General features: G+C 36.9%; 2 protein-coding genes and 2 pseudogenes across 8 annotated transcripts in view; 2 read left to right on the top strand and 2 right to left on the bottom strand.

Moving 5' to 3' along the window:
• LOC18423893 (uncharacterized) overlaps positions 1–12,549 on the top strand; it is a 15,277-nt gene extending 2,728 nt beyond the window's left edge. The window contains exons 2-4 of one of the 5 annotated variants that reach the window (XR_016053523.1): positions 8,355–9,590; positions 10,350–10,676; positions 10,982–12,549. Coding sequence is in view for 2 of the 5 variants with exons in the window: in XM_088864012.1 (XP_088720138.1) it covers positions 9,413–9,590; positions 10,382–10,676; positions 10,982–11,006 (498 nt within the window). In the remaining 3 variants the exon portion in view is untranslated. Of the gene's footprint in view, positions 1–8,354; positions 9,591–10,349; positions 10,681–10,981 lie in introns of all 5 variants that reach the window. The other 4 variants (XR_002283234.2, XR_016053524.1, XM_088864012.1 and 1 more) reach the window with 4 other exon arrangements.
• A 4,133-nt stretch (positions 12,550–16,682) lies between these two features.
• On the bottom strand, positions 16,683–26,014 carry LOC18423894 (uncharacterized; annotated as a pseudogene).
• Positions 26,015–30,131: 4,117 nt separating this feature from the next.
• Positions 30,132–47,493, bottom strand: LOC18423896 (uncharacterized). 2 transcript variants are annotated; one of them, XM_006828491.4, is made up of 6 exons: positions 45,678–47,493; positions 41,892–42,076; positions 41,629–41,799; positions 31,366–31,566; positions 30,983–31,234; positions 30,132–30,872 (listed from the first exon to the last, which is right to left on the bottom strand). In XM_006828491.4, exons 1-6 carry the CDS (start codon positions 47,200–47,202, stop codon positions 30,417–30,419), a joined length of 2,790 nt encoding a protein of 929 aa, XP_006828554.1. In that variant the 5' UTR covers positions 47,203–47,493; the 3' UTR covers positions 30,132–30,416. The 2 variants fall into 2 exon arrangements, with proteins under 2 accessions (XP_006828554.1, XP_020531371.1); XM_020675712.2 differs by having other exon boundaries at positions 30,983–31,231.
• A 1,621-nt stretch (positions 47,494–49,114) lies between these two features.
• On the top strand, positions 49,115–71,727 carry LOC18423899 (uncharacterized; annotated as a pseudogene). The gene is made up of 7 exons (XR_016053980.1): positions 49,115–49,200; positions 55,534–56,751; positions 60,892–61,078; positions 61,171–61,327; positions 70,272–70,472; positions 70,604–70,855; positions 70,966–71,727. The product of XR_016053980.1 is annotated as an uncharacterized LOC18423899 (transcript).
• Positions 71,728–72,089: the final 362 nt, after the last annotated feature.

The raw sequence follows: 72,089 nt of genomic DNA, 5'->3' as shown, positions 1-72,089 counted from the left end.
AATGACCACAAAATGTGGGTTCTTCTTGTTACCCCACCAGTGGATCGAGACACCAGTCAACTTATATAATATCTAGGGCGGTCTGCCCAAATTCCATCCGAATTTTTTCCTTGCTTATCTTGAGTGGAAAGACCCCCTAGTTCTCACTCTTGGCTCATAAATACCCCATGCTTTACTCATTTGGAGAGCTTCTTCATATTTTGAAGCCTTGAGGTGGAGAGCAAGTGCTGAGAGAGAGAGAGGAGTGAATTTGGAGTGGAAATTTTACTCAAACTGGTAGCACAGAGAGAAAGTTTGAGGAAAAGAAAGATTTCTAGAGAAAGATCAGAGGTATGTGAAGGGATCGAGGCTGAAGATACTCACTTTGTGAATTCGCCTCTTGAGATTATCATCTAGCCAAGAAGGGAAGTTACATACTCAGCCCATTTTCAGCAGGAAGGAGAAAGAGGAGGAGAGAACGGTAGAGGTGCACAGTCCCCCTCATGTTCTTATATCCACAAGAGCAGATGGAGTCATATACTTTGTCGGGTTCTATCTAATTCCATGTTTTATACTCTAACCTTCCAATCTAGTTTAAGTGTACTGTGTTGAAAGCAATGAAGGAAAAATCGGGCACAAATTGATTATGTAAAATCCTATCTTTTTCATTAATTTTCAAACTTCATTTGGATGTGCATTGTTTTATCATGCTTTAAATATATTTTTCATATTTTATTAGATTTTTTTAGTATTTTTTATTTTTTCAACACTTCTTTAAATGCCTGGGACTTCCCCGATTAGGCCGGTTGAATAGGTTGGTTTACTGGTTCAGACCGCGTAACCGCTTCCGGCTCCATGTTTGGTTAATTGTTCCGGTTCGATTTTTTCTACACTGCTTGAGAGCCCCATCAAGGGTGTTCCACTTGGCAAAAGCTTATGGCTATAAACTGTAACGAGCTGCTCATGAGCAACCTAGTTCTCGTTCCCGAATCCATAAAACTTTATGAGCATTGTGTGAGTTCTTTCTTGCGTGCGTGCTCTGGTTTTCCTTATGATTGGACTCAATTTTCTGTAAGGTTTTTAAAAACACACTTCCTCACACAACATACCCAGAGTTTTACTAACCTTGAGTATTTATATAGGAATATATATCTCTCAAAAATTAATCAGCATACCTTTGTAACTCACCCAATTTACTGGACTTGGCACAATTAGACTCATGATTTAGCAAACTATGAATGATATTTTTCTTGAGAGAAGGTTACCTTGTACTAATGAGAAAGTATTACAAGGCTGTGGTGGTCCGAAGTCACCCACACATGGGGACTCGGAAAAAAATAGTTTAGTCTATCATGTGCAAAAAAGACTTATAGATGTCGCCCAATTACATTGATTTACATTGAGCTTTAAAAAAATACAACTGAAGAAAAGCTTATGAACAGAAAGGTTTAAGATGTGTGCCACTGGTCCTGCGCAAAAAAGAAGGTGGATCCAGTTTGAACTTCCTGACTTTGACTTCTAGCTCCCTCTTTCACCAAGCGATCTGCGAAGTCGTTGGACGTTCTCCAGATATGTTTCAGGGAGGCGTCCATAGCCCTACAATTGTGGTGAATTTCATCAAAAATTAGAGTTAGATGCCATGGAGGAGAGCTTGTTCGACTTGGCCAGGAGATGACATTTTGTGAGTCACCTTCCACTATGAGGTGTGAGCCCCAAGTTTGATTTTAGTTTTTCAAGGAAATTAAAAGGGCCAAGGCTTCTGCTTGATGGGAATCCTTTAAGCCAAGGTGCTCAGAAAGAGTAAGGAGAATATTGCCTTCATGGTCTCTAAAGACCCCCCCTGGCCCAGCTAGGCCCGGATTACCTAGGGAGCACCCATCAAAATTTAACTTGATTTTGCCCTCTGGAGGAGGTTGCTAGTTATTTGGCCTCGTGACCATTTGCGTTTGATGGAGGAGGACATTATGCCATTGGGTAAGGAAGAAACTCCTTGGGATACCCGAAAAGACCTTGTGGTTTGAGGCCCAAAAAGTGACCAGAGATACTGCCTTGTGAAAGAGAGCTGGAGTTTGGAGTTTAGAGCCTAGAAAGATTCTTGAATTTCTTTCCAGCCAAACTGTCCAGATGGTTGCTGCTACAGTTTCCTTCCACAAGATTCTTCCGGCCTTAGGCCAGCAAGAATCAAGAAATCAAAGCCTTGACCAAAGGGGGAGTGACCCACTTGATGCCGAACAGTTGTAGTATTTTCCTCCAGAGGTCAAAGGAGAAACCGCAAAGGATAAAAAGGTGGAGAATTGATTCCTCCTCACATTCACACACAGCGCACCTATTAGGAATGGGGATCCCTCTCTTTTGTAGGTGGTCCACTGTGAGGGCTTTGTGGGAGAAGGCTAGCCAATTAAAGGTCTGGACTTTAGGTGGAGCAATGGTGGCCCAAACTCTAGATTGTACCAAGTTATTAGATCTCGAGGGGGTAGGTGAAAGGGTTAAGCTTTTATAGAAAGAGGCAACCGAGAAGTTCCCTGAAGAGGCTAGGGTCCAAACAATATCATCGTTACCTTGAGGTAGGATAAAGGTAGAGTGTCGGGTTGTTGAGAGAACCTAGAAGTGGCTGGTTTCCTCTTTTGTTAGATTCCTTCAGAAAGAGGGGTTCCAAACTCTACGCCCCCCAATGGTCGTCATCTTCTCGGTTATTGAGATTCTTTGTCTCGAGCTAGTGGAACTCCTCACGCAGGGGGGAAGGTCCTAACCACAAATCCGATTAGAACTTTACTCTCAAGCCCTCTCTTGGGTGGAATCTTACAAACCTTTTGTAAAAGTGAAGACTGTTGAGAATGATTTCCAAGCTCCTGAAGTGTTGTGCCGCTGAATCCTCTCAGGCATCCAAGCACCCTCAGGGATACGATATTTATGCCTTAGGACCTGTGCGCAGAGAGCATTTGGCTGAGTGGTAAGGTGCTGCTACCATTTCCCGAGGGTAGCCAAGTTGTGTTTTCGGAGGACTCTGATACCTAGGTCACCTTGGTTTTTGGGTTGGCAAACTTTGTCCCAAGCTACTAGATGAAACTTTCTTCTTCTCAGCCTGCCCCGACCATAAGAAGTTTCTCATGAGTTGGTTTAGACGATTAGCCACCTGTGCAGGCATATGGAAGAGGAACATTAGGTAAATTGGGGAGTTCGCTATAATAGCTTTGATCAGAGTTGTTCTACCTACCATTGAAAGGAATCTGCCCTTCCACCCTGCCAAGCGCCTATCTACCTTGCCTAGGACATGGGACCATTGTCTCTTTTTTGGTTTCCCAAGTCCTAGAGGCAGACCAAGGTAGGTGGTAGGGAGTTCGTCTACAAAACAACCCCAGCTTGGCACGAGAGCTCTGACTTCTGCTGTTGTCATTGCCACACCCAGCATTTTGGATTTTTGCAAATTAACTTTGAACCCTGTTGCTGTCTGGAAACAGTTGAGGAACAGTTTGAGGGTACTCACTTCGCTTGGAGAGGCTTTCAAAAACACCAGGGTGTCATCTGCGTATTGCAGATGAGACACCGTTGGGCCATGTCTGCTGGTTTTGAAGCCAGAGAGGAGTCGAGCCTGGTAAATTCTGGAGATAGAGCGGTTGAAAACTTCTGCTGTAATTGCAAACAAGAAGGGGGAAATTGGATCTCCTTGACGGAGACCTCTCGAGGAGGGGAAATATCCTTTTGGAGATCCATTGTTGAGAATACAGAAGTGTGGATGGGAGTAGCAACCTCTCATCCACATTCTCCATCTTTGCCCAAAGCCCATTCTTACCATGGACTCGTCCAGTATTGACCCAATCGATTTTGAAGATAAGGCCTGTTAGTCTAGATCGGTGTCTTGAGTGAATACACTCGTGGGCCACTAAATCCCATCGAGAATTGTCTACCACTTCTGAAAACAGATTGAGAGGAGGAGATAATGGAGGGGAGGATAAGTTGAAACCAGGAGGCGAGGACTTTTGCCAGAATCTTGTAGGATGAATTTAGAAGGCTGATTGGACGGAATCTTTAACCTCCTCTGCTCCTTCTACTTTAGGAACCAGTGCTAAGAAGGTGGCATTTAAGGCTTTGTGGAGGGTTCCCCTTTGAAAGAATTCTTCAAAAAAGAGGAGGAGATCAGGATGGAAAGTTTCCCAGAAACCTTTGAAAGGAGCAATCGAAAAACCGTCGGGTCCTGGGGCCTTGTCTTTGGCTAGAGCGTTGATAGAGTTAAGAAATCCAGGGAAGACATTCACGGTCTCGGGCCAGATGGAGTTGGGTATAGAGTCTGAAAGAACTCTATGATAGCCTACTCTATGTCTTCAGGTTGGGTAAGGTAGGTGTTGTTGACTTTGATCATCGAGATAGTGTTTTCTCTTCTGCGACAGTTAGGTATCCGATGAAAAAGGTCGTGTTATGGTCCCCCGCTTTCAACCAGGAAACTTGTGATCTCGGGAACCTGTAAATCTCTTCTTTCTTGAGAGTAGAAAGGTATTTCAGTTTAGACTTGGATCTAAGATCTTGCTCTGAGGCATCCAGCAATCTAGTTTCCTTGAGAATATCCAATTCTTGATGGTTTTTAACAGTAAGGACATGGTATGGGAGAAGTTTCTGGGGATGGAGCTTCTCTATGTTTTGAGGGCTGATTTTAGGAGTTGGAGTTTGGTCTACAGGATGTAACCTGCTCTACCTGTGACTTGGGAAGAAAGGATCTCCACCAGGTTTAGGCAAGAGTGTGAAGGGATTCTTCTTGAAGCCAATGAAGTTCAAATATGAAAGGTCTGGGACCTTTAGTGATAGCATTAGTATCAAGCAGAATGGGACAGTGATCTGACTTCGGTTTAAGAAGGGCCAAAGATAAGGATCTTGGGAATTTTTCCTGCCAACCAACAAAAAGGAGGAACCTGTCTAATTTTGAAATGGTGGGATAAATGGAGTGGTTAGACCAAGTATACTGACAACCTTAAAGGGAGATATCTATCAATTCATTGCGGCTGATAAAATCAGAGAAGTCCCTCATCTCTTGAGTGATCGAAGTTGAGGAATTCCCCTCATGGGACCATCTAACTACATTGAACGACACACCATACGGGGTGTGGAAGGGATGCTACATGGTCCAGTTATGCCCAAAACCTGTTCTTGAGGGTTTGTAAGTTTGGCCCATATACAGCCAAGAATTTCCAAGGGGTCCCATTTGATATGTTGGAGGGGAGAAGGGTGACAGAAAACTCCCCCAGAAAGTGGGAGTTTAGAGTAAGATCAGAGGGGTCCCAGACCACCCAAATACCTCCTGAGGCCCCATTCGCCGGTAATGAGACCCATTGGCAAGGTCTTCTACCCCATACCCGGCGGATGAGTTGGATATTTGGGTCTGGTAATTTGGTTTCTTCGAGAGCAAGAATGGTGGGAGTAAGCTTGGAGGTGAAGGCTTTGACTGCGTCCTTCTTAGAGGTCTGTCCTAGCCCTCTCACATTCTAGATGAGTAATTCCATTTTTTAGAAACAGATAAAGAAGTGGAGGCTAGTCTGGGGGACCTCCTCAGGCGGTCAACAGTGGAAGAAGAGAGAGGGCAGTCTAAAGGCTTTTCGGCAAAAGGTAAGGAGGAAAAGAGGTTACAGAGTTCTCTTTGACCTCTGAATCTCACCTACATCCTGCTCTGAGCGTCAGCTGTGATGAATCTGTGAACAGGTCCTTCAAGACTGTCGTATTGGAACACCATGAGTATGTACATATTACTCATCCTTTCTTCTTCCCTAAGTGCCCCATTCAACTTTTGTTCTCTTTTCCTCCCATCACTGTCTCCCTCGATGGAGTCTTCAACAACCTGAGCAAAGGAGACGGGAGCCTTAGGGGGACTAGGTGCCATGGAGTTCTCAAGAGCATTAGGGTTCTCAGGTTGACCAAGTGGGACCTTGGTTGCCTCTGGGTAAGTAGCAACCTCGGAGGAAATCAGTTGCGGCTCTAGGGGTGATTTGTGAGGTGGTATCTGTGTCAGCCAAGGAGAGAAAGAGGGTGGAGGGGTAGAGGTCAGGGGGTAGTGAGGGGAGGGGTGAAGAAACAGGGTCATCAGCTAAAGAAGATTGGGAGCTCAGGTGGGAAAAAGGCAGATAGAGAGAAGTAGGGGAAGGGGTAGGGTAAAGAGGGAAACGGTTGAGGGTAGGGGTGAGAGGGTAGAAGGGCTAAAAGAAGAAGGAGGGGGTGCCTGGGAGGGATCTGGGTAGTTGAGATAAGGGATGTAAGCAAGGAAAAGGTGCGACCGAATTGATGAGTAGGTGGAGTATAAAAAGGGGGAGGAGGGCTAGGCAAACTATACGGTTTGAACTTGGTGGATATGGACAAGTTGTGGAACAAACATGAGGTGGGGAGCCAGCAAATCTGAGATGGACGCTGCAATACAACACTTAGGATATGGGGTTTCACAAATTAATTAGAAAACTATGGATGATGTCGAGGCTCACTTAGTTCAGTCCTCCTCATGATTTAGCAAACCATGGATGATGTCTAGGATGCCAATGCAACACAACACTTAAGGCGATGGTCTTTGACAAAATCATATAATACTGGGGTGCAAGACAACAAATCTTCCCTATAATCTAAGCCAAATGTACTTAGTATATAGGGACTATCAAACGACAATTACACATTTAGAAGTTCCAATATCATCCAGTCGTAGGTGTTTTAGATTCACGGTTATTCCATTTTAGCTGTGGCTGACTGATAGGGTTATATATATATATATATATATATATATATATATATATATATATATATATATATATATATATATATATGTAGGAAAAAGCTGGGATTAGCCCACTAGCTCATATGAACATATGAGCCCAATCTGGGCCGATCTAATGACCACGGATGTCCGGTAATGTTTGAATTTTATTTATTTTTTCTACAAATCTAAATCACTTGAAATTTTAGGCGTGTGTTTATCAAAAATAGGTGAATCTTCAAAAAATATCAAAAAAATATTTTACATGAAATAAATTGACCAAAATACCCCTGAAAAGTTTCGGGGAGTATTTTGGTCATTTTGTTTTTCGAGAATGAATTTTTTTATATTTTTATTAGGTGCTCCTTGATGAGAAGAACACACCTAGCATTTCAAGTGATTTGGATTTGTAGAAAATAAAATAAAATTCAAGCACTACTGGACATCCGTAATCGTCAGATTGGCCCATATTCAAATTGGGCCGTTAGACTCATAATGTTCCTATGAGCTAGTGGGCTAATCCGTTTTCCACATATATATATATATATATATATATATATATATATATATATATATATATATATATATATATATATATAGATATAAACCTTTTCAATAGCTGGGCAACTATATAATGAATAATAATATAGGTGGAATTCTAGTTGTCAGATCTTCATCATGTGGTTTAGAATTCATATCACTATGTTAATTTTAATTTTTTCTATAAATCTAATTAACATGAAATTTTGGGTATATATACCTAACACTATTGCGCACGCACCATATAAAAAATTATATTCAATAATTTAAAATGACCAAATTACCCCCATCATTTTTCAGGGGTATTTCTGTCATTTTATATTTTGGAAAATATTTTTTATAAAATTTTTAGTTGTGCGCTCTATTATTTAGTAAACACGTCTAAAATTTCATTATGATCAGATTTTTAGGAAAACTATTAAAATTCATATAGTGATATACATTCTGAACCATATGATGAAGATCTGATGGCTGGAATTCTACCTATATTACTATTCTTTATAGCTGCCCAGCTATTGTTAGCTTTTTCCTATGTGTGTGTGTGTGTGTCTATATATATATATATATATATATATATATATATATATATATATATGGAAAATCTTCCGAAGATATGAGCCCAACTGCCCACATTGAATCTGGGCCGATCTGATGGTCAAGATCTCATTTCGTGTTTGAATTTTAATTTTTTTCTATAAATCCAAATCACTTGAAATTTTAGGCGTGTGTTCTTCTCATCAAGTAGCACTTAATAAAAATATAAACAAAATAATCCGCAAAAGATAAATTGACCAAAATACCCCTGAAACTTTACGGGGGTATTTTGGTTAATTTTTTCATGTAAAATATGTTTTTGATATGTTTCGAAGATTCACCTATTTTTGATGAACACACACCTAAAATTTCAAATGATTTGGATTTGTAGAAAAAAAAATTAAAATTCAAAGCCTATCAAGCATCCGTGATCGTCAGATCGGCCCAGATTCAATCTGGACCATTGGGCTCATATCTTCCTGTTAGCCCTTGGGTTAACAATAACATCATCATCTATATATATATATATATATAGATATATGCATGCATGCAAATAACATCTAAAAGGAATCTTTCTGTGCAGGAATTCATGCAAACTCTTGAAGGCTGTGGTGCAAGATGTGATCAAAATGGTGAATGCCAATGTATTGGAAGTTGTAAAGCACCCAGTTGGCTTGGCTGAGAAAACAGAGAAACTCTAGAGGCTTTTAGAAGTTTGGCGTGAAGGTAGAGGTGCAAGGGTGGTTGGATTGGTAGGAATGGGTGGCATAGGCAAAACAACACTGGCCAGAGAATTCTTTAGTATTATGCGCTCACAGTTCAAGGCATCTTGCTTTGTTGACGATATCAAGGATAGAGTTGTGAGAGCTGGATTGGAGAAAGTTCAAGGTTTTTACTGAAGGACTTACTTCAAATAGACCATCAAATTCAGAGTATTAATCGGGGGAAATTTCTTCTAAGAAAATGTTTGGCTAGGGCAGAAGTCATTATAGTGCTCAAAAATATTGATGACTTTGATCAGCTTGATGCATTATGGGTTCCTGAGGCTGTCCACTGCACTAGCATAGTTTTAATTACAACCAGAGATAGACGACTGTTGAATGTATCCCAAATGTGTTGATATATGATATGGATGGGCTTGAAAAGCATCATGCAAAGGAGCTTTTTTGCTGGCATGCTGTTCTCATGCCCCAACCTGCTCTTGGATTTGATGTCCTAGTTGATAAGTTTGTCACTTACTGTATTGGGTTGCCCCTCTCTCTGGAAACTCTTGGAGCTCAGGTTTTTGGAGAAACCATTCCTATGTGGGAGTGAATACTACAAACAATTGTTGAGATTATACCAGGAGATATTGATAAGCATCTTAGAGTCAGTTATGATGCTCTTGATTGGTCAGAGAAGCAAATATTCTTGGATATTGCATCTTTTTTTATCGGTGAAAATAAAGACATGGCCATCAGAGTTTGGGATGCATTTGAGTGGTGGGTCTGTTGGGGTTCAGTCTCTGCAACAGAAAATGCCTTGTAAAATTGGAGAAGAATAAGTTTCGTATATATGACCAACTCAGAGATATGGCTGCAAAAATATTAGAAGAGGAGGACTTCAACAATCCTGGACGTCGCTCTTGCCTATGGCGGCCCAATGATGTTATTAAAGTCTTGGATGAAGGAAGTGTTTGTTTCTTGCCCTGTTTTTGTAGTAGTTCTCCTTTTCAAATTAAAGGGTTCCTGTTTGCATGGAAGACACCTTGCATTGGAAGATGCATTTGCAGCCATGCATCTACATGCTTTCAGATATATCTTTGACTATCCCAATACCCGTGAGTATAAAAACATTGTTTTCTGATTCCTTTCTATACCTGGCTAGTTCATTTTCTTGTTGAATGGGTCATTAATTTTGGATTTCTATCTATGTCAATGATATGCCAAACATTCAATCAAATTGAAACATGTTAGAGAAATAGCATGATCAGCTTCCTATGGTATAGCCAGAGTAATGGGTCTTATCAAATTGAAGAAATAGGAAAAAAATTATTTTACAACATAAATGGAATAAATGTATTTGAAATAGAGAGGACATGTTATTGGTTCAACATCAAAAAATGATATCTTGTTATCTTTGTTGTAAATTTATTGTGATTGTTGAAATGACTGCACTTAATGAATTGCCAAAATAACAACATATTGTTGCATACTACTTAACTGCACTTCAACAACAACTGTGAAAGATAATTCAACATATTTCTAATTATGAGATTTTCATGAAGATGTAAGCTGCATTTTTTTTTTCCCAATGTGATATAGATAGGGAACAGTAGAATAATATATGTTTATGATAATTATGGTTATTCTTATGATAATTGTTGTTACTAATGATTTTCGATCGCAGAGAACGTGCTAGATTTTATTTTTGCAAATTTTTCCTAAATCCTTGGAGCCTATTCTTTCTTTTCGTTCTTGTAGTAATTATAATTAGTTTTATGAATTTATTTTCTAGAGAACATGGTTGCTTGTAATCTATAGAATTAGTAAACCATTATCCTGGAGCTAATTCTTCTTATAATTTTCATTTCTGAAAGTGTTCAGGGACTTACCCTGATAGTGAATGCAGTTGAAGATGACAGGAATCATTCTTTTGTTGTACCAAAATCGAAAGTCATAAGGAAAAAAGGAGGACCTTTGGTGTGGTCTCTAAGTTCATTTGCTCGCATGACAGAATTACAGTTGCTGATACTAGAAGATGCTCGTGTTGAAGGTGATTTTGGTTTCTCTCGAGGAAACTTGTGTGCTTTCATTGGCGCCACTCCTCGAGTGAATCTTTTTCGGTTGGATTGCCTCTTACAAATCTGCATATCTTGGACATATCAGGAGGAAAAAATTTTCACTTGTGGAACGATGACCAGGAGGTAGGTAATTACCTTTTGCTCATTTTAACAACAATAGGCTAGATGGATATCAAAATTTTGATCAATAACAGAGTAGGTGTTAAGCAAGTAATTAGTCTTGCCAATATCATTCGCTGAAATTCATCTACTCTCAAGCATATTTCGTATGTTAGGTCTAACTTTCTAGTTTTTTTACTAGACAGGCAATTAACAGATTCATTTCTGCAGGACTTGTACTTGGCAGAGTTTTATGTCAATCTAATTATGCCATTTTTTCCCGTGTCAGTTGTTTGGGCTGATAATTATTCTGTGTCCTTGTTTTGTAGATACCTGTACAATTGCTGGAGCTGAATTTGAGAGGTTGTGTTTATCTTCAGGGCTTTCCAAGATCCATAAAATTGTTGATGAGACTTGAAAAACTAGTCTTGAGTCATTGCCTTAACCTTGTCACAATATCTGATGAAGTTTGTAATATTCCAGCTTTAAACTACTTGGATCTCTCTGGTTGTGAAAATATGCAAGCTTTGCCAGATAATATAGGCAATTTGAGAAATTTGCAATATCTGGATTCATTTGATTGTGAAAGATTAGACTATTTGCCACCTACAATCAGAGATCTGTTGAAGTTGGAACACTTAGATCTTAAAGAATGTAGGGCCTTATTAGAAATCCCTGAATCATTCCAAAATCTCCCAGAAATCAGATATCTTGATTTTGAACACTCTTGGAAATTGCAGGTTGAGAAAGGTATCATTGGGGGATTTCGAAAATTAGAGGTTTGTCGGGCCATCTCAGGCAAAACATTCTACTTTCCTAGTGTCATATCCTGTCAAAGATGCATCAGAAAACTTTGGGTTTCTTGTTCTCAGTTCACTGAGCTCCCTGATTATTTTGGTGAGCTTACCAGTTTGGAGGAACTCATTCTATGGAATGGGCATGAACTGAGAGCATTTCCTACAACTTTGTTTACAAAGTTGACTCAATTGAAAAAACTTGCCATTGGCTTTTCAAATTGCTTGAGGATTTGGGAAGTTCCATTAAGCATTTAAGGAAGTTTACATCATTTTCCAATTTATACTGTCGTGTACACCGTTTACCCATGGAAATGAGTGACTTAAAAATATGAAGTTTCTGTTTGTCCATAACTGTTGAAAGCTTTTGAAGCTGCCTGTCAGCAATCTTTTTGCTTTGGTCACCTTTCGCTATCTGGCATTCGATTTAAATTGGATCCTGAGGCTTTCCCTGACCTTTCTGCACTAAAAAAGTTGTGCATTAATGAGTGTGTTATTACTGATGGTTTCTTAAAATTCATTTTTGAATCCCTTGAGGAATTGGAACTTGAAAATCTAAGGCTATCCAATATGCTTGGTATTGAAAAGTATCCTGCTAATCTCTAATCTGTATCAATATTTTCCTTCTCAAACATCAAGGAGTTGAGATTGTTGGAGCATTCAAGTCACTTCGAATAAGGGACTGCCCAGGACTGAACAAGATAGTTGCTTCTAAGTTCTCTATGAACTTACAGACATTGTATTTGGGTCATTGCAAGCATCTAGTTGACGTTTGCTCCATTGAAAATCTGCATGATTTGGGATATCTAAATTTCGAAGGTTGTTTTGAGCTGCAATCCATTGACAATCTTGTGAAGCTGAACAAATTGACAGAGCTTCATTTGTTTTTGTCGGATAAGAATCTTGTGGAGGGCACCAATCAAGAAAAGGAAAAGGTCCTTATGAAAGGCACTGCTTGGTTACAGGTTAGTATCACTGGGGGTGCTGCTTTTAGATTTTTTATATGCTCTTAATCCTATGGAACTTGAAAGAGAGTTCTGGAAGATCTTATTGTTGTTACTTATGGTTTCAAAGTTATTGAGGTTTTCCTTCTTTCAGGTTTATTCATTTAGTATCCTCTTTCTCTATCCAATTTTATCCATGTTCTGATATGAGCACGCATGTTTATGCTCGTGCTCTTGTGCTTGTGCATGTACAATATTTTACTTCTTGGTTTTTGAATGATTAGTTGGATGTACATGGTAATTTATTGAAGTAGACTCGGTGAATATTGAAATTGGTGATGCACCATGTCATCATCTCGTAGTGTCGCCAAAAGAATTTGCTTATCCAAACAGGAAGCTCGTGAGCACTCCTATTTCTCATGTAATTAAAAGACAAAATGTTAGTCTCAACTGCTTCCTCAAATAACTCTCTTGCACGTTCTAATTTTGCCTTCCCATATCTTTTCACGAAGAAAGATATGTGACCCAGATATCCTTGACATGTGGATATTTAAAAATCTTAACTCCTCTTCAAAGTATTTATTCTCTTGTCATCAAAAGAGACATAGATGAGCATATCAAAGTATTTATTCTCCTGCCATCGAAAGAGACATAGATGAGCATGGCACCGATGGGAATTAGATGACATGGTCTTTAAAAGTAATCTAAACAAGAATTGCATCCTTACCTCTAGAATCAATGCATAGTTCATTATAATTTGGGAAGTAGCTAGTCTCAGATCAAGTATCCTCTCATACATGGCTCTAGTTGATTCCAAATTTCCACGGCTCTCTTCCAAATCAACATAAAAGGCTCAGAGCTTCAAAGATTTGTGAAGTTTCATCTGTACTGGCTAATTTCCATCAGCAGCAACTGCACAAAAAGAGTGAGTCCTGTTAATAATCTTGTTAGTGGGCGTCTTGTTAGTGGGCATCTAAGCGTTATACCAGCAGCAATATGCCAGAAGATTAAGTATGTGCGTAACATACACGCAACAAAAATGTTATACTAATAATAACAAAAAAAAGGAGAAAACCCAGAATTGAGAGGCATGAGGTGCGCTTATAGATATGTTACATCAACAGAACCTTATAACAAAACCCTCACTTAACCAAATTAGAATCGAAGTCACTTAATTGAAGGAAATCATCTTCGTCTTTGACATTAATATAAATACGCTAATATAATATTTACAAAAACTCATAAGGAGTGACTAAAGGCGCCTCCATGTCGGGTGCTCATACATAAATTGAGAAAAGGAAGAGGGTTGGGGGGGAGGGAGAATTGGTAAGATTGAGAATTAGGTGAGAAGGTAAGAGATTAAAAAAGAACATAAAGTAAAGAAAATAGAAACACACAGAATCGTAGAGAGACAGACTTAAAAAAAAAAAAAAAAAAGGAAGAAGAAGGAAAGAGACAAAATAGAACACAGAGAAAGACATATATTCATCTTAGAACATCAAGTATATTGTTGAAGGTTGGACTACTCTGGGATCTCTATTTGACCAGTTGGTCAACTTCTTGATTTCTCTCCCGCCAGGTATGCCGGAAGACAATTTAAAAGGCCTTGCAAAGGAAATAAACATAAAATCAAATGTATGAAACAAGGGGTTCAGAGGATTTGGATGCCAATGCAATGACATTATGAGAGTCGGCCTCGATGATTAAAATACTGCCTTAGCTGGGATGGAACCTCTTTAGAGCTTTGAGCAAGGCATGAGCCTCCTCCCAATTTGAGTCTCGTGGGCCAATGTGCATGCAAGGAGAAGAAATGAAGGCGATTACCATTATAATCTCTGAAAAGACCTCCAACTCCGCATGGACCTGGCTTACCCAAAGATCAACCGTCGATATTGGCCATATAGGTGCATTGCGGTGGAGGGATCCACATGCATGAGCAAGAGGGATTTCAAATTCTTGACTTCGTAATTTGGAGCCAATTATTTTAGAAGTCATAACTGGTAAAACCTTTGGGTTTTGCAATTAGAAGCCCAGAAGATGGTGAGTGTTTTTTCCTTTTCGGCTCATGTTGTTGTCGTGTACTTGGTTTCACAGAAGATATGAGTTTCACAAAAGATATGAGAATTGCGCTCCTTCAAAATAGACCATAAGTTTGCTTGGATGTAGGCTCTCCACAGGACAGTCCCTGCCCTAGTAAAAGGGGGGAGAAGCAGCAAAAAACCCTTTAATATTAGGGAGTTACCCACTTGTAACTGAGTCCCTTAAGTGCTTGCACCAAACCAATCATGCAAAGGGACAGTGGATGAATAGGTGGGAGCAAGACCACTCCTCTTCCTCACATATATAACACCTTTGGCCAAGTTAAAACCTCACTTTGGAGTTGATGTATGGTTAGGTTTTTGTGAGAAATAGAAAGCCAAGAAAAAGCTTGAATTTCGGGTAAGATAATAGTTAGCCAAGCTTTGTGATGGATTGTGAGGAGAAGAAGGTGTTCAAGGTGCAAAGATTTATAGTAGGGTGTCACAAAAAAATTTTCAGAGTGGTGTTTGGTCCAAATGGGTTTGTCCGCCCCAACTCCTATTGATGAAGATGGTGGACAAGTGGTTGAAGAGGCTAAAGAAGAAGTAAAATTCATGGTCTTGGAAGGCTGGTCCAAATGTAGGAGCCCAGATTTGATGGATGTTGTTAGGCCAAAAGTAGGCAGCAATTGTGGCATCATGGTCAGTAGCTAGTGACAAAAGGTTAGAAAATAGGGTTATGAAAAGTAGTGTCCCCAATCCACAAATGTTCCAAAACAGGACTTGAGTTCCTCAGTTGACTTTGTCTCCAAGGCATAGCATGAAGCAGTCCCTGCAAGAGCATATACATTTAAAGAAGGTAGAGGAGGGAGAGAATGTGGAATTGTCAACTAGACAAAGCCACATTTTGGCTGACATGCCGCCAAAGGGAATTATGGTTGGTGCCAAATCACCACCACCACTTACGCGATACAGCCTTGTTGGTGAGTCTGAGATCCCGAATCATAAGCCCACCCGAGTTTTTAGCTTGGGAAAGAATGTCCCAAGCAATGAGGGGAATATTTGTCGTAGACATGTTAGAGGATCAAATAAAGTTCCCCATGATAACGGAAGCAGGAATAACGAAAAGAGACATAGCATAGATGGCTATGCAGGCTTGATAATGGTGATACTACCTCATTTGGAAATTCTCCACTATGGGGTCCCACAAAGCTTTCCAAGGATTCCCTTCATAAAGCAGGAGACCAAAGTATTTGGTTGGAAGAGTATCAATATCACATCCAAGCCTACTAACAAGAAGTTTAAGGTGATCTACCTAAACATTGATGTGTAGCAGTATAAATTCAGACATGTTAATTTTAAACTTGCGGCCAAGTCAAAACACTTGAGGAAGGTCCAAAGGCTGTCAATCTGATCAAAGGTTGCATCCAAGAAGATGAGGGTGTCATTCACATATTGTAGATGGGAGCCATATTCCCCTTGAGAAGAGGTTCTAGAACCTTCAAGGGTACATGTGTGAAAAAATTAAGAAATGCACCTCCTGATGATCTCAATCATAGTAGCAACGAAGAAAGGGGACCGTAGATCTCCTTGACTCGAGCTTCAGCTGGATGAGAAGCATCCTTTAGGTGATCTATTAATAAGCACCAAGAAGGGGGTATAGGACATACAAACTTGGATCCACTGTATCCATTTGTGATGGAAACCTATTTTGGAAACGATATGAAGAAGGATCGACCACTCTACATGGTCATAAGACTTTTCCCAATCAAGTTTGAGAATGAGACCCGGTTTCCTAGATTGATGACAATAATGGATTGCTTCGTGAGCTATAACCGCACTATCTAGAATCTGTTTATTGTGAAGAAAACCACTTTGATTCTAGGAGACTCCTTGATCTAGGACCAGTTTGAGTCTAGAGGCTAACATCTTAGATGAAATCTTGTAAGAGGACTTAAGATACATGCTTCAGGGTCTGTGAAATATTATTGGATGCCTGCGTTGAGTTTTCAAATGGCCGATATCTATAGTTCACCTGATTAATCTTGGTAACTATTTCAGTTTAACCATGACATATTTGTCCATTGCCTCCATTCATTAATGAATGAATCTAATCTATTCATAAGACTTAACTTTTTTGACAGTTCAACACTAGTTCTACTAATAAATCTCCAACTTCAAGAACCTAGAGACTGCTAATGACAATGCTTTTCTCACTAGAACACTGTTGTAGGGAACAATCCCATGACAGAAACATGTATATGAATTATGTATAACATCTGGACACTTTTTTTTTTTAAGCATCAATGCATGAACATCCATTCTTTTTTAGAAGAAAAAATGGACTTTTATATATACCTCGGAGTTTGATCTCAACTGATGGCTCTGCTGTTGCCCTCCTCATGAGCTCCAAGGTCCCTCTAAAATTATTGTGCCTCAACTTCATCTCTGCCCACTCGCACCAAACGCTAGCCAAATCATCCAGAGCTTTGTAGTTGACCTGAATAGCCTTCTCAAATATCACCCGTGCATTCGCAAGGTCACTGTGTTTCTCATAATGACGAGCAAACGAAACCCACAAAGTGTGAGATTTCCCCACTGCTTTCATAGGATCCATTGTCCTCACTGCTTCGGTAAATGTAAGTATTTGTCTAGTGGGGTTGTCTTTGAAGGGCTTTGCTCTATTATGCCTTTCAGGCACATTATGAGGATTTTGTCTAAGTAAAACATTGCTAACAAGCTCAAGCCTTCTATCCATGAGGTTCTCTAGCCTCGTCAATCAGAGGTCGATATCATTTTCATCATTAAGCCAGAAGCCAACAAAGGTCTTCTTGCTAAGCCCCTCAACCAATAATCTAGGGCCTTGGCCATTGTCATCTTCTAGTTTTGAGCCTACCCCACTTTTTTCACTACCTTCATTTTCATCTTTTCTCCGATCATTACTGCCCTTATTTTCATCATCATGCAAGTTCAAGCTATCTATTCTGGTTGCCACCATGCTCTCTTTGAATTGGGTATAAGAATCGAAGATCATCGCAAAATCCCTCACAGTTACGACAATGGTCATCCCCTCTTCATAAATGTCTCTTGCCTTCTCATACAATCCCCTCCTTAAATAATAATCAGCAAGCGAAGTCCAAAGCCACCCAACTTCATCAGTGTATTTACTGATTCCCCCTCTTATAATGGCATCAACCTTAAGACCCAAAACCTCTTCAGCATGCCTGGTGAGGAGGTCACATAGCTCGAGTCATAACATACGCCTCGATTTCCCTTTGATCGAATAGAATTTATCGTCGTTGAGCACCTCGGATAATCTCTCCGCTGCTTCTTGCCAAAGCTCAAAATTTTGAAGGAATTCGATGAAATCCTCAATGTGGTTCAGGTCGAATTTCAAGTATCGCCTATAAACCCTAAGAGAGGTCTCTACAGGGACTCCCTTTTTGCTCACGAAAACCAGATATGGCTCCCAAATTCTATCATGCTATGAGACAGGCAATGCGCAAAGAGCTCGATCGAAGGTTCTTTAAGCCCTGGTTAGGAACTTCTGATAAGTGAGGATCAGTAAAGAGAGAGAATGAAGGTGAGTGAACACAGGCAGCGGTTTGTTGCCGTTTGTGAGGAGAGAGAGAAAGAACACAAACAGCGGCCTGCTACCATCTGTGAAGAGAGACGAGCGGTAGAGAGAAAAAACGGACAGTGGCTTGTTGAAGTTTGTGAAAAAAGAAGAGAGAAAGTGAGAACAGATGGCGGCTTGATGCAATCTGTGAAGAAAGAAGAGAGGGAGAGAACACAAATGGATGCTTGCTGCCGTTTATCAAGAAAGAAGAGAGGGAGAGAACCAAGGTAATGATCACAAATGTTGGTCTAAGTGTTTCCTCAGTCTTTCAAATAGGTTTTGAGTAGATCCTTTAACTACCAATTGAACTTAAACTTTCAAATAGGCTTCATCTACATCTATTGGCATGTTTGAGTGGCGGTTAATCTTATAAGGGGTAGACTATATTATTTTAAATTAATAAACACAACACGATAATACTTCGTTAGCTGTTTAGGACATACTTTGCATTATATATATCGTTTTAGTTATTTAATTCTTTTTAGGGATTTACATAATTTTTATTCATTTATAGCTAAAAAATATATGTTGTTCATTAAATTAAGTCATTTAGAATTCCGTCTATATTTGCTAGTAAGCTTCAGTTCAAAGGTTTCGATTCATTGAGTCAATGGAAGTTTAATAAGGCGATTGGTATCCAACTTGTTGCATATGTTTATTGGAAGGTCAAACAAATTGTCTTGTGCCTCTCTTCCTCCTGGATGGAAGGTGCAAATCGGCTAATAACTTGACAAGTTCAAAGTTCAAAGCTCAAATCAAATAAAGAATAAAAAAATTGGAAAATGTTAAAAATAAACTTGGGATTGGTCTCGATATTTTGGTATATCAAACTCGCTCTATCGGTTCCCGATCTGAACCGGCCGGTTCTGATTGGGTTCGCTGCTTTTCTAAATATTGGCTCAAATGCTGAAACTAAGTACTTAGGGCTTTTGACTTGCACCAAACTATATGTGGGACTGTTGGCGTTGTGCTTATTAATCATCACAGACCAATCATTCTCAATGCAATCTTAGAAATTCACTTTAAAACAGTTTAGGAGAGTTCACTTTCTATTAATTAAAGCATTCTCGTTTTACTTGAAAGTTTTTCTTTTTGAAAGTTATTTATTTCCACGCTATTTTCTACTATATCTCTCTCTCTCACTGTATGTGTCTTAGGAAAAAGCTACCAATATGTTGTCACCTAAAATGAGATTGTAACTTTGGTTTTGTTTTCAAGTTATCAGAGTTTTGCTTGGATAGTTATGATGTATGTTACTATTTAAATTTTAATCTCCTTCCTTCAGATAGGATTAAGTTGAAATTTTAGGGATTTATACTTAACACCATCATACAATAAAGAAAAATAAACAAATAGTTTAAAAAAAATAAAATAACCAAACTATCTTTATTTAACATTTAGGGGTATGTGGCCATTTTAAATTTTAGAAATGTTTGTTTTATATTTTATTTTGTGTGCTTTACACACTTAAAATTTTAGAATAATCCAATTTGTTAAAGGAAAAAGTTTATATGAGGTTGCAACCTTAAAATGTAGAACTACGGATGCACCTCAAAAACCCATCGAAAAAGGTTGTTTTAATGTTGGAAAACCTTGTGATTGATCATCTCGACATCGAGATGTATGACTATGAAAAATAAAAGGATTTTGAGTCTCAGAAATAGTGCATCTTACAACATATTATCTACACCGTCCATTTTCAAGCTTTTCATATGTTTATAGATCTACTTGATTTTAACCATTTTTGAAATTTAAAATTTTATAATTAGATATAAAAATAGATTGTGAGATAATCTTAAAAACATTTTACATCAAAATTATATGTTATGATAAAATTTGAAGGTGCGCCTTAATTGGATTGTTTAAGGTTTCAACCTTATGGAAACCTTATGGAAACCACACCCTTTGTTAAAAGATCACTTGACAGTAAGTAGTTTGGTCCACCGAATCACTTCACATCCAATTGTAATGAGCCACACATTTCACATGCCTTAACTCTGGACTTGAATTACATGCCTTCCAATATTACAAGTCATTGGAGTAACATGTTATTATGATAAGCTGTTATTGTTTTGTTATGGAGATGCTTCCATCTATATAATTTCATACTTTTGCCTAATTTGCTAGATCATATTCAAAAACTTAAAAATAAAGTTGATTTCTAAACTAGAATACCCATCAAGAAAGAATATGTTGGGGCATTGGAGGATACTGAACAGATATATTAAGTGTGATTTTTCATTGTTATTATATTTTGTAATACTCGTTTTAATTGTGTGAATTAAGAGTTAGCAAGGTTTTAGATTAAAGAGAAATCAATAATTAGTTTTCAATTTCATAGAACTTATGTTACATTATTTTATAATAGTTATATTTATGGTCATTTTCCATTTGATTTAAGTTTGTAATCATATTTTTTTAGCTTTGAGAAAAAGATGTGGTTTCTATAAGGTTGCAATGTTAAACGTGTACCTCCAAATTTTATTATAACATCTAATTTTGGTGTTAACATATTTTAGGATTATCTGAAAATCTATTTTCATATTTAATTATAAAATTTTAAACTCTAAAAATAGTTAAAATCAAGTAGATCTATAACATATGAAATCTTGAAAATTAATGATCTAGATAATGTGTTACAAGATGTACTATTTTTTATACTCAAAATATTTTTTTTCAAAATATTTTTTTTTTTTTCATATTCATATATCTCGATGTCGAGATGGTCAATTAGAGAGTTTTCAACATGAAAACAACTTTTCCCAAAGGACTTTTGAGGTACATATGTAACTCTACATTTTAAGCTTCCAACCTTATATAAACTTTTTCCTTAGCATAATATGTTTTAGAAAAAATTATTTCATGAATTTAAAAATTTGTGTTTTAGTACTGGAAAAATATAATGTAATGGGTCCAAATCCTTTACAAATTATCAAGGACCCAAAAAAATCTCAATTAACATTAAAGTGGTTACTTTTTAAGTTACAAATTATCAAATACTTTTTATTGAAGTATCTCATAGAAAAAGTAGCTCCAAAAATTTCCCAAATTGCACTTGTTCAATTTTAAGAACCTCGAATACAAGTAGTTTGACCCAATTAAGAGGCCCCAACTAAATGATAGGGGTACACTTCTTTATCTAGGTGGGTCAAACCTTTCTCATTCACGATTTTCAAATCTTGGGTATTTTTTAAAATATTTTTAAAGAGATACTCAGGTGAAATGAAATTTTAAAAGAAAATATAGTAAGGTTAAGTAGGTTTTTTTAACCCACTTAATCACTTTATAAGCGGTTCTGAACCCTGATATTCTCCCTTTGTAATTTTACTTGAGAACCATGGTGGAAGGGACTTTTTTAAATTTCATTAGTCTGAATTTAAATGCATTTGCTATGTTGTATATTTTAAAAATAAATTATTTTATATTTTAAAATTAAATTACTTTCATATTTTTTTTATGTAAGATGCATTTTGTAGCAGGTAGTACAATTATAACAACATCAATTGAGCATTTCATATTGGTGATAGAAATAATAGATATAAAAGTGATGCGCTTCCTCATGCATAAAAATGAAAAGACGTAAAAGTCGTGTATTTCTTGTGATGATTTAAATGGTATAATGAAAAGACGTAAAAGTTGTGTATTTCTTGTGATGTTTTAAATGGTAGAGATTAGAGATATGAAAGAGGTGACATCGTCTCACAATGATATCATAAGCCTGATATCTAAAGTTCATAAAGAGATTAATTGAATAAATTCCTCAAGGTGTATAATAGAGGATAAGCATGATATCTAAAGTTCATAAAGAGATTAATTGAATAAATTCCTCAAGGTGTATAATAGAAGTAAAATTTTAAATGATATAAATTTGAGATATTTAAGGAGTGTGTGGGTTATGCAGTGACCCATATAATTTTAAGAAATAAATCAAATGACTTAATTGAATAAATAAAAAATTTCTATCTAAGCCTATATTTTTTATAACCACGTTATTTAAATTCTCTTTTTAAATAGAAGCATTTCAAGTGTCAAATATTTCCTATCCATTTTTTAATCAAAATTTTCCCTCTATATTTAACATCACATATTTGATTTTAATGAGTGATAATTTATTTGTCCAAATTGTTTTGAATCTACTAGCTATTTTCCTTTGGCTTTAAGTTTTCGTCCAATAAGAGGGGGCTCATAAAGATGCTTCTCACCATAGGTAATTGTGACATTTTTATTTATTGCTATGGACTATATATATCCATAGAATATAAACCTCTGGCCGATATTTAATTATCAAATATTTTAAATTGTGGGCACTTTTTAAAATCTTTCGTATTTTATAATAGTTGCCTGTCCTAAATAAAAATCATATCTGCAATAAAAATCATATCTGCATTAGATTGGGTGAGAGAGTAAAGTAAAAGCAAAGAAAATCGGTCAAAACAATCTCATATTCGTTCTGTATATGCTTGAAATCTTTGAAGGAATATGTTTCAAATTTTGGAATAAAAGGAGATATCCAATTTTTGGATTATTGATGATACTAAAATGGATTTCAAAATTTTAAATATGAGAAAATATAAATTTTTTGGGTGATTCACAACAATAAAACCATCATCCTCAAAGCTCTTTTCTAACTAATTAGGTCAGTCACAAGAATGCTGCTCTGATACTAAAATACATCCCAAAATTTTGGATATTAGAAAATACACCTGATTAACCCTTTTACTCATGTGAGTAAATTTTAGTCGTGCTCGTACATATCAATTTAAGCACACATTGTTGATCTGTACGAGCATGGCTCAATTGATGGATATCATTAAGAGCGGAAGACTTTTGTCATGAGGAACAAAACGAGTGTAGGTCTTTTACTCATGGGAGTACGTACAGTGAGCTTGTGCATTTTTTACTAGAGAGAGTAAGTATACAATATGGTCAGCAGGATCGCGATTCTTGTGGATAGTGGGGAAGGTTTTTCGTCAGTGGAGCAAAATTGAGTACTGTGCCATGCAAGAAAACCAGGATTACCTTTTGCAATGGATTTTCTCTTGTGTCTATGTATTTTCTTTTGGATTTAAATAAGTGGCACTTTCTCAAAGAAAAAAAAACATTCTACTCCCGTAGGAGTAGAATGTCAATTTACTCCCTCAAGTAAAAGCTCACTTAGAATTAATTTTCGTATCTCAAATTCAATAAATTTTTTTTTTCAAATTATACGCCCCTATCCACTTAAAAAAATAATATCTCGAGCATCCAATTTTTAAATGGTGAGATTTAAGTATTAAAAATCTCAAATTTCATTTTTTTCTGGAGAAAAATCATCTAGTAATTCTTAAATGGTCCTCAAAATTTCATATTGAAAAAAATCCTCCCAATAGGGTATTTTAACCGATGGAATAAACGTAAACTATGCTCCCGGGGAACATAATATACATGCTCTATCAAGAATCTATAATAAAACTCCTCAAATAAACTTGTCCATGTTAAAAAAATCATTAAATTCAATTGAGACTCATATTCAACCCCGTTACAGAAATAACTTGAATGAATTAATATTACGGTACTTTAAATACCGTAAAACCTAAGCCATATTATACAGTATTATAACTACTGTATGGATATACATTAGATACCTATCAACATGGATATTTACATGTAGAGATGTATATTGATAAGGTTTTAAAAAATTGACTATCTAACGAATGAAAAATGTTTCTATGTGGTCCTATATGTAGAGATATATATTGATAAGGTTTTAAAAAATGGACTATCTAAAGAATGAGAAATGTTTCTATGTGATTCCAACAACATATAAGTTATATGCTACTCCACTTCTAGCCATTTGATCTAAATCAAATGGTTGTAATTGTTCATACCACAACATCACAAGTTATATGCTACCCCACTTCTTAGCCATTTGATCTGAATCAAATGGCTACAATTGTTCATATCACAATATCACATTAAATACTATTTTATTTTTTATTTTTTTTTCCTACAAAGCTTTTTTTGATGAAATTTTGGGAGTCCTGTCAAAATATTTGGGCAAACATGAATATATATATATATATATATATATATATATATATATATATATATATATATATATATAAATGACCAAATGCCTCTACAATTTTTAGGGGTATTCTGGTAATTTTTATCATAAAAAATATCTTTTTAATATTTTTTTGTTAGATCTATACATGTTCCAAATTTTGCTTCAAAATTATTTGTAAAATAAAATAAAAAACAAAATATTATGAGCCGCCTGATCATGATCTGATGGTTAAGTGCTAGCTTGTGACATTGTGACTCAAGCCATCTCAGCCATCCTACTCAGTCTGATGGTTGAGACTAGAGGTCACATATACCATATATGTAGGTGGGGTCACATAGAAAGCCCTCTCCTAAATAATGCATTACAAGATGAACTATTTTCGCAATATACATAGGCCAAAAATCTCATAATCACTCAGTCCCCCATATTTTATTTGCTTGGATGCACAACAACTTCAATACATAAGCAATTACCCAAATAGCCTCACTTATTTGTTGCTCTTTTTGAAACTATCTAACGCATGAAAGAGAGAAAAAGATTAATACATTTCAGACCTAGTATTTTCTTGGTAAAATTGAAGAAATGGTGTTTTAACATATTTAAGAAGAAATATATTATAAAGCAAGAAATTTTCTTTGTCAATTCGCACTAATTAATGTTTATTTTTCATTTCATCAAGTATGTTAGTTTTTCATGCGTAGAACAGCATTTGACTTCAATGACGCGCACTTTAAAATAAGTAAAATCACCTTCACAATTCTAAGAATAATTTAGTTTTACGTTTATCTTACAAAAGGCGCACAATTGAAGTCCTTTACGGAGCGCGATATTTCCATTAAAGAGCTTAAAATATCAGTTTTTGCCCCCTCTGGCGACAAGGCCCAGGGCCCTGATGGCTTCCCCATGGTCTTTTTTCACAAATTCTAGCATCTCATTAAATCTGAGCTGCTGGAAATGATTAAAGCCTTTATGGTTAATGGGAATATTTGCAAGGCGATCAATGCCACATTTATAGTATATGCTAAAAAATCAGTGATAGCAGAATTGTCAGATTTAAGGCCCTATTAGCTTGATATCCAGCCTTTACAAGATTATGGCCAAGGTTTTGGCAGAAAGACTAAAATTTGTGCTTCCTAGTCTCAATTCCCCCAATCAGTCGGCTTTCATTCAAAATCGTCATATCACCGATAGTAAACTGGAGGCTCAAAAATGCGTTCATTTTAGAATAAGGAGCCAGCTCCTTGGTATTATTTTAAAATTAGATTTGGAGAAAGCCTACGATCGAGTGGAATGGGAAGTTCTTTTGGAGATTCTTAAAAATATGGGCTTTGGGGAGAAATGGAGAAGCTGTGTTTATGGGTGCTTGTCTTCGGCACACTTTTCAATCCTGATCAAGGGAAGTTCGACTGGTTTTTTCAGAGCCACTAGAGGACTCCGTCAATGGGGTCCTCTATCCCCGTTTCTTTTCTCACTTTATGCATAATGTTTTAGCATCTTGATACAGAATGTGGAAGCATGTGCCAGATTTACAAGTTTTTTGGTGGCTGAGTCAGGTCCGACTATTTCCCATCTTCAGTAAGCTGATGACACCCTTATTTTTAGCAAAGCTTCATAAATTCAAATCGCTAAGTTAGCATGTTTCTTGGATTGCTGTGAGGCCGCCCTAGGTGTTAAGGTTAACTACAATAAACCCCTTGTGATTGGGGTAAATTGCTCCCCTGATCTATCTCTCTCCTTGGCTAACCGATTGGGGTGTAAGGTTGGATCCATCCCTTTCACCTACCTGGGTATCCCTATTTCTGATTCTAAGCCGTCCTCTTCAGTTTGGGATTAGGTTATTCAAATGGTCAAATTTAAGTTGGATTTGTGGAAACCGAAGTACCTTTCTTTGGGTGGTGGAGTTACTTTGTTGCAAGCTTGCCTTGCAAATTTGCCCATTCATCTTATGTCTCTCCTTCTTATGCCTGCTTCAGTTATCAAAAAGATTGAACATATGATGCGTAACTTCTTGAGGGGGAGTTTTGGGGCTGAAAGAAAGTATCATTTACTTAGATGAGATTGGGTTTGCACCCCTAAGAGTGAAGGGGTTTGGGAATTTGCAAGCTCAAGTTTATGAATGCAGCTTTACTATGTAAATGGTGGTGGCGTAGCTTCCACTGCCAGGATCAGCTTTGGTTTCAAACTCTTTCATCGAAATATGGCTGGATAGGCATGACTTATGGTTGGGTGGTGGTCATCCTAATGAGACTTCCTTTCTTTAGAGGCCTATTTATAAATGCAGACCAATGATTGCTAGCCACTTCCGTTGGGTGGTGGGCAGTGGGAGTGCAATTTCTTATTGGCATAAAAAATGGTTTGGAGAGGTGCCTCTTAAGCTTTCTTTTCTGAATTTGTATGCCAAAGTTTCGCAACCAGAAGCAAAGATTGCCAGTATAGTGGATTTGAAAGGTCCTCGTCCCTCTTGGCATCTCTCTTTCCCGTATAACAGACTCAATGGCGATGCTTTCCAGCAGTGCTTGAAATTATTGGAACTCTTTGATTCAGTTTATATCTCCCCGGGCTCTGAGGATCAACTTGTGTGGGAATTGGAAACTGATGGTTCCTTTTCTGTAAAATCCTGTTACAAGTTCCTCTTCCATGATAGATGGAGATGGTTTCTACCCCTTGTGGCAAAATCTGGAAGTGGCCTATCCCTCACAAAGTATAGGTTTTATTATGGTTGGCTGCCCCAAATAAAATATTGATGGTTGATAACCTTATCAAGAGGGGTAAAGTACTGCCTAACATTTGTCTGATGTGCAAACTTGATGAGGAAACTGGAAACCATCTTTTTCTTCATTGCAATGTTGCATCCAAAATTTGGTACTGGTTCTTTGATCTACTACGGATCCATGCCTCTATTCCGATATCGGTCATGGACATTGTTTCATAGCTTTCCTTTTCCCATTTACCTTCTGGAGGTTCTTTAGTCTAGATTATAGCTCGTGTTGCAATGCTATGGGCAATCTGGAAGGAAAGGAATAGGCGAACCTTCGATGGTATCAGCCTATCCTTTGATCGGTTATTAGATAACATTAAGATCACTATCTAGCAGTGATATTCGGTTACTAAGGATGGTTGGGGCCTTTCTCAAGAGGATGTTATGGTTAATTTGCAAAACTTGTTTCTTTTAGGGAAAGTTAAGATACGTCCTCACTGTTTCTGGACTCCACCATAGATGGGCCGCTTCAAACTTAATTTTGATGGCAGCTCTTTTGGTAATCCTAGTTTGGCTGGCATAGGTGGTGTCTTACGGAACAGTTTGGGTGAGATTGTCTTCTCCTATGCGGGCCCTATTGGTTCAGCTACGGCGAATCATGCGAAGCTAGCTTTTTTATTGCAAGGACTTAAACTCATTATCTCAAAAAATTTGGCTCACTGTTGTATTTGTGAAAGAGACTATCTAAAAGTCAATAGTTGGTGTAAAAAAGAGTCAATCGCCCTGTGGTTACGTTGGTCTCTCTGGCTGGAAATTATGGATCTGATTGCTCCTTTTTCTGTCTTATTTGCTCATGTTTATCGTGAAGCCAATGTTGTTGCTGACTCCCTTGCTAAAGGATGGGCTCTTTTGCCTTTTCTGTTAGTTTCCAATGATGTAATCTCCTTTGAGTAATTCTTGTTAATAAAGCTTGGAACTTTTGTCAAAAAAAAAGATGATATAAACTAAGACATGCCGGTGTCCTTGCAACATTGGTAGCAAAATTCTCTCTCTCCACACATTGGATGTGTGCGTGTGCATGTGCATGTGCCTGCTTTCACGCCATACTTCCTTCCCCTGGACGAGAACTTGATTTAGCTACTCTATCCCGAAAGTCGGGAATGCAAATAAAAAGCATCTTTTGGATAAGCTTCGCGTCCAGGCGGTCTCATTCTATACTTTCCCATATATATATATATATATATATATATATATATATATATATATATATATATATATATATATATATATATATATATATATGTTTGTGTATAAATAGACCATTTATTTTTTGTACATGGAGGTCATAATCATTCTCACCATTAAATGTCAGATAGGATATTGGTGTGATTCTTATAAGGCTGAAGCCCTAAACAATCAAAGTAAGACACCTTTAAATAATATCTAAAGATGTCGTTTCAGTACAAAAAATCTTTATGATGACCTGACAATTTATTTTCATCTCTAGTTATAAAATTTAAAGGTTAAAAAATACTGTAGATCAAGCCATGAACGCTGGAAATCTTGAAACTTGACATTCTAAATAATGCATCCAAGACTTGAAACCTTTTTTTTTTTTTCTTTTTACATCCATGTATATCAAGGTCGAGATGATGAGATTTGAGGGCTTGTCGACATCGAAACAACTTCTTATAATGAATTTTTGACATGCACCTTAATCTGATTGTTTAGGGCCTCAAATTTATATAAACTTTTTCCATATATAATATAGCAATCAACCTTATACAGTAGAAGGCCTCAAAAATCCATAAAAATATGGTTGAAAATTCCTATGATTGATCTTTTCAACCTTGAGATATAGGTTAACATGTATGCACATGAAAAAAGAGAGTATTTCAAGTCCAAAAAATAATGCAAATCCATAAAAAAAAGGTTGAAAAATCCTATGATTGATCTTTTCAACCTTGAGATATAGGTTGACATGTATGAACATGAAAAAAAGAAGAGCATTTCAAGTCCTAAATAATGCATCTTTTAATATGTTATCTTCCATTTTCAAAATTTTAAGCGTTGTTAGATCTGCTTAATCAGCGCACCATTATTAGAGCTTTAAATTTCAAAATTAGGGGTAAAATAGATTTCTTAGCTATCATAAGAGTTTTGGATACCGGAACTACATCTCGAAGCTAAAAGCTCTATTCCTCTTATCAGAGCATTTCTTGCATTCACTCCCTCTGACAAAACCCTATCCAGGAATATTGTCTAAGAAATCTTTTAGGAACTGTTTGAATGACAATTAATTTTACATTGAATATATTATCTTATCTGAAATTAATATACTATGGATAATGCTATTTTGTTCGTTGTTTGGTTCGAATCTTGTATTATGTATAATATTATTTGTAAGTATTAAACTTTTCAATGATTTCCAGCTATTTAAATTACTTTAAATAAACTAAACCAATTTTGCAAAAAGATAAAAAACTTATATGTAAAACTGCCGAAAGTGTATCTCTAACAACATTGTGCTGGCCATAGCCAAATAACAGATAGCTCATAATCAGGATTAACTTTATTGAAACAGTGAATTATCAATGATAATGAGTACATATAAATTGGCTCTTGTAAAATTTTATGATGTAGCCTCCTCAATCTAACATAATAACCACAACAGAAGAATATTTTTATACACATTTTATATATGTTTAGAAACAATAACATCCTAAGATAGAATGTAGACCATCCAATTTTTAAACACTCAAAATTAATTGTATACCAAAGGACAAATTGTTGATTCTAAGGGTGACACATTGTTTGTTCATGCAATAATAGTTTTCACAAATTACTGAACTGAATATAAAGCAGATGATCAGATCAACACAAGTAAACATGATTAGTACAGCTGTTGAGAACAAAAAGACATTTAATATTGATCTTGTATGCATAAAAGAACCAAAGAGATAAGGGGCACAAACAGACATAGATCACCTTCTGAGCCTATTCCCAGAAATTTAGAATCCCCGAGCAAGCACAGGTTTCATCAGCAAATATTAAGTGGTTGATGGGTGAGGATCCAGCCAGATTTAACATTGGCTTAAACCACAAGCGATTCTGGAGTAAATTTTCAAAGCATAAATCCATGTGGACCAACTATTGAGTCATGAGTGTAGTCATGCTAACAGCAAGTATGGGAAATGCCCAATGTATCAGTATCAACTATTCTCAATTCATTACTTTTGATGAGGGCATCATCGCCTTTCCATCCAAAGGATGCCTTTTACAAACAAATGTCAAAACTCACCAGTCATTTAGTCAAAAAGAAATGGAATGCGAAAAGCAGCTGACCATTACTCAATGTGTTGAATGATATCCTATAAAAATGATGCCAAATATAACAAAAAGTATGATCCACATTAATACTCCCACAAGTTATTTTTCCAATGTTACAATAATACAACATAAGAAAAAGAATGCATATTGCATCACAAAATTTTTGTTTGTTTTTTGATAAGATGTATCAAAAGAGATATTACTCTATCTGTACATAACTGACCTCTCAGCTTTGAGGAAGTATCTCATCAATCCTGAAATATCGCATTCCAAGTTAGTTTTCGTGTCCCTGGTTTACAGCATCACTACAGACTAGTGTCTTCTTTGTCTCTTTATTCTCTCAAGAGCACCGAAGGGCCCATTGCCCCCACTATCTATGGATTCAGAATCTCTCCCTTTTTCCATCTTTTTCGCAAGCTCACCAAAAACAGCAGCAGGGACATCTTTTTGGGCCACTTCAACTTTGTCATTGTCTTCCTCTGTATCACTCTCATCTTGTAACTCGATATCCTCAGGATTCGCAGTTACCTTTCTTCCACCATCAGCAGTTCGGGTAACCCCTGGTTGTGATTCCACTCCAGCACTAACAAAACCCACTGCTCTCATTCCATCCTTTGTAGTCGTTCCACTGGCTGGTGGGGCTAATTGTCTCTCTAAGACAGCCATTTCATCCTCAGGAACACCAGCTCGCTTTAGTGTGTCTACTGTTTCCTCGAGAACGAGCTTCTGATCCTTTTGCATCAAATACTCAGGGAGGATAAAATGCGTCTGAAAGTTCACAAATTAGGATCATAAGAACAAAGGCCTTCAAAGGGAAAAAATAAATGAACCCAGATAAATCAGGGTAGAGAATAATTTGACAGGGAAGTAAAACAAACCTGGCTGTAGCTTGCTGAGACACTGCGTTTGATACGAAGCATTTCTCTGAAGGTGTCTTCATTGCCATGTTGCACCTCAAACTCATGCCATTTATTCCAGAAGGCGACATCAGAGCGAGGATCAGCAAATTGTGATGCAAATATGTAAATGCCTCGAGCACGATCGATATCTCCCAAATTTTTCTCGAGATCAGCATACTTCATGCACATGGTTTTCACATCTTTGTCTGGAAGACCACTCTCAATAGCCTGCTGTATACATGAAACAAAGAATATTTCAGAAATGCATACATGAATACTAATAATGGCTTCAAAATAACACAGATGCCATATTTGTCGGTCCAAAATGATAGCACATTATAAAGAAAAGAAATTCAGCTAACCTCATATATCTCTCTCGTTCTTGGAACACCAAAAATTTCTACAGCACGTGCTATGTAAATCTCATACAAGTTCATTTTTTCATTGTCTGGGACAGCCTTAGCAGCCTGATCATAAACTTTCATCGCACGCTTTGCAAGCCCATAGTCCTCTTCGAGTTTTGCATATTGTAGATATATGGGCTTCACGTGCTCTGCAGGTGCCTGATGATTTATATAAAAAACCAACAAAAATGATGAGTTAAATCCACGTATTTTTAATGCATATAAGAAAAAAAGTAAACAAAAACAACCATGGAAAGGCTCCTGATTAGCGTTGATAATTATGTTTTCTAAACAGGTACTGAAAACCCATGTTTTAATCAGCAAATATGGTCCATAACAAAATAAAATTAACAGTCTGAGAACATTCCACAAGCAGATTATGTTACTCTAAATAAATTCTTAAAGGCTGAGTCACCTGGTTTGAGTAGACTCGGCCGATTCTCTACACAATATAAGCAAGGAATTCTACAATAAGGTGAGACTAGGGGCGAATCCGTAAGTTTTGCATCTGGACTTGCCAGAATCCTGATCCAAGCCAACTTGGGCGATTACTGATCGGCTCTGCAGTCTTTTAAATATTGTTTATTGTTAACATGCAAAAGTTAAAAAACTCAAGAACTCATGAAAGAAACCATAGTGGCTTCCTAAGATGTTCAAGGGGATATATTTTACACCAAAGGGTAAAACGAGAGAGTCATACGAGCTCTAGACTAGGTTGATATTGTTCCTAAGGGCATAAAATTGGATTTATTGCATACTCTTAAGGATTGTTTCCCGATGAATGAGAGGATGAAACTCAGAGTGGTCATTTATCATGACTGATCCTACATACACCAAAAGCATTCACTACTTAAGGAATGCCATTAGAAGACTGCCCAGATGCCATTCCTGTCTCAACATCCTCATCTCTGCTACACTCATTCTATGGGTATTTTGTTATTTGTCCGCCCAACATTTCGCCCCATAGAGCAAAGCTGGTCTCATCGCTATCCTATAGAACTTGCCCTTCAACTTCATTGGTATACGGCGATCACATAAAATTCCAATTGCACATCTCCACTTCGCCCACCTAGCTCTAATTCTGTTGCGACATCTTCCTCGATCTCTCTATTTTACTAGATTATCGATCCAAGATATCGAAAGTGCGGTCTTTTTTGTATTTCCTAACCGCCAATCTTGACCACTTCCTCGTCTCTACTCCTATTATTACTAAACTTGAACTCCATATACTTTGTCTTAGTCCAACTAATTTTAAAACCTTTAGATTGTAGAGCTCCCCTCCAAAGTTCTTTGTGTTGACGCCATTTCGGGTCTCATCAATCAAAACTATGTCATCGGCGAACAACATGCACCACGATGCCTCATCCTATAGGTATCTAGTTAAGTCGTCCATAACTAAAACAAAGAGGTATGGACGCAATGCTAATCCTTGATGTAGACCTATTGTCATTGAAAACTCACTCGTCTCTCCACTAGTTGTTAATACACTAGTTAGCGCTCCATTGTACATATCTCTCACCAAGTCGATGCAGTGTCTAGAGACACCTTTCTTTTCCGACACCCACAAATCAAATCTCAAGGTACATTATCATAAGCTTTCTCTAGATCAATAAAGACCATATGGAGGTCTTTTCCCTTCGCCCTAAACTTCTCAATCAGTTGTCTAAGTAGAAAAATTGCCTTAATTGTTGACCTTCATGGCATAAAACCAAATTGGTTTTTATATACACTTGCTTCATGCCTTAGTCGTTGCTCGATGACTCTTTCTCAGAGCGTCATAGTATGGCTTATAAGCTTCATCTCTCGATAGTTTGCACAATTCTGTATGTTTCCTTTGTTCTTGTACATAGATACCACAATATTTTTCCTCCATTCGTCTAGCATTTTCTTTGTTTTCAACACCTTGTTGAAGATCTTCGTCAGTCAGTCAATGTCATTTTCCCCCATGCACTTCCAGACCTCTATCGGGATATCATTTGGTCCTAAAGCCTTTCATATCTTCATCCTTTTCAAAGCTTCTTTCACTTCCGACATCCTAATCCTATGAATGTATCTATGACCTCCGTCGTCACATGTACCAACAATCCCTTCTACCACTATATTACCATTACATTTATCATTTAATAATTTTTTAAAATAGACTCCACCTTTCGTTGACCTAGTCATCCTTCACCAAGACCCTTTAATCCTCACTCTTAATGTATTTAATATAGTTTAGATCTCTACATTTTTTTCTCTCTTATTTTTGATAATTTGAATATATATCTTTTTAACCACCACTTGTTCCCAGTTAATTGTATAGATTATCATATGCCTTAGGTTTAGCTTTATTTTCTATTTGTTTAGTATTTTTATATTCTTCTAAGTTTTGATCATTTCTATTACACTGCCATGTTTTATAACAAGATCGTTTTTCGCTTATGGCCTTCTGAACTTCACCATTACCACAAGGTTTCCTTATCAAAATTTCTTTTCCTTTTAGATTTTCCTAAAATGCTTTTTGTCACTTTCTTAATACATTCAGCCATTTCATTCCATTTGACGGCACAATACTTTTTATAATTAGAATCATATGAATACTATTCTTAGTGACTATGGGTAACAAGTAAAAAGAAAGCCAATGACAATTAATCAAAAAGCTGAAAAATAGTTGAATCCAAATATAATCTTTTAAGGGCCTGTTTGGAAGTACTCATTCCATTTGACGACACAATACTTTTTATAATTAGAATCATATGAATACTATTCTCAGTGACTATGGGTAACAAGTAAAAAGAAAGCCAGTGACAATCAATCAAGAAGCTGAAAAATAGTTGAATCCAAATATAATCTTTTAAGGGCCTGTTTGGATGTAACTGATAAATCACTGTTTCAATAAAAATAATCCTGATAATAAATTATTTGTTGTTTGGCAGTGTCCATCATGGAATTATCTGAGATAAATTTATATGCAGTTTCACATATAAGTTTACCTATTTCAAAAAGTTGGTTTTACCTTATTCCAAGTAAATTGCTGAAAATCACATGTTGTTTGCTCGAAAGGACTAAAAATAGTTGGACCTCGCAGAACAAGAAACTTAATTAAATAATATTATAAAGAGTACAAGATACATACCAAACAAGTAACAAAATAATATTATTTAGAGTTAATTAATTTTAGGTAAGATAGTCCATTGCTGATAAAATTAATTGTCATCCAAATAGGCCGTAAAGATATTAAAAAAAAACCCTTACAAAGAAATAAAATATTCACAATTATGAATTAGGTCCAGTAATTTATTCTCAGTTTCATGAACTAATAAGCATGCAATTAAAGTGAGCAAAGGCATATGGCAAGAGCAATTATGTAACGACCCTGAATTAATCCTAAGCACTTTGTTAATTCTGAATCCAGTTTCAAGTTTGCCTCTTCTACACAAATCTCATGCATATCATGCATTTAGGTAAAGATAATTCTACTGCTGATAAAATTAATTTTCATCCAAATAGGCTGTAAAGATATTAAAAAAAAACCCTTAGCAGAGAAATAAAATGTTCACAAAGCCTCATGAATTAGATCCAGTAATCCATTCTAGGTTTCATGAACTAAAAAGCATGCAGTTGAAGTGAAAAAGGCACATGCCAAGAGCAATTTGCCAATGAACCTGAATTAGTCCTAAGCACTTAGTTAATTCTGAAACATGTTCCATCCTCGAGAGATTTCATCTCTAGATAAGGGACAATAATGTAGGTCATGATTGTAGAAAATAAGAATATCTGTAGAGGGTGTATATATTTTTTCGGAAATTTGAGCTTTTTTCTTTCTTTAGTATTGTTAGTTTTCATTCTTTAGGACTGACTAGTCCTTTTGTAAGTTTTGTATGACAAAGTTGTCCATTGTAACTTACTATGCGTATAAATACATATACTAGTGTGGCAATCGGGTCCACTCGACCCAATCCAGGTCCGGATCCGATCCAAATTTTGGACCTGGTGGGCTGATCTGGGTCAAAAGCCCTGGACCTTAGTCAAATCTGGCTTGAGTCAGGGTCCAAGTCGGGTGGGTCCGATTGACCCGACCTGAACATATGTTGCATACAAACAAATTTGACCATATATGTATCATGTGTGTATGTGAGTGTGTGCATCTGTGTGTGAAATATATTTATTTGAATATTTTTCAAAAATGTTTTTTGTCAGGTTCTAAACTGAAGCGGGTCCGGTATGGGTCCAAAACCCTGGGCCCGAGTTGGTCCAGGCCAGCCCAAGACGACCTGACCCATTGCCATTGCCACCCCTAGCATAAACACGAATCCTAGGCCAATCTTTTGGCCCCGAACATGGTTCTTTCCCTCTCTCTCTCTCTCTCTCTCTCTCTCTCTCATGCACACAAACACATGCCTTCTCTCCCTTTTTCTCTCTCCTGCTTTTCCTCCTCTCACTTGCAATCGTTGTTTCCCTTCACTCTTAGAGAACAGGCCCACAAAATTTACATGGTACCAGAGCAGTGACCAACACCTGCAGGCATCTTTTTCAGATCTCAAGTTTGAAGTTTGAAAGCATACCTAGCTTCTTTTTTTTTTTTTTTGCAGCAATCAAATACCTGCATCTTTTTGCCCGAAGTAATTAGGACTAATTCCAAGTATACATGCTGCAAATTTATCTTTGGGTAAGCTTCCATTTATAAGATTCTCTTCTAAGAACTTGCTTTCATCCAATAAATTGCAGATCAAAGAGATCTACACTCAAGAGATTCAATGGCCATGCAAATTGTTTACTGTCAAGTTAAATGGCAACAACTATTTGTGCCAAGTCCACCACAACGATACTTAAGAGAAAATACAAGGTTAGACACATAGATGGGCACATCCAAGTGCCCAAATCCTTCCGACTCTAAGTATGAAAAGTGGAAGGCATCGGATTCACTTATGATGGCATGAATCCTCAAATTCTACAAATTAGAAGAGGATTTTGTCCCCTTGATTTGGCAAAAGAAATCTAAGACACCTTTAAAAAGCAATTTTTACAAAAAGATAATATTGCCCAAGTGTACTAGCTTTATAGAGAAAGCAACGTTCAAAAAGGTGTAGACGCCTGCCTAGGAGTATTGGGGGCCTAGCCGCCTAGGAAGACGGTGCCCGCCTAGGATAGGTGGACTATTAATTAAGATGAAAGTTATATTATAATTATTATTTATTAATTAATATCCATAAGATTTGGTTTTGGATATCAAATATCCACAAAATATCAATTTCATCCAAAGTTTAAGACTATTCACAAAAGCTTCATCATTCAAATGAAGACAAATTCGATCAATCACAAAAAAAACAAATCAATCTTTCAAACACAAACATGTAAATATATCGTAAAAGAAAAAACAAATGATTCACAACATAATGCATTAAAGTTGGACTATTAATTACGATGAAAGTTATATTATAATTATTATTTATTAACTAATATCCATAAGATTTGGTTTTTATTTATTAATTCATATCCATAAGATTTGATTTTGGATATCAAATATTCACAAAATATCAATTTCATCCAAAGTTTAAGACTATTAACCAAAGTTCAATTTCATCGTCCAAATGAGGAAAACTTCAAAAAATCACAAAAAAATTTCAATCTTTTAACCACAAACATGTACTTATATCATAAAAGAAGAAAAAAAAAAAGTAAAAGAAAAAACAAATGATTCACAACATAACGCGTTAAAGCAAAATCAAATTAAAACCCTTATTCAAATATGATAATACTTTAAAAATATCAAAATCAAATCGATCTCAGTGAAAACCTCGTCTATTGGGTCGCCAAAAGTCCTCAAAATCGACTACTAGCAGCTCCAAAAACACCCACAAACTATTGCCTTTATTTTGGGAAGAAATAAAAAAAACCAAAAATTTATCGATAGTTCGATAAATCACAAAAGAGATATTTTTGGGGAGTTTTTCTCTCTCTAAAAGGCATGGTTTTGGTTTTAGGGTTTAGAATATTCCCCAAAACCCTTTTCCCCATGTTTTAGGGGGGCAAAATAACAAATTTTGACCCCCGCCGCAGGTTTTTTCCGCCATTTGACAAATTGTCACTAGGCAGCCACCTAGACTTCTAGGTGCCTTGACCTCTTAGGTGGGCACCTAGACGCAAGATGCCTAATAGTCCTGCCTAAGTAGGGCCCAGACGTTTTAGAAATTTTTCTGTCTAGGTGAGCGCCTAGACGCAAGAAGCCTAATAATCTTGCCTAAGTAGAACCTAGGCGTTTTTGAAATTTTTCCGCCTAGGCAGACACCTAGACGTAGGACTCCTAATTGTCCCACCTAAGTAGCGCCTAGGCGTTTTTGAAATTTTTCCACCAAGGCGTTTTTGAAATTTTTCGGCCTAGGCGGTTAGGCGGGCGAATTTTTTAACAATGATAGAGAGATAGCCTTATGCTCTCAAGGAGAGTAATCTTTGTCAGAATATAACTGAGCACTCAAAAGCATGATGGAGGAACTCAAACTTTATGAGCCCTCCCCACATAAGTGCCCAATTGCCATCTTGTGGCAAAGGCAATTAAAAAGAGGCTATTCTCAAGCTCCTTGTTGGCCTTAATGATTGTTATGAGATGGTTCGCAAACATGTACCGTATGCCGAGATATTACCATTCAAGAATGTTGTTTATGCTCTTCTTCAAAGAGGAGAAAAGCTCGAGGACGTAATGAGGGTTGTGTCAAAGGTCCTTAATCGGGCCTATGTTGCAATTTTCAAGTAACAGATAATAAAGGACATGAATGTAGTTAGGCACATCCACTGGATCTAAATGAGAGCATTGCAAGATTGAGGCATATTAAGGAGAGGTGCTAGGCCTTACATGGGTGGCCAACAGCACCACCTAGCCAAAACACGCTTGTAACTCACCAAGTGGCAGACTCCTTGAGCCACTCCTTTAGATTATAAGATTAGTCAACTCATTGCGCTCCATCAGAGAAAGGAATCAACTAATCCCTCCACTAGAGCAGTCATATCTCAAAAGACAAGTAATCATCAGTCCCTCCTTAGAGCATCTCCAAATTCAGTTACCTACTCCAAAGCTATAGAGCATATGATAGATAAGCTCCCTTAGCCTCACTCAATAAAAACATGCTGATTCCAAGACATTTCCCTTTCTGATGACTCTTTTGCATTCGTTACGGGTGTAGGATTTGTTAATCTCACTGCTACATGGAGCCTTTCAATAAATCATCCATGCTCCTTCTTTCCCATGTAACTCACTATCTGTGAGGAGGATTACTGAAAATCTTAATAGTAGTCTTTTCTCCATCTCCTTGTGTTTTTCAGAATTTGAGGCTCGGAAAACGATTGAGGGGTATGAGGAGAATGCCTATTTGGCAAGGCAACAAAGGCTTGAGTATCAGACAATAAAGAGGAAGAACTATGGCGTGCTTGTTTGAGGCATACTTCAAGTTGAGTCCTTAGAAATCTCTTGCCTTTGGTTCTTTTTTAGACCATGTTATTTCCTTATGTGAACCCCATCAATTTTCAAAATATTGACATTTACCCTTCATTGATAATAAAGTGCCTTAGTAAGACTAGTTCTCCCTTATTCACACTGAAGCGTGGGGACATGCACCTGCGAAATCCATCACTAGTGCACAATATTTTGTTTCCTTCATTGATGATTGTTCTTGTACTACTTGGGTCCATTGCAGGAAAACAAAAGCAGAAGTGCTTGAAATTTTTAATGTTTCTCATAAAATGATCATTAAATAGTTTAGAGTCAAAGTCAAAATCTCTAGAAGCAGAAATAAAATAGAGTATGAAGACAGAAACATGACCCAATGTTAGCAAGAAAATGGCATCAGAACTAAGCCCTGCAAGAACACAACAAGTTGGTGTTGCGGACAGGAAAAAATAAACATATGCTGGAAAGTTGAAACTATGAGAAGACTGATGACTCACATGTATGTTCCCAAGACTTTTTGGTGTTCTGCTCTTGTTATGTTATCAAACAGATTGCCCACACCAATTCTGGGCCACTTTAGTCCCATGAAAAATTAACTAGAAAGCACCCAATTTGTCTCATGTGCATGTCAGTGCATATACATGTTGTGTATAGCTTGACGAAGCAGCTAGGACAAGTTGGACACGCACACTCAATGCAGCTAGGACAGTGGATATACATGTTGTTTTAGGTTCTCTTACTCAAAAAGGGTATAAGTGCAATGATCAAGAAACACAATCTGTTGAGGAATTTGACCTTTTTTTTAAAACATCAGCTATTTTCAAGAGAATCCCAAACCTCAGGTTCATATTCAAGGGGGGAATCATAGTAAGATGTACTTGATTTGGAAGAACTAGAGACCATGCCCTCTTCTACACCTCAGTGTAGCAAACATGAATAAAGGCCCATATTGACCTATTCAAGAAGGGCAAAGGCAGCCAATTGCCGAGGACATCGTAGCCATTGAGAACTCGTGATTACCCCACCTTATCAGTCCACCAGGACTGAACTTACCTCAGCAGATGGCTTTTCTCCATCTTGCTTGGATCATCCAATCATAGTTATCACAACCAGAGCAGCTGGCAGCTAGTCCAAGCAATGCCTTTGCCAATCTAGCCCAAAGTGAAAACCAGGTTTGTTCTTAAACTAGTCAAAATCAAAACTTTAACCAATTAAAATGGGCCAATTTACAACAAGCATATAGGTAGACCCCAATATTCATCTTGGTAATTGTGTGTTGGCATTACTCTATGTACTGTAGACGGATAGCTACCATAGACAAAATTCTCAGTGGACAACAACCAAAATTGTGGACATGCGTAATATGCAAAGATGTTGAATAGTAGGCTATGTCAATATCACGGTTTCCATCGGCTACACATGTTTTATACGCAAAGTTGATGAAGAGACTGTCATGAATGGGAATTTGGAACTCAATATATGCCACTTACTTTATAACCCTATTATTTTTTAACAAAGCTAATCATCAAAGAGAAAGCTTTCTATGTTCCCCCTACAACATAGAAGTTCTATCCTCCCCCTACCATCCAGCCATCTATTTTTTATCAAGAGAGCCACTCATTGTTTGATCTTAGATCCGACGTCTCAAAGTATTTTAGTTTTAGTTTTTTTAATACAATTTTTCTGAATATGAAATTTGGTACGTACCATCTTCTCATTGGGGCGCACCTACAAAAAATATTAACAATAATTTTTCGATTAAAAAAATGACCAAAATACCTCTTGAAACTTTCAGGGGTATTTTGGTCATTTTATTTTCTTGAAAATATTTTTTTTATATTTTTCGTTAGTACGAGTTTAATAGAGGAATGTACGTCCAAAATTTGGTGTCAAAACAGTTTATAGAAAAAAAGTTAAAAATAAAACAGTGTAGAGACGTGACATTGTGATTGGGGCAATCTTAGCCCTCCATTAAAAAATGGAGGGTTAGATAAGAGGGAGGATAGAACTTCTATGTTGTAGGGGAAACATACAAAGCTATCCCATCATCAAAAAAGCAAATAGATGCTAGAGACTCATCAAAGTTTCCAGGAAAGCCCAAAGTCCATTGGAAAAACTACTATAGATTGTAAACTCTCAAATCCTAGCATCGTAACAGAACTTCTAATTTTAAGAGCCAAGTTTATGGATTCCATGAAATTGACATGATGAAAGATGATACAGGATGACACCATCATCTGACAACCAAAAGAATTGAGAGTAAACATAATCCTTACCTACACATAATCGAAGTTCTTATACAGCGGGGAAAAAGTAATGCAAAAGATTGCATCCATAACACATGAAGCAGGTACATTGGACTAGCGATAGGTACATCCATTACGATTATGTGCTTAATTAAGCCAGTACAAGACATCCAAACCAAGAATGGATCTCTAAGATTTTAGAATCACTTTCACAGAAAACAGAAGAAAGGTATCCCTTGTGCTCAAGAACAAGTTAAGAATCATTGGGAAAAAGAAAATTCTCCATAAAAAAGGTCAAGAAAATATGCAAAAAGTAGCAGACGCTGTCCCCAAAGGCATGTTTTGCATTTAGTGTTGCAGTTGTTGCCAATGGCTAATCATATCCTATACTCCTATGTACAGACAAACTCTATATTCCAATTCAAAAGAACACATTAGACTACAAAATAACTAATGATCACAGACATCGCGAGGTATTACATAATAGTAACAAATTTAAGATATATACTAACTATATTCAATAAGTCAATTAAAAGACAAAATGTTGTCACTAACCTGCTCAACTGCTTGCTCAAATAACTCTCTTGCACGTTCTAATTTTTCCTTGCCATATCTTTTCACGAACTTTGAAAGATATGTGACCCAGATATCCTTGACATGTGGATATTTAAAAATCTTAACTCCTCTTTCATAAACCTTAAATGCATCTTCAAAGTATTTATTCTCCTGCCATCAAAAGAGACATAGATGAGCATAGCACCAATGGTAATTAGATGATAAGGTCTTTAAAGTAATCTTAACAATGATTGCATCCTTACCTCTAGAAGCAATGCATAGTTCATTATAATTTGGGGAGTAGCTATTTTCAGATCAAGTATCCGCTCGTACACGGCTCTAGTTGATTCCAAATTTCCGAGACTCTCTTCCAAATCAACATAAAAGGCCCAGAGCTTCAATGATTTGTGAAGCTTCATCTGCACTGGCTCATTTCCATCAGCAACAACTGCACAAAAAGAGTGAGTCATGTTAATAATCTTGTTGTGGGCATCTAAGCGTCATCCCAGCAGCAATATGCCAGAAGATTAAGTATGTGCATAACATACATGCAACAAAAACATTATACTAATAATAACCAAAAAAAGGAGAAAACCCATAATTGAGAGGCACAAGGTGCATTTATAGACATGTTACGTCAACAGAATCTTATAACAAAACCCTCCATCAACAAAGTTAGAATCAAAGTCACTTAATTGAAGGAAATCATTTTCTTCTTTGACATTAATATAATTACGCTTATAATATTTATAAAAACTCATAGGGAGTGACTAAAGGCGCCTCCATGTCGGGTGCTCATACATAAACTGAAAAGAAAAAAGATTGAGAGCAGTAAAAAAAGCGAACATAGAGAGAGAAGAGTGGTGAAGAGCTGCAAAAATATTAGCTCAAGGAAGAAAAAAGGGGGGGGGGGGGGGGATTGGTAAGACTGAGACTTAGGTGAGAAGGCAAGAGCTTAAAGAAGATCGTCAAATAAAGAAAATAGAAAAGCACTGCATCATAGAGAGAAAAAGAAAGAGAGACTTAAAATAAAATAAAATAAAATAAAAAGGAAAGAGACAAAACAAAACACAGCGAAAGAGAGATATTCATCTTAGGCCATCAAGTATATTGTTGAAGGTTAAGCCATGGTTGAAGTGCTCTGGGATGTCTATTTAACCAGTTGGTCAACTTCTTGATTTCTCTCTCGCCAGGTATGCAGGAAGACAATTTGAAGGGCCTTGTAAAGGAAATGAACATAAAATCAAATAAACGAAGAACACGGCAAGGGGTTCAGAGGATTTGGATGCTCAAGCAATGACATTACGAGAGTCAGCCTCGATGATTAAAATACGGCCCTAGCTGGGATGGAACCTCTTCAGAACTTTGAGCAATGCAGTAGCCTACGCCCACTTTGAGTCTCGTGGGCCAATGTGGATGGAGAAGGAATGAAGGCAATTACCATAGTCTCTGAAAAGACCTCCAACTCTGCATGGACCTGGCTTACCCAAAGAACAACCATCGATATTGGCTTTATTGGTGCCTTGCAGTGGAGGGATCCAAGTGCATGAGCAAGAGGGATTTCGAATTCTTGACTTCGTTATTTGGAGCCAGTTATTTTAGAAGTCATAGCTGGTAAAACCCTTGAGTTTTGCAATTAGAAGCCCAGAAGATGGTGAGTGTTTTTGCCTTTTCGGCTCTTGTTGTTGTCGTGCTCCAAGTTTCACAGAAGATATGAGTTTCACAAAAGATATGAGAATTGTGCTCCTTCAAAATAGACCATAAGTTTGGTCGAATATAGGCTCTCCATAGGAAAGCCCCTGCCCTGGTAAAGGGAGGAGATGCAGCAAAAAGGGCTTTAATATCAGGGAAGTTACCCACCTGTAATTGAAGTCCCTTAAGTGCTTGTTCCAAACCAATCATGCAAAGTGGCAGTGGATGAAAAGGTGGGAGCAAGACCACTCCTCTTCCTCACATATATAGCACCTTTGGCCAGTTTAAAATCTCACTTTGGAGTTGATGTATGGTTAGGTTTCTGTGAGAAATAGAAAGCCAAGAAAAAGCTTGAATTCCGAGTAAGATAATAGTTAGCCAAGCTTTGAGAAGGATTGTGAGGAGAAGAGGGTGTCAAAGATTTATAGTACGGTGCAACAGAGAAAGTTTTAGAGTGGTGTTTAGTCCAAATGGGTCTGTCCGCCCCAACTCCTATTGATGAAGATGGTGGACAAGTGGTTGAGGAGGCGAAGGAAGAAGTCAAATGCATGGTTCTGGAAGGCTGGTCCAAATGTAGGAGCCCAGATTTGGTGATGTTGTTAGACCAAAAGTAGGTGGCAATTGTGGCATCATGGTCAGTAGCTAGCGAAAAAAGGTTAGGTCATAGGGTTCTGAAAAGTAGTGTCCCTAATCCATAGATATTGCCAAAACAGGACGTTAGTTCCTGAGTTGACTGTCTCTGAGGCATGGCATGAAGCAATCCCTGCAAGAGCATATATATTTAAAGAAGGTAAGAAGGTAGAGGAGGGAGAGAATTTGGAATTCTCAGCTAGACACAGCCATATTTTTGGCTGACACGCCGCCAAAGGGAATTATGGTTGGTGCCAAATCACCACCACCACTTATGCGATACAGCTTTGTTGGTGAGACTGAGATCCCTAATCACAAGCCCACTAGAGTTTTTAGCTTGGCGAAGCATGTCCCAAGCAATAAGGAGAATATTTTTCTTAGACATGTTAGAGGATCAAATAAAGTTCCCCATGATAATGGACGCAGGAATGACGAAACGAGACATAGCAAAGATGGGTATGCAGGCTTGATAATGGTGATTCTACCGCCTAGGGAGAGAAATCTACCTTTCCAAGAGGTTAGTTTCATTTGGAAATTCTCCACTATGGGGTCCCACAATGCTTTCCAAGGATTCCCTTCATAAAGCAGGAGACCGAAGTATTTGATAGGAAGAGTATCAATATCACATCCAAGCCTACTAACAAGAAGTTGAAGGTGATCTACCTGAACATTGATGCGTAGCAGTTTCAATTCAGACATGTTGATTTCAAACCCGAGGCCAAGTCAAAACACTTGAGGAAGGTCCAAAGGCTGTTGATCTGATCAAAGGTTGCATCCCGGAAGATGTGGGTGTCATTCACATATTGTAGATGGCTGCCATATTCCCATTGAGAAGAGGTTCTAGAACCTTCAAGGGTACCTGTGTGAAAAAATTAAGAAATACCTCCTAATGATCTCAGTCATAGTAGCAACGAAGAAAGGGGACCATGAATCTCCTTGACTCAGGCCTCAGTGGGGTGAGAAGCATCCTTTAGGTGATCCATTAATAAGCACCAAGAAGGAGGTATAGGAGATACAAACTTGGATCCACTGTATCCATTTGTGATGGAAACCTATTTTGGAAAGGATTTGGAGAAGGATCAACCACTCTACGTGGTCATAAGACTTTTCCCAATCAAGCTTGAGAATGAGACCAGGTTTCCTAGATTGATGACAGTAATGGATTGCTTCGTGAGCCTAGATTGATGACAGTAATGGACTGCTTCGTGAACTATGATCGCACTATCTAGAATCTGTCTATTGGAAGAAAACCACTTTGATTCTAAGAGACTCCTTGATCTAGGACCAGTTTGAGTCTGGAGGCTAACATCTTAGATGAAATCTCGTAAGAGGACTTAAAGATACATGCTTCAAGGTCTGTGAAATATTACTAGATGCCTGCTTTGAGTTTTCAAATGGCTGACATCTATCATTCACCTGATTAATCTTGGTAACTATTTCAGTTTAACCATGACACATTTGTCCATTGCCTCCATTCATTAATGACTATTCATAAGACAATTTTTTTGAGAGTTGAACACCAGTTCTATTAACAAATCTCCAACTTTAAGAACCTGGAGAATGCTAAATGACAATGCTTTTCTCACTAGAACACTGTTGTAGGGAACAATACCATGACAGAAACATGTATATGAATTATGTATAACAAATGCACACTTTTTTTTTTTAAGCAACAATGCATGAACATACATTCTTTTTTGGAAGAAAAAATGGACTTTTATATATACCTCGACGTTTGATCTCAACTGATGGCTTTGTTGTTGCCCGCCTCATGAGCTCCAATGCCCCTCTAGAATTCTTGTGCCTCAACTCCATCTCTGCCCACTCACACCAAACGCTAGCCAAATCATCCAATGCTTTGTAGTTGACCTGAACAGCCTTCTCAAATATCACCCGTGTATTTGCAAGGTCATTGTGTTTCTCATAAAGACGAGCAAATGAAACCCACAAAGTGTGAGGTTTCCCCACTGCTTTCATAGGATCCACTGTCCTCACTGCCTCGGTGAATGTAAGTATTTGTCTAGTGGGTTTGTCTTTGAAGAGCTTTGCTCTATTATGCCATTCAGGCACATTATGAGGATTTTGTCTCAGTAAAACACTACTAACAAGCTCAGGCCTTCTATCCATGAGGTTCTCTAGCCTCGCCAATCGGAGGTCGATATCCTTTACATCATTAAGCCAGAAGCCATCAAAGCTCTTCTTACTAAGCCGATCAACCAATAATCTAGGGTCTTGGCCATTGTCATCTTCTAGTTTTGAGCTTACCCCACTTTTTTCACTGCCTTCATTTTCATCTTTTTTCCGATGATTACCGCCCTCATTTTCATCATCATCCAAGTTCAAGCTTTCCATTCTGGCAACCACCATGCTCTCTTCAAATTGGGTATAAGAATCGAAGATCATCCCAAAATCCCTCACAGTCACAACAGTGGTCATCCCCTCTTCATAAATGTCCCTTGCCTTCTCATACAATCCCCTCCTTAAGTAATAATCAGCAAGCGAAGTCCAAAGCCGCCCAACTTCATCAGTGTATTTCCTGATTCCCCCTCTTATAATGGCATCAACCTTACGACCCGAAACCTCTTCAGCATGCCTGGTGAGCAGGTCACATAACTCGAGCCATAGCGTATGCCTTGATTTCCCTTTGATCGAATAGAATTTATCGTCGTTGAGCACCTCAGCTAATCTCTCGGCTGCTTCTTGCCAAAGCTTAGAATTCTGAAGGAATTTGATGAAATCCTCAATGTGGTTCAGGTCAAATTTCAAGTATCGCCTATAAACCCTAAGAGAGGTCTCTACAGGGATCCCCTTTTGGCTCACGAAAACCAGATAGGGCTCCCAAATTCTATCATGCTGGGTGACAGGCAATGCACAAAGAGCTCGATCAAAGGTTCTTCGAGTCCTTGTTAAGAACTTTTGATCCGTGAGGATCTGAAGATACAAAATCCATATCCTAGGCATCTTGTGCATAGTGATCAGAGCTCTCTCGAACGTGTTGTTCAGGGTTTCGTATTGCGAATGAACAACAGGGAGGCCCCTTACCAGTTCGAGCCTCTCTCTAAGGTAAGCATGCCAAAGTTTGTAACTTCCAGGTAGCGCTTTCAGTGCCCTTTCGTAAATCACTACTCGTTTCTTGAATGGGGCATCTTTCAGAGCTATGAGATAGCGCCACCAATGTTTTAGGCTCAGAGAATTTCTAAGGATCTCTTCTTCATAAGGTAAATCATCCTTGCTAGGGTAGAAGAGATCCATGGTTAGAAGTACTTTAACGACGATTCAAATGCAGTGAAGAGAAGGAAAAAAGGGTAGAGAACGATTCAACTCAATAGATGCCTGCCGATAGGGGCAGAGAAATGGTGGTTGCCGGCAAAGGTTTTGGACCTGTAGCTTTCCCCGTCCCCTTTTGGGAGTTGCTTGTGTCGGGGGACCAACGAGACTGCTGATGGCTGTTGGTCACCACTACTACCAAAAAGTTCGCGAATGCGATGAGACAGAGGGGCTATCTTCAGAAAGAGAAGGAAGGCGAGTGGGGCGATAACACACTGGGCGAATGCAGAGCATAGCTAGCGAATCACCGTTTAATAGGCGTTTTTTTAAAAAAAAATCGGCTTTTTTATGGAAAAAGTTTTAAGTGGGGAAAAAAATCGCGTACTTTTCATAAAAACGTTTAAAACGCTATTTTTTTTTAATACTATTTAAATCAGGCCAAAAAACCGTATCTTTTTTTACCCGTAATTTTTTTTCCCTGTTTCGTGTATTGCAGCTATTGCTATTTTCATGCTTTTGAAAAAAAAATTTCAAAAATAAAAACCTAAAATAGAAATTGTTATCCCCACTGTGTTCTTCAATGCCACAATTGCATATTGAAATTATGAATTTTTTTTCCCTTTTTTTTTAAAATTTAAGCAAAGTTGTTATATGGAAAATCATTGTGTAAATGAAATAATATTGTTTATTCATTTAGTAAAGTAAATCATTGTGTAAAAAAAATCATATACCTGTAGATTTCTGTTATTATTTGTTATAATTATTTTTATGAAAATAATGTTTATGGCGCAACATAGTCTTTTACTATTGAATGAGAAGCAGAGAGTGTGAGTACAAGACCAAGTAATCAATATTTTGTTTTTGATTATGTGATAACAAAGATAAACAATATAATGTAAATTGTAAACTTACAGGAGCAAGCAATCCCCCAAACCTAATCCTTCAGCTCTGCTTCCTGTTTCCCCAACAAAATGAAAACCATCTTCCTTTTCTGTCTCTAAAAATCAGTTAGGGATTCTTCACAAATCAGTATAATTCGGGGCTTTCTCTCAAACAACTCACATCACAGAGAAAAATCCTCTTCAAACTATCTCAAATCCGTATCCCATCTTCCTTTTTTCTCTCTAAAAATCAGTTAGGACCTCTTCCATTACAGCATTAGGGCTTGTGAAGCCGATGAACTCTTTCTTCTTCCTTCTTCCTTCTTCTCTCTCTATGAACCAAAACCGGTGAACTTTTCTTACTTCCTTCTTCTCTCTATAAACCCTAGTGGCCCAGCTTCTATTTTCTTCATTCCTTCATCCTTCTTCTCTCTCTCTCTAAACCGTAAACACAGAGGTGTGAAACCCAGATTTTTAAGAGCCTATTTTCAAGGGCAAATTACAAAAAATACCTTAAAATGAACTATTTATACAACTTACCCCCACCCCAATCTTTTCTCACACTTTTTCCCCCCAAACAACCTTTCCTTTCAAAAACCCCCCAAGTTAAAAAGTTCTTATTTTTTGGATGGAAATGCCCTTTCCATACAAACCAAATCAATTGACGGATCCCAAGTAGTGTAGTGTCGGAGTGCAGTATACTGCTGTCGGAGTAGAATATCAAGAAGCACTGCTTGAGCGTGGTGCTACATTGCAGGAGCGTTGTGGCTCCAGAGACTTCATTGCCAGAGCGAACTGCCGGAGCGCGTATTTTCACTGCCGAATAGCGTTCTCAGAATGCCGGATCGCTGTGGGTCAGACAAATGACTACTGAAGCGCACATTGGGACTGTCGAAGAGAGCATTCATACTGCTGGAGCACGATTCTCAGTATGCCGGAGCACTGTGGGTTAGTAAAAGCACTGCCGGAGCGCACATTGTGACTGCCGGAGCGCAGTCCTCCATTGTCGAAGCGCTATGGCTCTAAAGGCTTCATTGCCGGAGTGGACTGCCGGAGCGGGTAATTGCATTGTCGGAGCAAGTTATCTGAATGCCGGAGCGCTGTGGGTCAGACAAAGTATTGCCAGAGCGCACATTGGGACTGCCGGAGCGCATCTTTACTGTGGGAAACTGGAGAGAGAAGGCCGTGTGAAAAGAAACAAGGGTATTTTAGTCGTATTTCATGTTACTTTTGGGTTGGGGGTTTTTGCAAGGAAAGGTAGTTTGGGGGAAAAAAGTGTGAGAAAAGATTGTGGTGGGGTAAGTTGCATAGATAGTTCATTTTAGGGTGTTTTTTATAACTTTCCCTATTTTCAATGGGTGCAATTTCTGTAAGGATGCAACCTTAAACAATCCAATTAAGGTGCACATTAAAATTTTATGTAATTTTGTTATAAAAAATTCTTAGCATTATCTTAAAATATATTTTCAAAAATCAAGTAGATTTATAAATATATGAAAATCTTGAAAATAGATGGTCTAAATAATGTGTTGCAAGATACACTATTTCCAGGACTCAAAAACGTTTTTTGTCATATTCATACATCTCAATGATTAAAACATCGATTACAGTTTTTTCAACATTAACACAACATTTCCGATAGATTTTTGAGGTGTATATGTGATTCTACATTTTAAGGTTGCAACCTTACATAAACTTTTCCTATTTTCAATTAAAGAAATTTATAAAACTTTAATCATAGTTATGAGAAAACAAAAATCGTGTACTTTTTTTTTGGTACTAGCTAAGTAGGTGTGATGTTTTAAGTATTTAATGAATTTATGTAGTAATAGTTAAAGTATTTAATGAATAAATTTATATAGTATATTTGTTTTCGATATGTAATTAGTAGGTGTGATGTTTCTTAAAGTATTTAATAGGTAGTACTTTTTTTTTTGTATATACTAGTTAATTATATATTTAATATTAGATGATTGGATGAGAGTCACGAGGCATTTAAATTAATTGACTTGTAAATTTTTTATAGATGAATTAGTTATTGATGGCTTTGACATAATTTTGATTTTTTAGAATTTTAAAATTTCTAATATTATAAATTTATCCGATTTTTTTACTCTATTTTTTAGCCCAATTTGTTATATTAGCGATATCTTTATATGAAGTATTTTTGTTGATCCGTATTTTTTTTTCCCGTTTTTTCATCCGACTTTTTAAAATAAAAATGATTTTTTTTTCCAATTTTATGGTGAGCCGATTTATTGATAGCCCCCAACTTGCTAACTATGATGCACATAGAAATTAATAGTCATTATTCGTTTATCCGAGGGTTGCGCAACAAACTCGAACTTCGTTACGGCTGCCAAAACCCTAGAAGTTGCATAGATTGAAGTTGAAGAGGATAACATGACCTTCCGTTTCAGAAACACTACATAGAGTTTCCTTTAGTATCATTTACATTGATATAGAAACCAAGTCGATGTGTCACATAAGAATCAAAAAGAAAAATAATAATTTTCCTTTAGTATTCAAGATCAATGGGCCTTACCTTATAAGATGATAATGATAATAATAATAATAATAATGATGATGATGATGATGATGATGATGATGATGATGATGATGATGATGATGATGATGATGATGATGATAATCATAATGATAATAATAATAATAATAATAATAATAATAATAATAATAATAATAATAATAATAATAATAATAATTTAGTATTATTGATATTAATAATAGAAACAACATAAAATAATAATTTTGTTTCTATCTCAATGTTTTGGCCTTTGCGTATTTTAGCCATAATTTTTATATTTTAAAATTTTTATAACTATTTTAATATTACATTATTATTTTAACGACAATACTAATTTTTTTAATGTGATTCAGCATATATAAAATTTGATTATTTGTTTTGTGATAAAGTTGAATATATTTTATTTCTAATTATGAATTTTGAATTATTAAAAATTATTCATAACTGATTGGTTGTGATCCCATCTCCTCTAACTTTTTCTTACTATTTTTCATTTGCACTATGTCCCTCTTGATTCTTCTATTTAAGATAATATTGAAAATCTTTTGGTCGCATCTAGTCTTTTGTTATTACAAATAGTATATCTGAATTATGTATTCAATTCATGCCTTTTAAATAAATTTTATACTTCTTAAGTTAATGCAATAGAAAAAACACGACCTATTGAAAAATGCACATCCTTCATTAATAAGCAAGCATTTTTTATTAAGCATAATTTATCTCTCTCACATTCAAGTCATTATTTCCCATGCGCAACAAAAAGCTTCTAACCCAATAAAAAGCGTACATATTTTTATTTATGATAATTTATCCCTCTCACTCAAGTTACTATTTCTCATATCTATTTTTAATGGAAAACATATGGGTTAAGGGAAGAAATATATGTTAATCTCACCTCTCACCCCTAAATCTCCCCCTCACTTACTATTTCCTTATCTTTCGCAATTTGTTTTTCCTTAAATGTCTCTCCTCTCTCTTATTCTTGAAATTAGGTATTAACCAATATATAAAAATTATTATCACTCTTTTGTTTATAATAAAGTTAATGCTTCTTGAGTATGCTTTAATAGATTAATATTTTAGATATAGACATTAATAGGATCTAATGTCTTAAACTAATATATTGGATATTAGCATTAGTAAGACCCTGCATAAATTTCTCTTGAATGTCTTTCCCCTCTCTTATTCCTTAAATTTCAGTGATTAACATTAAATATCGCGTGTAATGCACGTGCATATTACTAGTACCGTCTTGAATAACATATCCCCCTTTTGTCGTCATTCCAACATCTTTCACACCTAAAGATTGTTTGAACTTTGAACTGCTATGTCGAATCAATGCTCGGATGAAGATATTAGTCACTTGTTCATTGGTTGATATATGCATCATATAGATGGCCTCACTCAACACCTTCTCACCAGGAAAGCAGTAGTGCACCTAGATATGTTGTTATCTATTTGGTTTTTATAGATGTCAATGCATCAACCCCTTTCGTTGCCCATGATACAAATCCACGATCCCAAATTGAAACTATAACTGAAACCCGAAAATGGATACCATCCGCTCATGGTAAGACTTCATATGGATTTGATGTACTCTTATCTTAAACAAACGGCCCAACATTCAATGTTATTCAAAGCTTATGGTTACCCAGCTGGCTAATTGCTATTAATGAAAATAGTAATTCACTATTCCTAGTAATAGCTCCCGAAGACTTCTTGGTTCATCATGCTATTGCTCTAAGTTTGTATAGAACTACCTTGATCTTAGTAAAAAGAGTTTTAGATGCAGGTGGTTCCAAGTTCATGCCAAATAAGAAAGATTTTGGTTATAATTTACCTTGTGATGGTCCAGGACGAGACGATACTCATGATATTTCAGTTTGGGATGCATTTTATTTGGCGGTTTTCTTGATGTTAAATACCATTGGATGGGTTACTTATTGAAGATCCTGCTCAATCGGTATCAAATAGCCTGTTAGCTTGATAGGAATTTTGTGCTCATGAAACATGTTTTCGTTGAAGTTTGTCTTCACATACCTCAATATTTGCTTCCTTCACCCGTGTGTTATTTGCATTAATTAATGCACAGTACCAATTAGATATGCTAAGCTTGGTCGGGTCATGGTTAGGTCAATTAGACTACCTGCCATTTTTGTATGGCTTGCACAATTTGTACGAAATAAGAATTCCTTTGCATAATGAAAATGCCGTTCATCTCTCACAAGTTCTATCCCAAATAAAGATTGAAATTATTCAAAATCCTTCATTTCTGAATCTTTGGAAGAGACTCATTGATTCTTTGAAAGTTATTTGAGTTGCTTCCCATGATTGTCAAATAACTAACACCATGCCCGAAGCCGTTACCTTAACCACAAAGAGGGGGATGCCGAAGGCGGTGCTAGTGATTGAAGTGAAATTGTAACAAGGTAGCCGTACTAGAATGTGCATCTAGATCACATCCTTTTCAGGGAGAGCTAATGCTTGTTGGGTATTTTTGTTTGACATTGTTTCACACCCAAAAAGGAGCAAGCCACGTCTGAGCTAAGCTTGGAGATGGAAGTCTTCTTTTGTTTCTCGACAGTGAAGTCCATGAGCTTATATTTTAGGTGGGAACAAGTTGATTTACTTAGATAATTGTTTCTTTATAAGAATGATTGATAAATATGCATGAATCCATCGAAGGGAAAACATATATTTGAGGAAAAGAACGTTCTTGTCCTGTTAAATATGCTTCAGTCAATTCATATAGAGTTTGGCCTGCTTGCAAGATCTTCATATCCCTTGGCTAATGCATGTACAGATCTTTGTTAATTTCTTTAATCAAGGAGCCATTTTTCATGTTCATTTGATGGAACTTGCAAACTTGCACTTCAACCAAGGTAATGATCACAAATACTGATCTAAGTGTTTTCTCCATCTTCAAATAGGCTTGAGTAGATCCTTTAACTGCCAATTGAACTTAATAACTTTCAAATAGGCTTCATCCACATCTATTTAAACACCTAGGGCATGTTTGAGTGGCAGTTAATCTTATCAGGGTTAGACTATCTTATCTGAAATTAATACATACGTCACGATAGTACTTCGTTAGCTGTTTAGGACATACTTTGCATTATATATATATATATATATATATATATATAGTTATTTAACTCTTTTTAGGAATTTACATGTAATTTTTACTCATTTATAGCTAAAAGAATATGATTTTCATTAAATTAAGTCATTTAGAATTCCACCTATATTTGCTAGTAAGCATCATTTCAAAGCTTTCGATTCATTGAGTTAATGGAAGTTTAATAAGGTGATTGGTATCCAACTTGTTGCATATGTTTGTTGGGAGGTCAAACAAATTGTCTTATGCCTAACTTCCTCTTAGATGGAAGGTGCGAACCACCTAATAACTTGACAAGCTCAAAGCTCAAATCAAGTTATAAAAATACTGGTTGGTGACCGGAATCGGCCATACGGGAAACTTGTTTGGATTGGCGGTCCAGATAGGTGATCCAACCTAGTAAAACAGGCAATAAAAAAAAAAAAACAATTAGAGAACAAAAAAATTGAAAACTATTAAAAATAAACGTGGGATTGGTCCTGATAATTTGGTAGAATCAAACTCGCTCCACCGGTTCCCGATCTAAACCGGCTGGTTCTGATTTCGTTGCTTTTCTAAATACTGGCTCAAATATTGAAACTAAGCACCAAGGGCTTTTGACTTGCACCAAACTATATGTGGGACTGATGGCGTTGTGCTTGTCAATCCTCACAGACCAATCATTCTCAATGCAATCTTGGAAAGGTACATTAAAACAGTTTAGGAGAGTCCACTTTCCATTAATTAAAGCATTTTAGTTTTACTTGAAAGTTTTTCCTTTGGAAGGTTATCTACTTACACGTAATTTTCTACTCTCTCTCTCTCTCTCTCTCTCTCTCTCTCTATGTGTGTGTGTGTGTATGTCCTTGGAAAAAGCTACCAATATGCTATCACCAAAAATGAGATTGTAATTTTGGTTATGTTTTCAAGTTGTCAGAGCTTTGCTTGGATGGTTATGGATGCATGTTACTAATTAAATTTTAATTTCCTTCCTTCAGATAGGATTAAGTTGAAATTTTAGAGATTTATACTTAACACCATCATACAATAAAGAACAATAAACAAATAGTTTTTAAAAAATAAAATAACCAAAATAGGGATTTATACTTAACACCATCATACAATAAAGAAAAATAAACAAATAGGTTTAAAAAAAAAAAATTTACCAAACTATTCCTAACATTTAGGAGTATCTAGCCATTTTAAATTCTAGAAATATTTGTTTTATATTTTATTTTGTGTGCTTTACACAATTAAAATTTTAGAGTAATCCAATTTGTTAAAGGAAAAAGTTTATATAAGGTTGCAACCTTAAAATGTAGAACTACATATGCACCTAAAACATCCTTCAGAAAAGGTTGTTTTAATGTTGGAGAACCATGTGATTGATCATCTCGACATCGAGATGTATGACTATGAAAAATAAAAGGAGTTTGAGTCTCAGAAATAGTGCATATTACAATATATTATCTACACCGTCCATTTCAAGATTTTCATATGTTTAGAGATCTACTTGATTTTAACCATTTTTGGAATTTAAAATTCTATAATTAGATATAAAGATAAAAGTAGTGACATTATAAGACACTCCCATACCCATGTGTGTAGGACCTCAAAGGATCACCATTAAATTTGGCACATATCTCTAGAAATGTTATCACATGGGTGTGGGACTTGACTTTTTTTAGAGATTTGTGTCAAATTTAATGGTGATCCTTTGGGATCCTACGCATATAGGTGTGGGAGGGTCTCCCAAGGTCCTTTCCCTAAAGATAATTTTGAGATAATCCTAGGATTGTGTATCCTAATATCCTCCATGATCATCAGTTCTTAACAAGGACTCGAAGAACCTTTGATCGAGCTCTTTGTGCATTGCCTGTTACCCTGCATGATAGAATTTGGGAGCCCTATTTGGTTTTCGTGAGCCAAAAGGGGTCTCTGTAGAGACCTCTCTTAGGGTTTATAGGCAATACTTGAAATTCGACCTGACCTACATTGTGGATTTCATTGAATTCCTTCAACATTCTGAGCCTCGGCAAGAAGCAGCCAATAGATTAGCTGAGGTGCTGAACGACGACAAATTCTATTCGATCAAATGGAAATCGAGGCATACACTATGGCTCGAACTATGTTACCTGCTCACTAGGCATGCTGAGGAGGTTTCAGGTCTTAAGGTTGATACCATTATTAGAGGGAGAATCAGGAAATACACTGATGAAGTTGGGTGGCTTTGGACTTCGCTTGCTGATTATTACATAAGGAGGGGGATTGTATGAGAAGGCAAGGAACACTTATGAAGAGGGGATGAGCACTGTCGTGACTGTGAGGGATTTTGGGATGATCTTTGATTCTTATATCCAATTCGAAGAGAGCATGGTGGCTGCCAGAATGGAAAGCTTGAACTTGGATTATGATGAAAATGAGGGCGGTAATGATCGAAAAAAAGATGAAAATGAAGGCAGTGAAAAAAGTGGGGTAGGTTCAAGACTAGAAGATGACAATAGCCAAGACCCTATATTATTGGTTGATGGGCTTAGTAAGAAGAGCTTTGATGGCTTTTGACTTAATGATGGAAATGATATCAACCTCTGATTGGCGAGGTTAGAGAACCTCATGGACAGAAGGCCTGAGCTTGTTAGCAGTGCTTTACTGAGACAAAATCCTCATAATATGCCTGAATGACATAATAGTGCAAAGCACTTCAAAGACAACCCCACTAGACAAATGCTTACATTCACCGAGGTAATGAGGACAGTGGATTCGATGAAAGCAGTAGGGAAACCTCACACTTTGTGGGTTTCATTTTCTCTTCTTTATGAGAAACACAATGGCCTTGCGAATGCACGGGTGATATTTGAGAAGGTTGTTCAGGTCAACTACAAAGCTCTGGATGATTTGGCTAGCGTATGGTGTGAGTGGGCAGAGATTAAGTTGAGGGACAAGAATTTTGGAGGGGAATTAGAGCTCATGAGGCAGGCAACAACAGAGCCATCAGTTGAGATCAAACGCCGAGGTATATATAAAAGTCCATTTTTTCTTCTAAAAAAGGATGTATGTTCATGCATTGTCACTTAAAAAAAAACGTGTCCATTTGTTATACGTAATGCATATACATGTTTTGTCATGGTATTGTTCCCCACAGCAGTGTTCTAGTGAGAAAAGCATTGTCATTTAGCATTCTCTAGGTTCTTGAAGTTGGAGATTTGTTAGTAGAACTAGTGTTGAACGCTCAAAAAAGTTGTCTTATGAATAGATTCATTAATTAATGAATAGAGGCAATGGACAATATGTCATGGTTAAACTGAAATAGTTACCAAGATTAATCAGGTGAACTATAGATATCGGCCATTTGAAAACTCAAAGCAAGCATCCAGTAATATTTCACTGACCCTAAAGCATGTACCTTAAGATGTGCACACCTTCATATATGCACACCTCGCTTTATTTAGCACAAGATGATTTAGCACATCCAACTACATATTCACCCACATACATGCACCCACAAGACCTATTTACTTCCTTTGAAACTGTTAATTATAGTAAGGTTAAATATGATTATCTTCACATTCTCAAGAAGGAAGAGATTTTTTGGTATCAGAAGTCTATATTTAAATGGCTTGTAGCTGGGGACAATAATACTGCTTTCTTTCATCGCATGGCTGACTGCAGGTGTTGTGCAAATTCTATTAATCAGATCTATTCACTGACCTTCTTAGAGCCTTAAGCTATTGAATCTATCATCATCTCCTTTTTCAGCTAAATGAAAGTACGACTGCCATTTCTTCTCTAATGAAAGATAAAGCCCCTCCCGGGTGGTTTCTCTATGGTTTTCTTCTAGACTTTTCTGAGCTTTTGCCCTTGACATCTCTACCTTTGTCCATGAATTCCATCATAGAAGTATTACGAACCAGGGTCTTATTCCCAAGTTGGAGAGAGCTAAGGACCTCAAAGACTTCTGACCTATAGGCCTCCTTAAGTCCTCTTACAAGATTTCATCTAAGATGTTAGCCTCCAAACTCAAACTGGACCTAGATCAAGGAGTCTCCTAGAATCAAAGTGGTTTTCTTCGTAATAGACAAATTTTAGATAGTACGGTCATAGCTCACGAAGCAATCCATTATTGTCATCAATCTAGGCTCGTCATCAATCTAAGAAACGTGGTCTCATTCTCAAGCTCGATTGGGAAAAGTCTTATAACCACGTAGAGTGGTTGATCCTTCTCCAAAACCTTTCCAAAATAGGTTTCCATCACAAATGGATACAATGGATCCAAGTTTGTATCTCCTATACCTCCTTCTCAGTGCTTATTACTGGATCACCTAAAGGATGCTTCTCACCCAGCTGAGGCCTAAGTCAAGGAGACCCATGGTCCCCTTTCTTCATTGCTACAATGACTGAGATCATTAGGAGGTCCATGTCTTAATTTTTTCACACAGGTACCCTTGAAGGTTCTAGAACCTCTTCTAAAGGGGAATTTGGCTGCCATATACAATATGTGAATGACACCCTCATCTTCCTGAATGCAACCTTTGATCAGATTGACAGCCTTTGGATCTGCCTCAAGTGTTTTGACTTGGCCTCGGGTTTGAAATCAACATGTCCTAATTTAAACTGCTACGCATCAATGTTCAGGCAAATCACCTTCAACTTCTTGTTTGTAGGCTTGAATGTGATATTGATACTCTTCCGATCAAATACTTTGGTCTCCTGCTTTATGAAGGGAATCCTTGGAAAGCTTTGTGGGACCCCATAGTGGAGAATTTCCAAATGAAACTAACCTCTTGGAAAGGTAGATTCCTCTCCCTAGGAAGTAGGATAACTATTATCAAGTCTGTTATCTCTAGCATATCCATCAATGCTGTCTCTTTTCGTCATTCCTGCTTCCATCATCATGGGGAACTTTATTTGATCCTCTAACGTCTCTAAGAAAAAGATTTCCCTTATTGCTTGGGACATGCTTTGCCAACCTAAAAACTCTGGTGGGCTTGTGATTCGGGATCTCAAACTCACCAACACGGCTGTATGGCATATGTAGTGGTGGTGATTTGGTACCAACCATAAATCCCTTTGGCAGAGTGTTAGCCAAAAATGTGGCTCTATTTAGCTGACAATTCCAAATTCGCTCCCTCCTTTACCTTCTTTAAACGTATATGCTCTTGTAGGGACTGCTTTATGCTATGCCTCAGAGACAAAGTGAACTTAGGAACAAAAGTCCTGTTTTGGCAACATCTATGGATTGGGACTCTACATTTCAAAACCCTATGACCCAACTTTTTTTCACTAGCTACTGACCATGATGCCACAATTGCAACCAACTTTCGGCCTAACAACATCCACCAAATCTGGGCTCCTATGTTTAGACCAGCCTTTCAAGACCATGAATTTGACTTCTTCCTTAGCCTCCTCAACCACTTGTCCACCATCTTCATCAAAGGAGTTGGGGAGGACAGACCCATTTGGACTAAACAACACCTTGGAAATTTCTCTGTGGCACCCTACTATAAATCTTTGCACCCTGAACACCCTCTTTTGCTCACAATCCATCACAAAGCTTGCCTAACTATTATCTTACCTAGAACTCAAGCGTTTTCTTGGCTTTCTCTTTCTCACATAAGCCTAACCATACATCAACTTTAAAGTGAGGTTTTAACCTGGCCAAAGGTGCTATATATGTGAGGAAGAGGAGTGGTCTTGCTCCCACCTTTTCATTCACTGCCATTTTGGATGATTGGTTTGGAGCAAGCACTTAAGGGACTTCAGTTATAGGTGGGTAACTCCCCTGATATCAAAGGTTTTTTCATTGCTTCTCCCCTCTTTGACAAGACAAGGACTTTCATGTGGAGAGTCTCCATCCAAGCAAACTTATGGTCTATTTTGAGGGGGCGCAATTCTTGTATCTTTTGTGAAACTCATATCTTATGTGAAACCGCGAGCACGATAACAACAAGAGCTGAAAAGGCAGAAACACTCACCATCTTCTAGGCTTCTAATTGCAAAGCCCAAGGGTTTTACCAACTATGACTTCTAAAATAACTGGCTCCAAATTACGAAGTCAAGAATTCGAAATCCCTCTTGCTCATGCACTTGGATCCGTCCACCTGAAGGCACCAATAAAGCCAATATCGATGGTTGTTCTTTGGATAAGCCAGGTCCATGCGGAGTTGGAGGTCTTTTCAGAGAGTATAATTGTAATCGCCTTCATTCCTTCTCCATGCACATTGGCCCATGAGACTCAAAGTGGGCGGAGGCTTCTGCCTTGCTCAAAGCTCTGAAGAAGTTCCATTTTAGATAGGCATTCTCATAATGTCATTGCATGGGCATCCAAATCCTCTGAACCCATAGCTGTATTCTTCATATATTTGATTTTATATTCATTTCCTTTGCAAGGACCTTTAAATTGTCTTCCTACATACCTGGCGGGAGAGAAATCCAGAAGTTGACCAACTGGTCAAATAGAGATCCTAGAGCACTCCAACCATGGCTTGACCTTCAACAGTATACTTAATGGCCTAAGATGAATATCTATCTTCCTTTGTGTTTTGTTTTCTGTCTTCTCTTTTTTAACTCTCTCTCTCTCTCTCTCTCTCTCTCTACGATCCTGTGCGTTTCTCTTTTCTTTATTTCACGATCTTCTTTAATCTCTTACCTTCTCACCTAATTCTCAGTCATACCACTTACCAATTCCCCCCCTTCTTCCTTTTTTCTTCTCTAAGCTAATAATTTTTGCAGCTCTTCACCACTCTTCTTTCTCTATGTTTGCTTTTTTTACTGCTCTCAATCTTTTTTCTTTTCAGTTTATGTATGAGCACCTAACATGGAGGGCACCTTTAGTCACTCCTTATGATTTTTTATAAATATTATAAGCGTAATTATATTAATGTCAAAGAAGAAAATGATTTCTTTCAATTAAGTGACTTTGATTCTAACTTTGTTGATGGAGGGTTTTCTTATAAGATTCTGTTAACGTAACATGTCTATAAATGCACCTTGTGCCTCTCAATTCTAGGTTTTCTCCTTTTTTTGGTTATTATTAGTATAATGTTTTTGTTGCATGTATGTTATGCACATACTTAATCTTTTGGCATATTGCTGCTGCGATGACGCTTAGATGCCCACATCAAGATTATTAACATGACTCACTCTTTTTGTGTTGTTGTTGTTGATGGAAATGAGTCAGTGCAGATGAAGCTCCATAAATCATTGAAGCTCTGGGCCTTTTATGTTGATTGGGAAGAGAGCCTTGAAAATTTGGAATCAACTAGAGCCGTGTGCGAGTGGATACTTGATATGAAAATAGCTACTCCCCAAATTATAATGAACTATGCATTGCTTCTAAAGGTAAGGATGCAATTATTGTTAAGATTACTTTAAAGACCATATCATCTAATTCCCATTGGTGCTATGCTCATCTATATCTCTTTTGATGGCAGGAGAATAAATACTTTGAAGATGCATTTAGGGTTTATGAAAGAGGAGTTAAGATTTTTAAATATCCACATGTCAAGGATATCTGGGTCACATATCTTGTGAAGTGGGAAGGCAAAATTAGAACGTGCAAGGGAGTTATTTGGGCAAGCAGTTGAGCAGGTTAGTGACAACATTTTGCCCTTCTAATTGACTTATTGAATATAGTCAGTATATTTCTTAAATTTGTTACTATTATGGAATACCTCATGATGTTTGTGATCATTAGTTATTTTGCAGTCTAATTGTGTTCTTTTGAATTGGAATATAGAGTTTGTTTGTACATAGGAATATAGGATATGATTAGCCATTGGCAACAACTGCAACACTAAATATAAAACATGCCTTTGGGGACAACATCTGCTACTTTCTGCATATTTTCTTGACCTTTTTTATGGAGAATTTTCTTTTTCCCAATGATTCTTAACTTTTATTTGAGCAAAAGGGAGCTACTTTTCTTCTGTTTTCTGCAAAAGTGATTCTAAAATCTTAGAGATCCATTCTTGGTTTGGATATCTGATGCTTGCTTAATTAAGCACAAAATCGTAAGAGATGTATCTATAGCTAGTCCGATGCTGCTTCTTTCACCTGCTTCATGTGTTATGGATGCAATCTTTTGCATTAATTTTTCCCCGATGTATAAGAACTTCGATTTTGTGTAGGTAAGGATTATGTTTACTCTCAATTCTTTTGATTGTCAGATGATGGTATCATCCTGTATCATCTTTCATCATGTCAATTTCATGGAATTCGTAAACTTGGCTCTTAAAATTAAAAGTTATGTTACGATGCTAGGATTTGAGAGTCTACAATCTATAGTAGCTTTTCCAATGGACTTTGGGCTTTCCTGGAAACTTTGATGAGTCCCTAACATCTATTTGCTTTTTTTATGATTAGCTTTGTTAAAAAATAATAGGGTTATAAAGTAAGTGGCATATATTGAGCTTCAAACGACCATTCATAACAGTCTCTTCATCATCTTTGCTTATAAAACATGTGTAGCCGATGGAAACTGTGATATTGACATAGCCTGCCATTCAACATCTTTGCATATTAAATTCATGTCCACAATTTTGATTGTTGTCTACTGAGAATTTTGTCTATAATAGCCATCCGTCTACAGTACATAGAGCAATGCGAACACACAATTACCAAGATGAATACTGGGGTCTACCTATATAATCGTTGTAAACCTTATAAGAAGATTCTGATTAGGAAATGACCCACAAACTGGCCCATGTTAATTGGTTAAGTTTTGATTTTGACTAGTTTCAAAACACACCTGGTTTTTACTTTGGGCTAGATTGGCGAAGGCATTGCTTAGACTAGCTGCTAGTTGCTCTGGTCGTGATAACTATGATTGGATGATCCAAACAAGTTGGAGAAAAGCTATCTGTTGAGGAAAGTTCAATTCTGGTGGACTCATAAGGAGGGGTAATCATGAGTTCTTAGTGGCTACAATGTCCTCAACAATTGGCTCCCTTTGCCCTTCTTGAATAGGTTAATATGGGCCTTTATTCATGTTTGCTACACTGAGGTATAAAAGAGGGTGTAAGGTTCTCGAGAACCCATAGCTTGCGGAATCGGGAATCCCAAATACCGAGATCCCACCCAAGATTGTATACTTAATTGCCTAAATGCAAAGTAGATGAGTACAACTATAAATCGAGTAAGAGAAATAAAGCAAACATAAAAATCACACCACAACAACACACAATTTATGTGGCTCACCCTATATGGCTACATCCATGGCCTAGAAATCCCCTATCACAATGAATATTACAGTTTTGGGTTACAAGAGATAATACATATCTCTAAACATCGGTAAAAGACCATCACCTATCTTCTTTTCTAAACCCGCTCTCTTGATCGAGCAATACTGTCAATCAACATCCTCTTTCCCACCACAATACCGCTAATGGAAAGATAATCTCGAGAGTAACATAGATATTTTATCTTTATAGAAGTAGAAGTTAACCAACACAAAACTCACGGGAATACCACCTTTCTTTCGGAGGCCATGTCTCTCTCTCTTGAAGACCCATCTCTATATTAGAGATACATTCCCATAACCGCCAAAGGGGTGACCTTCAAAGGATGGGTATTATGTCCTCCTTCACTCTCTTATAAAGATAACACTTTTTTGCTTTCTAAGAAAGTCAACTTTCTAGTTTCCATAATACCCTAATCTTTAGAAGAAAATATGAGTATGATGATTTAGCTATCACCAAACCCAACAGAGGGCATAGTCTCCAGTTTTTCCAAATCAGGTACATCTTACTATGATTCCCCCCTTGAATATGAACCTGAGGTTTGAGATTCTCTTGAAAATAGCTGATGTTTTCAAAAAAAGGTCAAGTTCCTCAACGCATTTTGTTTCTTGTTTTTAGGTCATAACACCTATACCCTTTTTGAGTGAGAGAATAACCTAAAACAACACACTGCAATGTGTGTGCGTCCAACTTGTCCTAGCTACTTCATCAAGGTATACATAACATGTATATCCACTGACATGCATATGAGACAAATTGGGTGCTTTCTAGTTAATATTTCATGAGACTAAAGTGGCGTAGAATTGGTGTGGGAACAAGAGCAGAACACTAAAAAGTCTTGGGAACATATATGTGAATCATCAATCTTCTCATAGTTTCAACTTTCCAGCATATGTTTATTTTTTCCTCTCCGCAACACCTATTGGTTGTGGTCTTGCAGGGCTTAGTTTTGATGCCACTTTCTTACTAACATTGGGTCATGTTTCTATCTTCATACTCTATTTCATTTCCACTTCTAGAGATTTTAACTTTGACACTAAACTAAGTAATGATCATTTTATGAAAAACCTTAAAAATTTCAAATACTTACTGCGTTGGTTTTCTTGCAATGGATCCAAATAGTACAAGAACAATCATCAATGAAAGAAACAAAATATTGTACACTAGTGACAGGTGCATGACCCCACGTCAATGTGAATAAGGGAGAACAAGTATTAACAAGGCACTTTATTATCAATGAAGGGTAAATGAAAATATTTTGAAAATTGGTGGGGTTCAGATAAGGAAATAACATGGTCTAAAAAAGAAACCAAAGGCAAGAGATTCCTAAAGTCTCAACTTGAAGTATGCCTCAAACAAGCACACCATAGTTCTTCCTCTTTCTGGTCTGATATTTAAGCTTTTGTTGTCTTGGCAAATAGGCATTCTCCTCATATCCCTTACAATCGTTTTCTGAGCCTCAAATTCTGAAAAACACAAGGAGATGGAGAAAAGACTACTATTAAGATTTTCAGTAATCCTACTCACAGATAGTGAGTTACATGGGAAAGAAGGAGCATCGATGATTTGTGAAAGGCTTATTGTAGTAGTGAGATTAACAAATCCTACACCCTCAACAAATACAAAAGAGTCATCAGAAAGGGAAATGTCTTGGAATCAACATGTTTTTATTGAGTGAGGCTAAGGGAGCTTAACTATCATATGCTCTGTAGCTTTGGAGTAGGTAACCGAATTTGGAGATGCTGTAAGGAGGGACTGATGATTACCTATCTTTTGAGATATGACTGCTTTAGTAAAGGGATTAGTTGATTTCTTTCTTTGATGGAGCGCAATGAGTTGACTAATCTTATAATTTAAAGGAGTGGCAAATGAGTTTGCATAGTTTGGCTAGTTAGTAGTGTTGTTGGCCACCCTTGTAAGGCCTAACACCTCTCCTTCATATGCCTCAATCTTGCAATGCTCTCATTTAGATCCAATGGATGTACCTAACTGCATTCATGTCCTTTATTATTTGCTGCTTGAAACTAGCAATAAAGGCTTGATGAAGGACCTTTGACACAATCCTCATTACGTCCTCGAGCTTTTCTCATCTTTGAAGATGAGCATAAACAACATTCATGAATGGTAATATCTCGGCATATGGTATATGTTTGCGAACCATCTCATAACAATCATTAAGGCCAACAAGGAACTTGATAATAGCCTCTTTTTAACTGCCTTTGCCACAAGATGGCAATTGGGCACTTACATGGGGAGGACTCGTAAAGTTTGAGTTCCTCCCTCATGCTTTTGAGTGCTCTATTATATTCTGACAAAGATTACTCTCCTTGAGAGCATAAGACTATCTCTCTATCATTGTTAAAAAAATTCGCCTGCTTAGCGGTCTAGGCAGAAAAATTTCAAAAATGCCTAGGCACTACTTAGGCAAGACTATTAGGCTTCCTACGTCTAGGCGCTCACCCTGACGAAAAAATTTCATTAACGGCTAGGCCCTAGTTAGGCGGGTTTATTAGGCATCTTGCGTCTAGGTGCTCACCTAAGAGGTCAAGGCACCGTGTAGGCACTACAGTCTAAGCGGCTGCCTATTGACAGTTTGTCAAATACCAAAAAAAACCCTTGATGAGGGTCAAACTTTGTTATTTCCCTCCCCCTAAAAAGTGGGGAAAAGGGTTTTGAAAGATATTCTAAACCCCCAAAACCATACCTTTTCGAGAGAGAAAAACTCCACAAAATCCTCTCGATTTTTTTGATTTCTTCCCAAAATAGTTTGTGGGTGTTTTTGGAGCTTCTAGTAGTCGATTTTGAGGACTTTTGACGACCCAATAGATGAGGTTTGCACCAAAATCAATTGGATTTTGATATTTTTAAAATATTATCATATTTGAATAAGGGTTTTAATTTGATTTTGCTTTAACACGTTATGTTGTGAATCATTTGTTTTTCCTTTTCCTTTTTTTTCTTCAGTTATGATATATTTACTTGGTTGTGGTTGAAAGATTGAAACTTCTTTGTGATTTTTTGAAGTTTTCCTCATTTGGATGATGAAATTGATATTTGGTGAATATTTGATATCCAAAATCAAATCTTATGGATATTAATTAATAAAAAACGAAATCTTATGGATATTAATCAATAAATAATAATTTTAATATAACTTTCATCTCAATTAATAGTCCAACTTTAATGCATTATGTTGTGAATCATTTGTTTTTTCTTTTACGTTTTTTTTTTCTTTTACGATATTTATATGTTTGTGTAGTTGAAAGATTGATTTTTTTTTTTTTTTTTTTTTTTTTTTTTGTGATTTATTGAATTTTTCTTCATTTGATCGATGAAATGCTTTTGTGAGTAGTCTTAAACTTTGGATGAAATTGATATTTTGTAGATATTTGATATCCAAAACCAAATCTTATGGATATTAATTAATAAGTAATAATTAAAATATAACTTTCATTTTAATGAATAGTCCACTTGTCTTAGGTGGGTATTGTCTGCCTAGGCGGCTAGGCCCCCAAAACTCCTAGTCAGGCGCCTACGCCTTTTTGAACGTTGCTTTCTCTATATAGCTAGTACACTTGGACAATATTATCTTTTTGTTAAAATTGCTTTTTTAAGGTGTCTTAGATTTCTTTGGCCAAATCAAGGGACAAAATCCTCTTCTAATAGTTTTTGTTTTTAGAATTTGAGGATTCATGCCATCATAAGTGAATCCGATGCCTTCGACTTTTCATGCTTAGAGTCAGAAGGATTTGGGCGATGTGCCATCTATGTGTCGAACCTTGTATTTTCTCGTAAGTATCGTTGTGATGGACTTGGCACAAATAGTCGCTGCCATTTAACTTGACAGTAAACAATTTGCATGGCCATTGCATTTCCTGGGTGTAGATCTCTTTGATATGCAATTTAGTGGATGAAAGCGAGTTCTTAGAAGAGAATCTTATAAATGAAAGCTTACCCAAAGATAAATTTGCAGCATTGTATACTTGGAAATAGTTCTAATTACCTCGGGGAAAAAGGTGCAGGTATTGGATTACTGAAAAAAAAGAAAGAAAGCCAGGTATTCTTTCAAACTTCAAACTTGAGATCTGAAAAAGATGCCTGCAGGTGTTGGTCACCGTTGTGGTACCATGTAAATTTTATGGGCCTATTCTCTAAGAGTGAAGGGAAACAACGATTGCAAGTGAGAGGAGGAAAAACACAAGAGAGAAAAGGGAGAGGAGGCGTGTGTTTGTGTGCGTGAGAGAGAGAGAGAGAGGGGGGGGGGGGAGGGGGGGGGAAGAATACCATGTTCGGGGCCAAAAAGTTGGCCTAGGATTCGTGTTTATGTCAGGGTGGTAATGGGCCAGGTTGTCTTGGACTGAACTTGGGATCAGGGTTTTGGACCTAAAGCTAACCTGCTTCAGGTTCGGGTTTAGAACCTAACAAAAACGTTTTTGAAAAATATTTAAATAAATACATTTCATTACACACAGATGCACACACACACATACATACATGATACATATATGGTCAAATTTGTATGTATACAACATATGTTCAGGTTGAGTCGACCGGACCCACCCGACTTGGACCCAGACCCAAGCCAAGTTTGACTCAGGTCCGGGGTTTTTGATCCAGACCAGCCCACCAGGTCCAAAATTTGGACCGGATCCGGACTTGGATTGGGTCGAATGGACCCGATTGCCACCCTAGTTTATGTATTTATACACATAATAAGTTACAAAGGACAACTTTGTCATACAAAAGTTACAAAAGGACTAGTCAGTCCTAAAGAATGAAAACTAACAATACTAAAGAAAGAGAAAATCTCAAGTTTCCATCAATCAATATAAGTTTACACCAAAAAATATATGCACCTTTTACAAATATTTTTATTTTCTACAATCATGACCTACATTATTGTCCTGTATCTAGAGATGAAATCTCTCGAGGTTGGAACAAGATATGCATAAGATATGTGTAGAAGAGGCACAGTTGAAACTGGATTCAGAATTAACTAAGTGTTTTGGACTAATTCAGGTTCATTAGCTAATTGCTCTTGGCATGTGCCTTTTTCACCGCAACTGCATGCTTATTAGTTCATGAAATTGAGAATGGTTTACTGGATCTAATTCACGAGGCTTTGTGAATATTTTATTTCTCTGCTAGGGGGCTTTTTTTAATATCTTTACGGCCTCTTTGGATGAAAATTAATTTTATCAGCAGTAGAATTATCTTTACCTAAATGCATGATATGCATGAGATTTGTGTAGAAGAGGCAAACCTGAAACTGGATTCAGAATTAACAAAGTGCTTAGGATTAATTTAGGGTCGTTACATAGTAGCTCTTGCCATGTGCCTTTGTTCACTTTAATTGCATGTTTATTAGTTCGTGAAACCGAGAATAGATTACTGGACCTAATTCATGAGGCTTTGTGAATATTTTATTTCTTTGTAAGGGGCTTTTTTTAATATCTTTACGGCCTTTTTGGATCACAATTAATTCTATTAGCAATAGAATATCTTACCTAAAATTAATTAACTCTATATAATATTAATTTGTTAGTTGTTTGGTATGTATCTTGTACTATTTATATTATTATTTAATTAAGTTTCTTGTTCTGCAAGGTCTGACTATTTTTAGTCCTTTCGAGCAAACAACATGTGATTTTCAACAAATTACTTGGAATAAGGTAAAACCAACTTTCTGAAATAGATAAACCTAAATGTGAAACTTCATATAAATATATCTCAGATAATTCCATGATGGACACAGCCAAACAGCAAATAATTTATTATCAGGATTAATTTTATTGAAACAGTGAATTATCAGTGATAATGAACACATCCAAATAGACCCTGAAAAGATTATATTTGAATTCATCTATTTTTCAACGTTTTGATTGATTGTCACTGGTTTTCTTTTTACTTGTTACTGAGAATAGTATTCATATGCTTCTAATTATAAAAAGTATTGTGCCATCGAATAGAATGAGATGGCTGAATGTATCAAGAAAGTGGCAAAAAACGTTTTAGGAGAATCTAGAGGGAAAAAAAACTTTGATAAGGAAACTTGGTGGTGGAATGATGAAGTTCAGAAGGTCATCAGCGAAAAACGATCATGTTATAAAATTTGGCAGCAAGATAGAAACGATCAAAACTTAGAAGAATATAAAAATGCTATGAAAAATGTTAAACAAATAGTAAATAAAACTAAACTTAAGGCATATGATAATCTATACAATTAACTAGGAACAAGTGAAGGTAAAAAAGATATATTCAAATTATCAAAAATAAGAGAGGAAAAATGTAGAGATCTAAACCATATTAAATACATTAAGAGTGATGATCAAAGGGTCTTTGTGAAGGATGACGAGGTCTATTTTCAAAAATTATTAAATTATACAATGGTAATATAGTGGTAGAAGGGATTGTTGGTACATGTGATGACGGAGGTCATAGATACATTCGTAGGATTAGGATGTTGGAAGTGAAAGAAGCTTTGAAAATGATGAAGATAAGAAAGGCTTTAGGACCGGATGATATCTTAATAGAGGTTTGGAAGTGCATGGGGGAAATTCACATTGACTGACTAACGAAGATGTTCAACAAGGTGTTGAGAACAAAAAAAATGCCAAACGAATGGAGGAAAGTATTGTGGTACCTATTTACAAGAACAAATGAAACATACAGATTGTGCAAACTATCGAGGGATGAAGCTTACGAGTTATACTATAAAGCTCTGGGAGATAGTCATTGAGCAACAACTAAGGCATGAAACAAGTATATCTAAAAACCAATTTGGTTTTATGCCATGAAGGTCAACAATTGAGACAATTTTTTTTACTTAGACAATTGATTGAGAAGTTTAGGGCGAAGGGAAAAGACCTCCACATGGTCTTTATTGATTTAGAGAAAGCTTATGGTAGTGTACCTCGAGGTTTGATTTGGTGGGTGTTAGAAAAGAAAGGTGTCTCTAGACACTGTATTGAAGTGGTGTGAGATATGTATCATAGATCACTAACTAGTGTACTAATAACTGGTGGAGACACGAGTAAGTTTTCAATGAGAATAGGTACATAAGGGTTAGAAATGAGCCCATATCTCTTTGTCTTAGTTATTGCCAAGCAAGGGGACATCGAGTAGGAGATATGCATAACAAGTTCAGTACCTATTTAGTACCTGTTTAGAAAACATAATTATCATCGCTAATCAAGAGCTTTCCATGGTTGTTTTTGTTTACTTTTTTCTTATATGCATTAAAATTACGTGGATTTAACTCATCATTTTTGTTGGTTTTTTATATAAATCATCAGGCACCTGCAGAGCACGTGAAGCCCATATATCTACAATATGCAAAACTCGAAGAGGACAATGGGCTTGCAAAGCGTGCAATGAAAGTTTATGATCAAGCTGCTAAGGCTGTCCCAGACAATGAAAAAATGAACATGTATGAGATTTACATAGCACGTGCTGTAGAAATTTTTGGTGTTCCAAGAACGAGAGAGATATATGAGGTTAGCTGAATTTCTTTTCTTTATAATGTGCTATCATTTTGGACCGACAAATATGGCATCTGTGTTATTTTGAAGCCATTATTAGTATTCATGTATGCATTTCTGAAATATTCTTTGTTTCATGTATACAGCAGGCTATTGAGAGTGGTCTTCCAGACAAAGATGTGAAAACCATGTGCATGAAGTATGCTGATCTCGAGAAAAATTTGGGAGATATCGATCGTGCTCGAGGCATTTACATATTTGCATCACAATTTGCTGATCCTCGCTCTGATGTCGCCTTCTGGAATAAATGGCATGAGTTTGAGGTGCAACATGGCAATGAAGACACCTTCAGAGAAATGCTTCGTATCAAACGCAGTGTCTCAGCAAGCTACAGCCAGGTTTGTTTTACTTCACTGTCAAATTATTCTCTACCCTGATTTTTCTGGGTTCATTTATTTTTTCCCTTTGAAGGCATTTGTTCTTATGATCCTAATTTGTGAACTTTCAGACGCATTTTATCCTCCCTGAGTATTTGATGCAAAAGGATCAGAAGCTCATTCTCGAGGAAACAGTAGACACACTAAAGCGAGCTGGTGTTCCTGAGGATGAAATGGCTGTCTTAGAGAGACAATTAGCCCCACCAGCCAGTGGAACGACTACAAAGGATGGAATAAGAGAAGTGGGTTTTGTAAGTGCTGGAGTGGAATCACAACCAGGGGAACCGCTGATGGTGGAAGAAAGGTAACTGCAAATCCTGAGGATATCGAGTTACAAGATGAGAGCGATACAGAGGAAGACAATGAAAAAGTTGAAGTGACCCAAAAAGATGTCCCTGCTGCTGTTTTTGGTGAGCTTGTGAAAAACATGGAAAAAGGGAGAGATTCTGAATCCAATGATAGTGGGGGTAATGGGCCTTTGGGTGCTCTTGAGAGAATGAAAAGACAAAGAAGACAATTGTCCTTAGTGATACTGTAACCCAGGGACATGAAAACTAACTTGGAATGCCATATTTCATGATCGGTGAGATACTTCCTCAAAGCTGAGAGGTCAGTTATGTACAGATAGAGTAATATCTCTTTTGATACATATTATCACAAAACAAACAAAATTTTGTTATGCACTATGCATTCTTTTTCTTATGTTGTATAATTGTAACTTGTGAAAAATAACTTACGGGAGTATTAATGTGGATCATACTTTTTGTTATTCTTGGCATCATTTTTATAGGATATCATTCAGCACATTGAGTAATGGTCAGCTGCTTTTCGCATTCCATTTCTTTTTGACTAAATGACTGGTGAGTTTTGACATTTGTTTGTAAAAACCATTCTTTGGATGGAAAGGCGATGATGCCCTCATCAAAAGTAATGAATTGAGAATAGTTGATACATTGGGTATTTCCCATACTTGCTGTTAAGCATGACTACACTCTTGACTCAATAGTTCGTCCACATGCATTTATGCGCGCTCGTGGTTTAAGCCAATGTTAAATCTGGCTGGATCCTCACCCATCAACCACTTATTATTTGCTGATGAAACCTGTGCTTGCTCGGGGATTCCAAATTTCTTGGAATAGGCTCAGACGGTGATCTATGTCTGGTTGTGCCCCTTATCTCTTTGGTTCTTTGGTTC

The sequence above is a fragment of the Amborella trichopoda genome, chromosome 4 (genome assembly GCF_054954075.1).
Source record: "Amborella trichopoda isolate Santa Cruz 75 chromosome 4, AtrichopodaSantaCruz75HAP2 v2.0, whole genome shotgun sequence".
NCBI classification, from domain to species: Eukaryota; Viridiplantae; Streptophyta; class Magnoliopsida; order Amborellales; family Amborellaceae; genus Amborella; species Amborella trichopoda.
The sequence above is the reverse complement of the archived record's forward strand: the minus strand, read 5'-3'. Positions and strand labels throughout refer to the sequence as shown.

Bases quoted from the DNA above. Each gene is read 5' to 3' on its own strand.
- LOC18423896 (XM_006828491.4), bottom strand. From the start codon at position 47,202: ATGGATCTCTTCTACCCTAGCAAGGATGATTTACCTTATGAAGAAGAG. The intron at 31,567-41,628 runs GTTAGTGACAAC...ATAAATCATCAG, and splicing joins TTGAGCAAGCAGTTGAGCAG to GCACCTGCAGAGCACGTGAA. The intron at 30,873-30,982 runs GTTTGTTTTACT...GTGAACTTTCAG, and splicing joins TCTCAGCAAGCTACAGCCAG to ACGCATTTTATCCTCCCTGA.